At 41.1% G+C, this 72,089-nt stretch overlaps 1 pseudogene; it reads right to left on the minus strand.

Moving 5' to 3' along the window:
• Positions 1-583: 583 nt before the first annotated feature.
• LOC149188279 (uncharacterized) lies at positions 584-42,174 on the minus strand (annotated as a pseudogene).
• Positions 42,175-72,089: the final 29,915 nt, after the last annotated feature.

A 72,089-nucleotide genomic window follows, 5' to 3' on the forward strand; every position in this document is an offset into this window, starting at 1 on the left:
TGGAGCGTAGATCCCCATAGGATCAGGACTGAAGTCTTAAATTGAATCCCATTCTTTGGCTGTGATAGATAGTCTTCACACGTTACATTTGTCATTTTATTAAAACAACCTTTAAACTAAAGTTCTGCCAATTCAGCTCATGGTGACAACTGTACTAAGAGAGGTTTGCATGGTTGCATTCAACGTTTAATTTAAAGTTATTTGCAGGAACGACCCAATAGCCAGAGTTATAATATGCCACTCATCGAACTCCAACACGTCCAACCACATGCAATATGGTAGCATCAGCAATAGCTCACAATCCGCCTTCTAAGAGCCACATCGCCCGTAATCCTACAAAATCTCCAAAGGATCCCAACAATCGCTGGCGGAAATCATGGAATAAAATCCTGTACGAGGTAATGAGGCCAGTCGCTAGTTGAAGCGCACGATTTCTGTGGAGCTGAGATGTTGTTGCTGCATAGCTGTAGGATTTACAACTGAGCCATTTGGATTTAGACTCAAATCATTTGCTCCTGATATAGTGTGAAAGCCATATCAATTTCTGCTCTTTGCAATCGCATCAAAGAATTTGTCGAACTACCTAACCGTATGAAGATCTGCAAATTTGGATTCCCGTGACCTCATTCCTTTGTAATTGGTCCAATTTGTAGTATATGTGTGCCTGTTGGATGTTTTTAACTCTAAGTCTGCATAAAATCTGCGAGAAGTAACTACAGAGGTATGCGTTGTTAGGACTTTTATTGTCCTTGTGACTCTTATCAGGCTTTTCTAGCTCAATCGAACCAAACATGGATCTATTCTCATTAATTGGTGGCTCTGGAACTGGTGTTCCATCGTGGCTCCCCAATGAACCCTTTTTGGTCCCCAAAAGTGCAACCAAAACCCGTACAAGGTGTGGCACAGATGATGGGTCATAAATTACATCTGCTCCCAATATTACTTCTGCACCACAGTTTTGAATTTCATCTGCAGAGGTCGATTCCCATGTTAGATATCTGCATTCTACTTGCGTTGTAAATGTAAAATCCTGATAATACTTTTGTTTTAACTTTTCCATGATGGCTACCTGATTTGTTTCTAATTTAAACTTCATATTGGATAAACTAGAAAAGTCTCCATCACTCAGTATGGCCTTAGAAGCTTTAACATTAGCGAGACATATGCCAACTAAACCAACACCGGATCCCACCTCAAAACAAGATTTATTAGAAAAAAGTTGTGGATGAGAGAACGATAACTCAAATAGGAACAAACTTGCTGGCCAAATAGAACAACCTGTGCCTCCTTCGAGCATGTTAAGAGATGACCTCAGAGTCACAGTCATAGTTACCGGTTCTCCGATCTGTTGATTCTCATGCCAAGCTAAAGGGAAATGATTACTAGATGGAAACATGAACAATATAGTTCTTTAGCATTTCCCTGTGTTTTGAGATAAATTAGAATACTTGCAGTAAGTCAAATATTGTGTATACTGCTCATACAGGACTTCCAACACCTCAATAAGTTGTGATTCTGAACAAATCGAACCATTATAATCATAGATGCAAGCCACAGGTACAGAGATTATATATGATCCTTGGATGCCACAGAGTGCGATGATATGAACCTCAGAAAATCCATATTCAAAATATAAAGAAGGAAGCTGTAGAACTCCAAGAAAAGAGAGAATTAAAAGTGAGGGTGACAATCCATGAACCAAACCAAGCTGTGAGAGACACTAGACTGCCAGCAATACGCTTCAGATTCAAAGGAAATATCTCAGACATTATGACCCATGGAATTCCACCCATGCCCATTGAAAATGTTGCAATATAACCCAAAATACCAATTAATGATAATTTTCTTGCAAGTAGTAGAAAAGAAGACCCATCAAAATGTCCCTGTATGTAGAATGATCCAATAATGAAGCAGCTTATGCACATTCCTCCTGCAGCAATCATTAGAAGTGGGCGCCTTCCATATTTGTCCATAATCAATGATGAGTGCACCGCCACCATCTGATGAAAGACTGGGCTGCCCCTAGTTGGTAAGCAGCATCCATCTAAGACAAAAGAGTTGCAGTAAAAGCCATGGGTAACCCAAATTTGATGTGATCCCCTTGATCATACATTCCTTAAGAAAGGTCTGCACCCACATCATTACCATCTGACAGAGCAGAGTTCCCTCTCCATGGTATGGGATTATCATTAGGAAGCTTCCCAGCCTTCTGAATAGGAAAGAAGATCAATGCGACCTTCAAGGCTTGGGCATATTTCTGAGAAATGGCTCCGGGAGGACCTGGAATTGGCGAGCCCTGATGGTGAGAATGCTTCCTGGAATGTAGTATCATTAACACTGCTGCCATTGAAGAACTGTAGAGCATTGGAAAATTTTGACAAATTACATATTCTAAAGAAACACATTTAATGATTTCTTCTTCAAAACAGGGTTTTGAAGAAGAATCAATCTCACACTGACATACAAGATGGAGTCTGACATCGGCTCCACTAGGGATGGCAGCTGCCGCTTTTTGGAGGTGCCAAGAACTGCAGATCTTTGGGTGAGCAGACAGTGCCTCCGTCCATTGGGCGATGGAGTCATTATTTCAACAGACAACCAACACAGACTTTGACATATTTATGGACTGAAACTTGACTGAAATGATTGAAACACTGACTCAGCAAACCTCACACTAAAACTGTAATGGAACTGGAACAAAATGCTGCCTTATGGTTGCTTATTTATTTACAAAATCTACCCTAATCTACTGTACAAACAATAGATCAGGTAATACTGAAGTGCCAGATCAACCATTCAAGTAAACCTGAGAATGATGCCACTTGAGAATGTGTCCACCAGGACACAGATGTAATCGCTGGCAGCCCTTCATGCACGTAATGAGCCTGGTCACGTAAAATACAGCCTGATCTATCAATCAAATCGAAAAACATGTCCATGTATGTTGCTATTGGATCGCGAAAGCCAGACTCCGTTGGTTGCCCCAACTCTGCAATACATACCTCTAGCCGCACACTGTCAATGTAAACATCTGTAGGCAATTCTATGATTTCTTGTTTCAATGGAGGAAGGATTTCCAAGAACTTTTTAGGGTCTTGGAAATCATATGATTGGATCTGCTCATCTAAATACTGAATCTCCTTCTCAAGTTTTTCAACAATTAACTCATAGACACCAGTTTTAGTTTCTAGATGAAACTTCAGAGATTTCAAACATTGAAGGAAGGTACTGAAAAATTCTTCATTAATTTCAATATCTACTAACCACTCTCTAACTTCATTTAGAGCTTCACAAAGTGCAGGGTTTGCAACATACCCCACCATTGCATGAGTGAATCAACAAGCACTGGAATGTCTGGATCAAATTGGAGTCGCCAGGTGAATGGTTCAGCCTGCATATGTGGCTGACTACTGTCCACCATCAGCATCATATCTGCAACTTGATTTCATGTACTGGGACAAGACAATCAACAAGTCGAATGTTCTCCCCAGTATGGTCGCCAATATGTTAGCGCTCGAATTTTGCCTCAGGCTGAAGAAGGCAAAATCCAAGGCAACATCAAACCACTTAGCCTCGTAGCTAGCCCTATGAGGACAGGAGAGGGTTCTCTCCAGTCTATCTCAGCAAAAAGTTTTCTAAAAGGGGCTGAGATGACTTTAAAAGAAACTGATTTTAGACTAGTAAATTGATAAAAAGGGGTTTTTAATAAAATGATGAGGTTTTTCTGGGCTGCATGGGGCAAAGAAATAGCTTGAACAGAGAAATGTAATCAAAAACACAGATTATCTCCTGAGGCAAGGTAGGCAAGAAAGTTTAACATCAAATTGAGATTAAATGGAATGGCAAGACTGCTAAGGAGTTGACAAGGGCATAAAGGATGAATCCTTGTCAAACAGAAGAAAACATTAAATATGAAAAAACTTAAAGGCAGAGCATACAAAATATGAATTCTACCTTAACACTTCATTTGTTCAATTGGAAACGATCATGAAATGAAATGAACACATAACAGGCTACATATGAAACAAAGTATGACACAAATGTTAAATTTCATACCACAAGAATCTCAGGGGTCAGAGCTGCATTTTTTATTAAAATCTCTGTCAAACAGTTGTACAATGAAACTCTCTGTTCTCCACCAGCTCTCAGAATTCTCTTCTCCTCACTTACAAAATGATTTTTCATACATTAAATAAGACTGTCCTAGGAGAAAACAGCTCGACCCCCAAAACAGGGGCGCTGTTTCAACTGCAATTACAAAAATTAGAAAAGGGCATTTCATCTATTCTAAAAATAGAACAGCGTCCCTCAAAATCTTCTGATAATTGGCTAATTAAGAGGCAAAACTGGAGCGCAGATCCCCATAGGATCAGGACTGAAGTCTTAAATCGAATCCCATTCTTTGGCTGTGATAGATAGTCTTGACACGTTACATTTGTCATTTTATTAAAACAACCTTTAAACTAAAGTTCTGCCAATTCAGCTCATGGTGACAACTGTACTGAGAGAGGTTTGCATGGTTGCATTCAACGTTTAATTTAAATTTATTTGCAGGAACGACCCAATAGCCAGAGTTATAATATGCCACTCATCGAACTCCAACACGTCCAACCACATGCAATATGGTAGCATCAACAATAGCTCACAATCCGCCTTCTAAGAGCCACATCGCCTGTAATCCTACAAAATCTCCAAAGGATCCCAACAATCGCTGGCGGAAATCATGGAACAAAATCCTGTACGGGGTAATGAGGCCAGTCGCTAGTTGAAGCGCACGATTTCTGTGGAGCCGAGATGTTGCTGCTCGGAATAAAGACAAAGGGAAGCACGACAAATTTGACAATTTATGGAAGGGTCCCTACAAGATCGCAACATATCGTGGCCAAAATGCTTTTCTTCTCAAGGAAATGAACGGAGATGATTATCCTGGAGGGTCAATCAATGGTCGGCTACTAAAGAGGTACCGTGTCTGAGCATTTTCTGTTCTGGTCACCATCATTGTACATACCGTTTTACTCTTATTTTATCGCATGTGTGTACTGATCTTTCATCCTCAGTCTGGGGCCCACGGTGAAGGCTATAATTCTGAAGATGAAGATTGGTTGGTTTGAGGTTTGTCAAGGTGTTTTTATCAGTCCATTTTATGTCCACAATTGAGTTAGTTTGGGTCAAAGTTGTGTCCAATTTTCAGTCAAATCTGCAGTCACTAAAGCTGTCAGAGTTTGTGTCAAATGAGTAAATAATGACTCCATCGCCCAATGGTTGAAAGCACTGGTCTGCTCTCCCAGAGGTCTGAGGTTCTTGGCATCTCCAAGGAGCTACCATCCCCATTGGAGCCAATGTTAGAGTCGGTCTAGTAGCCCTCCACTAGAGATCAAAGCTCTTTGCATTTCATGATTAGGTGTCCCATCAGTGTGATCATGTTGCATTCCGTTAGGCATGCCATAATCCTGGTGGAGGGAGTTTGTGTCTTTTATTCCCCTCTTGTTTGGCACTGCTGGTTCAGGTTTGTTTAAGTTAATAAAATGTTCAAAGGGTCATTCATCTTGCTTTAAGTTTCGAGGTCTTAGGTCTAGGGTTGACTCCATTTTTGTCTTGAGAGGTCATAAAGGACCAGCAGACTAGAGGGATGTCCTTCATAAAACATCATTTCAATAATTCTCACTATTGTACAGCTAAATTTTCACCTTGTTTTCAAAACTCTATTTTTGAAAAACAAAGGTCACTATCTCGTTTTTGTAAATATTCTCAAAATTTCAAATTCTCCAAATGTTGAAGTGCAGCCTTGGTCTCCTTTGCCAACGCATCTTGGAAGCTATCCCTACAAAAATTTTCAGAAGAAATCATCATTTCAACCTATTTTTCAAAGAAAAGAAACCAAAAGTCAGAGCCAATTAATTCAAAAAAAGTGTCAACACTCAAACATTATAAAGTGGGTTTTGGGCAAATAAAAATCTAAAGGAAGCTTATAAAAGCACATCACTCTTCATTAGCAACTCATTTGCCTCTCACAAGCTAAGTGAATCCTTGCAAAGGCGATTTTATGAGTCATTAAGCAAATTGGGCAGTTTCAGAGGCACGCTACGCATCAGGGAGGGCACGCTACGCGTCAGGGGCGCGCTACGCATCAGGCTGCCTTTCTCAGAACAAATTTGCACGTGCGCTACGCGTCAGAGGGGCGCTACGCGTTGGGCGAGGCGCGCTACGCGTTGGGTTTTTCGCCCAACAAACTGTCAGCAAGCTATCAAATCGTCTTTTCTCTCAAGCAATTGCAGGTAGGCCTCTCCTCCATGGCTTGATTTGGTTTTGCAAGATGAATGAGAAATTAATATGTTTAAATGCCATGAAAATGAGAAGTCAAAACCCTACTTTGATGTGGAAGATTTAAAGTCTTAATGGTGCTAGGGTTTCAATTTTTTTTTTGTTGTCCAAGGTTGCCCATTTGTGATCCCTCTTTTCCCTCATTTTCATCAACATTCTCCTTCAAATTTTCCCAAAAAATCTCATAATTCTTCTCTCTAAAATTCCTAAAACCTACTAAATTCCCAAACCCCACTTCACCTTAAAATCCCACAATTTTGTGATTTCCCATGTTGCCTTCCCTAAATTCCTTCTTTATGTTTATTGTCCCTAATTCCCTCATGTTCCCCTATCCCTAACAATTCCCTTGTATTTATGTCCCCTTGGTGACAGCATTTGAAAAAGTCAAACAACAGTTAATTGGGTGCCAATTCAGCAATACATTTCAGCCATCTTGCCTTCCAAACGATGTCAGAAACCGAATCAGATTATCAGCAGAGTTATGACAGTGATTCAACACCAGAGGTAGAAGTGCCAAGGAGGCATCACAAGGGTGGTAAGGGTGGTCGGCATGTCAGGGAGGAGCCCACTTCTCTGGCTCATTTGCAAGCTTGTCCACTTGCAATGACATGTTTTCAGTATCAATCATGCCTTGGATATTGTTAGCGAATCTCACAAATTCAACATCACAGAGAACTAGTCCGCTTGTTTGTCCTACATTTTCACAATGGTCATGTGAACCTTGCAGGAGTGGATTTCACTCTATCACCTGAAATTATTGCTCAAGCCACCAGGATACCAAATGTTGGGGAGGAGTGGAACAAGCGCAAGCAGCTAGACAGATTTCATTATCAACCATACATCAAACCTGGATGCATGAGACACCTAACTGTTGTTTTTCCTTTCAGATTCCTAAGGGATGAGTATGCACCCTTGATGAGGCTCATTATGCACTCTTTCACTTGTGAGGGCATATTTTCACGTTTATATTCGTACCATATCCGTTTGTTGATGCATTTCACCCGGGTACGAATGATGAACATTCCATTTTTCATGTGCCAAAATATAGAGAAGATGGTGCCCGTAGTGCAAAGGAAGAACCCCGCACAGCAACACAAAAGTATATATCATTATGCACTGATCGAGATCATAGTGATGCATCAGTTGGCACAGCAGGGTATTGCTTGGGAGGATTTCATTTCTCGCGACTTCTTCATGGTGCCACAACCACCTCCTGAGATTGTCCATGATGAGGGAGGGCCTTCACAGCAGTTTCACATTCCAGAGCCCGAGCATGTCAGCACTCCAGCATGTGTTACATATCAGAGAGGCCACAGGGCCTTATTTGCATCTGCACGGTGAGTATTATCTCCACACCAGGTGGAAGGGGTATCACCTTCTTCATCAGCACAACGAGTGTTATCTCCACACCAGGTGGAAAGGGCCTTGTTTTCGACAGCAGCACAGGTGCAGGAGAGAGGCAAGCAACCCATGATTGATGAGGGGCCATCAGGTGATCCGGACATAGATATTGTTGACCTTGATATCAGCTCTCCTAGCTTAGAGCTAAAGGAGATCATTCAGCAACAAAAGGCTGAAAATGACTTGTTGCAGCAAAAGTTGGAAATGGAATATTGGACAATCACATACTTAGAGCAGCGCAACAAGCTGTTAGAGGATGAACACACTCTTGATGAGTTGCGGAGGATCCGAGAAGACCGGAACTTGGCTCGTAAGAGACCCGGTGATTTGGCACCTATTGAGCAAGGGTCTATGCTCATTCAGGTGAATACTCATTTAGAGAAGTTGCTAGCCAAGGCAAACAGGGACAAAGATATGCTCCGCCACATGAAGAATCATTATTGGGCCCGCATGCACGTGTGCAAAGCAAAAATGAAGGTACTTAAAGCACGCTTGGCCAAGGCACTAAAACGGAGGAAAAGGCCCAATCCACTTCAAATTTTGGCTGAAGCCACCTTGAAGGAGCATGGTGCTCAATGATACACCCTCAGCTCAAAATTCAGAAAATTTGGAGCAATTTTGGTCAATTTTGAATTTTTTTTTGCTAAAAACAGGTTTTTGCCCTCAACGCGTAGCGCGCCGCGCGCTACCCTTAAGTTGGGGAGGTCCATTTCACAAAAACTCAGCATTTTTGGATTTTTCATGACAAATTACACTTTCTCAGCCACTTCCAAGACATTTCATTGAGGTTTGGGCCCTCAAAAGGTCAAAAAACAAGCAAAAAATGACCTTCTGCCACTTTTTGGACACATAGGAAGCAGTCTTGGGAGATTGCATTTTTGGAGGGGTAAATGGCCACCAAATTGAGAAATTCCACTTGGGCTGGAGAGTAGACATCTAGACCTTTCCAAAAAGACCACTTTTGCCTCATTTGGATGCGGGGAAGTGCCACAAAAGTGGGCTCAAATGCGTGCTATGCATTGAGAAATGGCGCGCTACGCATCAGGACATTTTCTCAATTTTTCACCTTCAGCTCAGGAAAACGCAGCATTTGACCAGTTTTGACTTTTTGGTGGGATTTTTCATCCTCCTTGATGTAATTGATGTAATTTCATGTTGACATGACAATTTTTTACCTATTCTAGAATATTCATTCATAAAATGGAAAAAAATTAATGAATGAATTAGTTTCCTAGCTTATAGAGGCAAGTTGTTTTGATTGCCTAGATTGTAGTGCTCAGTTTAGAATTGGTTGAAACAACTCCTAGGATGATGCGCTAGACCCCTAGAGGCAAGGGAATGTATTAGCTTGCCTATATTATGTATTTTCTTAGTCATTTTCATGGTTGGACTCTTGAGGGATAAGCTTAGACTGTATTACTCTTTGTATCTCTGCAATTTTGGCAAAGGAAAGACCAGGGTTTTGCAACACTATTTGGGATTCCTATGGTAATTTGTGTTGATGGTGTGTTTCTCTCATGTACTTGTAAGTTTTTTATGTGTATCATTTTCCTACTCTTCTCTTCTGCAAATTAAGTAAATGAAGTGTTAAGGTAGAATTCATGGTTTCTATGCTCTGCCTTCAAGTTTGCTTAATATCTATGTTTTCATCTATTTAAGGAGAACTCTCAATGGTTTCTTGCTCTCCTTAGCTCCTCACCGGTCATATCTATCCATTCACTTATTTCAAAGGCATCAAGACAATCTCCTACCTTGCCCCAAAAATACCTCTGCAAAAACTGTGTCTCATCCCCGCACCCAAAATTGTCGTGCTCAGCTTTCCAACAAAACCCTAAAAATTTGAAATCAAACTTTCCCTATCAGTTTACTAGCCTAAAATCAGTGTTCTTTATTGGTCATCTCAGCCCTTTGAAGACCTTTTGCCGAGATAGACCCGGAGAGATCCCTCTCCTGTCCCCGTAGGGCTAGCTACGAGGCTAAGTGGTTTGATGTTGCCTTGGATTTTGTCTTTTTCAGCCTGAGGCCAAATTCAAGCGCTAACAGACTGCACCATTGACATGAATGGATTCATCAACTTGAAGAAGAGGAGAATGTCATTTGAAAATAAAGGGCTTTGAGTTGTGGTGTCATTGGACCCTACAAAAGGGGTGCAGTACACTAAATCGATCCGCGATTATGAAGAAAGTGAGGATGATTTAGATCATATCTACAAAATAAGAGCATGTGATCAAGACCGAATCAATCCAATAGTAGATGGATGGATTTCATGGGACTGGGACAGTTCCTGCATCTCTGATTCAGATGAAGAGTTGGAGCACTAGCATAATCTGTTTTATAAAGTATCTACACTGTGCTGCAACATGATGACAAAATCGTTGCGCTACATTTCATAGGAGGTAAGGAAATTACCTTGTTATGATGGTTTAACTAACGTGGATAAGTTTTTGGATGCATTTGAGTGTGAGTTCCCTGTGCAACATCATTTCCAAGCATTAGATTTGGCAGTACGCACTACGCCTACATGATGGTGGGGTGCACACAACGATAGCTTTGATGGATGGCATGAGTACAAAAGGATGATGAAGTTGTGGTTTTTTCGACCTAACACTAGAATGACTAAGAAATATAATGGGAGGGATGATCGGCACAATCACCTAGCGAAATGGTCTAAAGTGTATGGGACGGAACCACAGTCGGAGTGGCTACACTTGTTTTTCCATACTTTAGACACAATCCCCATGAACTGGTATTTGGAGATAGAGCTCTGCCATGGCACCATGGAGTGGGATATATTAAGAGAAGGATTCTTATTGACCTTCAGTTTTTAATATGGTTTTGAGAGAATTGATGAAGCTCTGCAGGAGCTTAAGGCCGTTATCTTCAGAACAATGCAAGAACCTCTGGAATGGGTCCAGCTAGATTGGGGCACCTAGATGCGCCATGCATTGGAATGTTATACTATGACTGATGAAGAGGAAGATGAGGATCCAAAGAAAATTAATATCCTAGAAGTAGAGGGGCATCACGAAGTCAAAGGTATGCAAATAGAGAACCTGGACATCACTGCGTCGTTGAAGACAAAGCAAGTGAACATTGGGACTGAAGTAGAACCGAAGTTTGCAAAAATTAGGGATTATTGGGACGACGCTACTGTGGATAAGGTTGTTGAGTTGCTCCGTGAATATCAAGGTCTTTTGCTACTAAGTTTTCAGAATTGAAGGGCATAATGGAGACTTGGGTGTTATGAAAATCACTATGAAGCCAAACGCAAAGCCTGTTAAGCAGAGGCCATATCACTTGAATCCTAAGTACAAGGAAAAGGTTTAGTTAGAGTTGAATAAGATGCTGGAAGCAGGCACCATAGAACTAGTTGAAGAATCTAATTGGGTGAGACCTATGGTGGTTCATGAGAAGAAGTAGAAGTGCGAGATAAGGATTTGGTAGAACCAAGGAATCTCAATGATGCATGTGTTCCTGATCCATTTCTGAGACTGTTTACTGATGAGGTGTTAGACAATGTTGGAGGGAAGGAGGCCTACTCATTCATTGATGGGATTTTGGGGTACCATCAGATTAAGATCGTGCCTGAATATAGGAGAAAAACGACCTTCACGATAGAATGGGGTTGTTTTGAATACACCATGATTCATTTTGGACTCAATAATGCACTGACGATATTTTCTTGCGTAGTCATCATGGTGCTCAAGGAGTTTATTCATAAGTTCTTGGAAGTATACTTTAATGACTGGACAGTGTTCAGACAAGTAAAATGCCATGTAACAAGTTTGTGCCTGATGTTGGATATGTGTCGCAGATACTAGATTGCCCTGAACCTGAAGAAATGCATATTCTGTGTTCCCTTTGGAATCTTGATGGGTCATGTAGTGTGCAAGCAAGGGTTGATGGTGGACCCTACCAAGATCGCAGTAATAGTGAATCTGGAGACCCAAAGGAATGTAAAGCAGTTGTGCGCAATGCTGGGACGTATTGGATATTACAGGAAGTTCATTCAGGCTTCTACTCAGATTACCATGCCCATGGAGAAACTATTGAAGAAGGATGCTACATTTTGTTGGGATGAAGAATGTCAGCATCGTTTGGATGTATTGAAAGAAAATATGGTCACCACGTTGATATTGGTCTTCCCTAATTGGAAAAAGGAATTTCACATACATTTTGATGCCTCATGCATTGCTTTGGATGCAGTATTAACGCAAGCCAGTGAAGGAGAAATGGACCACCCTATAGCCTTCGCCAGTAGAAAATTATCAAAGGTTGAGAATAATTACTTAGAAATGGAGCGCGAAGGATTGGACATGGTGTACGTGTTGCAAAAGTTTAGGAACTATCTATTAGGAGGACATTTCAAAATGTACATAGATCATTCTGCCTTGAAATACCTGGTCAATAAGCCTATGTTGGGGGAGAAGATCTGCAAGTGGCTTCTGCTATTCTAGGAATATGACTTTGAGGTAATTGTGAATCCAGGGAGGTTAAATGCAGGACCTGATCATCTGTTGCGAATCAAAACCAGAGAGGATCCTACTAATTTGGAGGAAGGGTTTCCAGATGCATATCTCTTCACGATACATGTAGCAGATAACCATTTTTCTGATATCATCAACTTTTTTACTACAAGGATGGCTCCAGAAGGGTATATGGGTCAACAAAATAAGCAATTAGTAGTGCGTGCGACATATTTTTTAGTGATTGCGGGACATTTGTATAAGATGGGTGCAGATGATATATTGCGATGATATGTGCCAGATTTTGAGAGGAATAGTATTCTCATTGAAGCTCATGGAGGGGTTATGGGAGGACACTATGCAGGAAAAGCGACTGTGTAGAATATTTTCCATGTAGGTCTATGGAGGCCAACGCTGCATAAGGATTCTAAAACATATTGTAGGGCATGTGATGAATGTCGAAGAACTGGCCAACCATCGCAGAGGGATGAGTTGCCACTGAATCCTCAAGTATCTTTGCAACCTTTTGAAAAATGGGTGATTGACTTCGTTGGGCAAATTCAACCCCTAGGAAAGAAAACTGGTGTGCGCTACATCATCAACGAGATAGAATATCTAACCAGATTGGCAGAGGCACAATCGGTTAAGGATTGTACATGGGCTACAACAACGAAGCTTTTGTTTGAATATGTCTTAACCAAATTTGGCTACCCGAAGGTGTTGATGAGTGATCAAGGTACGCACTTCCTAAACAAGACAATCAATGTGCTAACGAAAGAATTCCAAGTCTACCATTAGAAGATCACTCTGTATTATCCACCGGCTCATGGAACAATTGAGGCCTTTAATACGATTTTGGAAAACATGCTAACTAAGATCCGCAACACGTAGAAAAATGATTGGGATGTGCATGTACCTATAGTACTATGGGCATATCAGTCTACTTGCAAGAAGTTGATAGGAAAAACACTATTCAGATTGGTCTATGGTGTAGAAGCTGTGATGCCAATGGAGTATATCATTCCTAGTCTACGCATAGCATATCTCACAGGTATGGCAAATTGCAATGCCTTAGAGGAACGACTCACACAACTGATGGAGTTTGAAGAGGATCGATTCTTGGATGGATTCCATCATCAAGTACAAAAGGAAAGTGAAAAGGCTTGGCACAATCATCACATCAACATTCACATATTCAAGGTACATTATATTGTCTTGTTATATGATAGTAAGTTCACTAAGTTTCTGGGGAAATTTTAGATGCATTGTCTAAGGCCATATATTATCAAAGAAATTACAAATGGAGGGGAAATTCAGCTCGTGAAGCTAAACAGGGATCCTTTTCTAGGAAAGGTGAATGGAAGCCAATTAAATATATATACAAGGGATCTTGTGTAATGACTATATGGAGGCAGGATAGTCTTAGTGCTCTAGGCAATTACAACAGAGCGTGAGACTATAAACTACGTTGCCAGGGTCAGAGGACTATGCAACTCGCAGGCTGCATGGAAAATGGTGAAGTTGCAATGTATGAAGTTACACGCAGGAAGCTACGCTATGGAGGGAGGTTCCACATATCGTAGTAGAAAAGTGACCGTTGAAGTCATTGTTCATGATTTAATAGCTAATAGCCAGAGGATGGTTAAGAGGAGCGGGCTGGTGGCATTTAAGGCCAAAATCTTTGAATATATGCTGCCAAAACAACATTAATGGTCAAAAGTTGGGGGGAAGGGTCGGAATTGAATTAAAAAAACCCTATAAATTACGTGTGCTACTCCAACAGAGAACACTTTGCACACCTAGATTTTTTTTTTTTATTTTTTTTTTATTTTTTTTTTTTCTGAAATTTGATGTTTGTCAATGAGCCGAGCGTTTTGGGAGGAATTCTTTGCCCACACAGACATGTCCCTTGAAGCCCATGGGTTATTTATGGAGAGGATGGATATCACCAACCCCACAAAAGCTTTGAGTTCCGAAGCTGCTGTATCGAATGCCTCGGGCCCTAAAATATCTAGTGCTAAAGCTACACCTGAAGTTCCCACGGCGCCGAGGTTGCCAAGGCCAAAAAAATCCATGGAAATGGAAAAGAAACCTATAGTAAAGGAGAAGGAGAAGAAGGCAATACAGATACGCAATTCCCCTAGGAAGCATATTGCGATCCCAAACCAGAAGAAAGATAAATACCTGGCCAAATATAAGTAGAAGATTGTAGACTTGGAGGTGGAAGAAGGCCGAGGAATGGACGATATTGATGCTGAAGGCGCAAAGACCATAACGAAGCTCCCAGGGTATATCCCTCTTAGAAGGGGGAATGCAAAGATCACCAAAGACCCCAACTTAGACAAATTCACCATCTCCATAGCCCTAGGGTAAAAGTATACAGCTAAGTGCACGGACCCATGCAGCTGTGTGCGTAGGGTGGACAGAGTCTGTAACACTTGGGGGATATTAACAAAAGGAGTTATTCTGAAATTTCTGTGTATTTGTTCTATTGATGGGTTTGGATATTTTGTGTATGAATTTCCTTTATTATGCTTATATGATGTGTGAATGAATGCAATTACATTGAATAATGGAACGCAAATACGAATATCTGCTTACGCGGTAATAACTTCAAGTATTTCACAAGATAAGAAAATCAGTTAGGATAATTGAGGAATATGCATGGCACACTGCCATAATACCGCGAATGTACCTAAGCCACAGGTTAGGGTTGCACCAAGGTTGATCGTATACTTTCGCGAAGGTACTGAAGTCCGGAATAGAGGGTTTGTCTCACAAGCCGTAGTGCAAGACCACCTGCACAAAGGCAAGGATAGAAGAAATCAAACGACATCACAACCATCTTAGGGTGCGGAAACTTGGATCTAACATCCCCCCATACTACTTTGGGTGAGACTTTGGTCCACACTCTGTGGACTGATGCCGAAAGGGCCAGTAGTGTAGGGATTTGTTTGGCTAATTAACAATGACCTAGGTTCAACGTTAATTAGCCAAACAAATCCCTATACTACTGGCCCTTTCAGCATCAACCCATGGAGTGCATAACAAAGCCTCACCCGAAGCAGTGAGCAAGTTTCTGCACCCTGAGATGGTTGTGATGTTGCTTGATTTCTTCTATCCCTGCCTTCGCACAGGTGGTCTCGCTCTAGGGCTTGTAAGAAAAACCCTCTATTCCGACCTTCAATACCCTCGCAAAAGTATATAATTGACCTTCACGTAGCCCTAACCTGTGGCTCAGGTACTTTCACGTTTTTTTGGCAGCGTGTCGTGTAGATTCCTCAATTATCCTAAGTGATTTGCTTATCTTGTCAAATACTTGAAGTTATTACCGTGTAAGCAGATATTCGTATTTGCGTTCAATTATTCAATGTAATTGCATTCATTCGTGCATCATATAAGCATAATAAAGGAAATTCATACACAAAATATCCAAACCCATCAACAGAACAAATACATAGAAATTGCAGAATAACTCCTTTTATTAATATCTCCCAAGTGTTATAGACTCTGTCCACCCTGCACACACCATTGCAAGGGTCTGCGCACTCAGCTGTAGACTTCCACCCTAGGCCTCTACGCACTCAGTTGAAGAGCCTCTATCTACACTATGACCCAAGACTTACACTTCTTCTTCAAATCTATGACCTTATTCCCTGTTTGATTCCTTTTCTAAACTACTTAGAGCTTAGCTCTTTTTATACAATCCCATGGTATGTGGACCATGGGTAGGTCTCTTACAGCTGACTTTACTTTACAAAACTAAGGGCGGACTACCCTTTTTGACACATAACACCTTCACACTCCATGACCACAAAATGTGGAGTCTTTACAATTATATTACAAAAATTGACTTAACATGGGCTTTTAGCCCCAAAACTGCCCTTGGGGGATCCCACTCCCAACAGGCCCCCAATGAAAAATATTGTGACTCACCCTCAAGTCACTCGGTAGGCACGAAGGTCTTGGTGTGAAGCCCATCCAGCTCGACCCTAATGACTGCAACTTTGGCTATGCATTGAGTTGCTGCCTGCTTCGCATCTTCAACTGTTTTCTCGGTTATTGCCCCTACACTGTCAGCCTGAAGCTATTTTTGCATTGCTTGCAGATTCAATAGCTTGCCTTCAATGTTTCCTATGACTGTGTAAGCTTCCTCCAGTTAGGGATTTAATCATTCCTTCAACACTTCTTCCTTGTGCAGCGTTGCGTTATTGTGGGGAAAAATGCCTATGCAGGACGATCCTATCCACCTAAGGTGTGACAGTGCCTTAGCAACAAACAGAGACAACTATTCTAGTATTCTTCCTTTATGAATTAAGAATGAAGAGATATGGATGGACTAACCGGTGTCTTCCGTTTGTCCCTCGATCCGATTTCTCTTCTCTTGGAGAGTTCCCAACTACTTGCCTTCTCGCTTGCCCAGCTTCAAGAGGTTTCTGCAAGATCACAAGAAGAGAACACTACACAAGACATGGATTCATATTCATAACTAGTTCAGGATTAGAAATAAACTAAACATACTAATGCAATCATACATCAAAAATACATCAGTATATAGGAGAAACCAAGATAGCTTTATTGATGAATAACAAGGTTCAGGAAGAGATACAACCCAGAGGGCTCCAATCCAGCATCTCCTTCCCAGCAAATGGAATTCCTATCTTCACCCCCTTTAAAGCATTAAGCACCCAATGATTCCAATCTCAAACCAACAACAATTCTTTGCAATAACAAAATTCCAGCCTCTAGATCTCATGGAGGAGAGATCCATATATAGATGTTTGGAGAGAGGATGAGTCAGCTTGAGATCTGACTAGTGTCCTCTCCCTCTGTCAGTTCTTAATTCCACTTGGAGGTTCTTGCTTCCACTTGGAGATTTGGAACCTCTTACTCATCATAGTCGAATTCCCTGAGGCAAGTGTCATTTTGGAAGCTTCCTGGGTTTTGACACCTTGTGGAATGAACTTGCCACATGTCCACTCTCGCTCAGCGCAGGTAGCCAGTGTTGCCTTTGACATTCAGCGCAAACAGCTAGTGGAGCCACTGAATTGATCCTGAATTGACTTGTTTCTGAGTAGTTTCTGGTGGAGAACTTCTGTGAATTGCTGTGGTTTGTTAGCCTTGTTCCTCTAGGGGTAGGAACAACATGTTTAGGGACTTTGGATCCCTTAGATTATGGACATTTCATGCTCAATGCTGTAAGGCACAAAAATGTCTATAACAGTTGCCCCCTAAAGTATGAGGTCGTTTATCAGGTGAAATGCTTTATCAGGGGGATCCGAAGTTCATCCAATGCTAGGAGGAGACTTGTAATACGATACAATACAATACATTATTTTTCATACTGCTTTCATGATCTAGCTTAGGCGGGCATTCCCATGCTTAGCTTTATAAATTCATTTTTCTGTACATAGAACAGACAATCGTCTGATGGTAGACTGATAATTTTGATGAAATTACCATCCTTTGAGTAGGATGATTATCTGCTGCAATGATGTACATGTCCATGTCTTTATCTTTCCTGAATATATATCGCAGCCCGGATGGATGAAACTAGATCCGGGGTCTTCAAACTCGTTTGATCTTCACTCTAAGTACAAGTCGATCCATGTGAGAAATGTTCTGAAGTCGGACATGGAAAGACATCGCTTGATTACCGGTCAATGAGGTAAACCGTTAACAAGCGCGAGAGGAATCACCGATAATGATAATGACCCTCAAGGTACTGCAGTACAATTCACGTGGTGTGAATAAAGGACTTGGCGTCGAACACCACGCAAAATATTTCGGTCGAAGGTCATTGATGTATACCTGTCGCCAGAAGTGAGAAACTTGCCATTGAGGCATGCAAGCTTCAAAGTACTGAAGGGGTTGTTCCTAGATCAACTTCTTGGATAATGAGGTGATGTCGACAAGAAGCGATCCGTCAAAGGAGGGCCTTAATGAATCCCACATCAGTGACATGGAACGGAGCTAATGATTTTGATGGAGGTGAAAACGATCTGAGACATATGATTCAGGGTGGCAGTCATGAAAGGATGAAGGATAATGTATGGCAGTGGATGGGACACGATTGACTTTTCTGAATGACTTCTCTTGAACATATGGCGACGCTGATGCGATGGATTGGTAGCATTACCCCAAATATTGATGGTATGGCGAGACCATGGATGTGACCAGTGAATGAAACAACCCAACCCGATTGTGGTACGGAGGAAAAGTGTCATGTTCAAGAGTGACTTGCTACCATCAAAGTTTTCTTGAGTTTCTCCCAATTTCTCCCCAGTCATTGCTGACCAGTACCTCTTTATTTTTATCAAGCTTGAGGAGGATAACATATGCTTGTTCTATAACTTTCCCTTCGGGCAAGCCCATCGCTATGTTTTAATGAGCCTAGCGATAGTGAAACTCGTTCTCGTCTAAAGACAAGTTTGTTGCTATTTAATGATTTTAACGAGTCTAACGACAAGGATAACTCGGTCCTTTTCATTTTTAGAGAGTCTGAAAAGGTACATAAAGTTAACTCCAAAAGTCCTTTTTCGTCATCTAATCCCTTAATTCCGAAAAAGTATAAAACAATACAGAAGGGATGAGTTTTCGATAGTTTTAACGAGCCGAATAAAACAAGCACTCGATCTTTTTGTGCAATAATCCCTCAGGTCCAAAAAGATTAAAATATGGAGGAGGGATAACACTTCCTGTCCCTTTAACGAGCTGGAAGGCCAAGGACTTGGCAATATTTTCATATTTTATGAGTCAGTTGAAAAGAGCTTAAAGAAGACTCGTCTTTTGAGGAACGAGTGATAAACAGGGTTAGCAGCTGATTCCAGGTACAGGTTGGAATTTTCCAATCACGGCAGTGTCACAAGGATGGCTAGGTGAAATCACTCTTCGTAGCTGTTCCTCAAAATGGGTAAACAAACATATGGAGGTGAACGATCGGCCAAATGAAAAGTGGAGGTGACGGTGCAAACACGACCAAGGCTTTAATGGCTGATAAGGTTACATTCACAGTGGTTATTTACCGGGTAGGTTCATTTTTTATTTTAAAATGAGCTTGAACGCTGGTGGAAACACTTTCGCATTGCTTATGTTTATTTTTTAACGAGCATGAAGTTCGTGTTAAAACTGCTCGGATCTTGCGTTCATTTTTTAACGAGCATGAACTGTGTGCTAAAACTGCTCGATTACGCAGTCATATGATAAGAGTGTCTCATTGAGATTCTATTTTTTATGGAGCTTCATCTCACAAAGCTTTGCCCCGCATCCTTTCTTTATGCAAGTTAGGAAATGGCTAACCCAAAAAATAGATAAATAACCGCTCTTTGCTTGCACTCCAAAAGGTTTGCATGCCCCTAGGTATAAAGTACGATTTCAAGGTTACCCCTACTTCATTTCCGTCAAAACATTCGTTTCACCGAGAGAGGCCTACCTCTTTCAGGTTACCCAAAGATTGTCTTGTTAATCTTTCAAACAAAACACTTCCTCGGCAATGTCTACCGAAATAGACAAAGGTGAGCGACGTAGCCCGCCAACTCACATAACTTTGACAAAAGAATCTTATTCTAGAATAACCCTCTTCCTAGACGGACAGGGTACAGACTAGTCATATTCTCCCGCGGAAACATACTCTATACCCAAAGTTTTCCTGCCAAAGTAGACCAGGACGCATGCCCCCTGGGTTCCAGTCATATCCTCCCGGATTGCTCGCGCTCATCAGGAGGACGGACCGTGGGTTGAGACACTTCTTGCGTGAAGAGACCATTTAGGGATGGTATATGTCTATTTGCGATGCGTGATCCGGGAAATGAAAGCTGGTCCACGAGCTTGACCACTCTTCCTTCATGCGGAAAACACATTACTCTAAAGAGTGAGGAGACGATGGCTCCCATGCAATATATAGTCTCGTCCAACGAGTAGGTTATAATCCAAGGGTCCTTGAACGACCATCACGTTCATTTGAACGGTCTTCCCTTTCAATGTTATGGGCACAATGGGGAGGATCCCTAAAGGTCGACTAGTTCCTTTATCAAAGCCTGATAGATTTCTCATTTCAGGAAAAAGTGCTGGCAAACCAAGCGCTTTCGAAGCAATAGAGGAAAGGATACTCACAGATGCCGCCTCATCAGTGATAGTGCTAGCCATTACCATTCTGTATATTTGAACGATAATTCTGAATGGTATGCTTGTTGGCAACCGGGGTCTGCCTTGTTGGTTCCAGTCGAACGAGACAACTAGGTTGCTTCGTGGTGGGACCGAATAGATGGCCGGGTATGACTCTGAGGAAGTTCCTTCCTGCGATAAAGGAATGGGCAAGTTGCCCCCTTGTTCATTGGAGTCTGTGTTGATGAAGAGAATTTGGACGATGTCGTCTTTATTCTCCTCTGTGATGGTATCATTCAAAGATAGAGCCTCTGAAGGAAAAAACGGGTCAACTGCCGTCTCAACCTTTTGACTTTCGTCGGGTATGGATTCAGACGGTTCATCTTCAATGATAGGTGCTTCGGCTGACCACCTGGGTGGGCCAGCCGGGTTCTCAACTAGTGAAGGACTTGGCAGGAGTTTTTGATATCCAGGAGGAAGTTGCACTGGTAAAACCGGGCGATCTTCCAAAACTCTTTTAGCCTCGTCTAGGAAGGGACAATGGTGGATGGCATGGTCGCCTTCACACAATTTGTAGGGAAATCTAGCTTTCCCTCTCTGTCCTGTGGCTTCACTTTCACTAGTTGATGGTGAGCAGTCAACATGGCTATCAGAGGTTGACGCTACCGAATTGTGCAAACGGGGAGACCAGTCCCTTAGTATCCGAGGGATGCAGGGACAATCTCTGTGGAAGTGGTCTCCCTTGCATATGACACATGGTGATTAAGGCCTGGTCAGTGCTGTGTGTGGATTTTTGTCAGACGACACTTGTTTGCCCCCAGTCGCTTTTGGCTCCTTCTTCTTCTTCTCTCTCTTCTTCTTTTCCTTCTTCTCCTTAGGAACTTGGTTTTTTGTTTTACCAGTTCTGTCAAGCGAAGAGGAAGGAGGAGAGGAAGAATTAGATGAAGTAGAAGGCTGGTGGGCAACTCTAGTCTGGTCTAACTGTTGACTCGACTGTTCAAGAATGGTGGTGTTCTGAACGACATTGGTTGAAAAGAGCCAGACCGGCAGGCCAATTGTCAGTCCTGGAAGCGACAATGTGGCCATATGGGGCGCACCAACATCTCCCCAAGAGGAGAAGGGACTAGGATTTCCACCAAGGGGAATTCCTTGGTTGGTGTGCTCCATTTTTTCAACCTAAAGATCAACGCAGGAATAGGGGTGATTGTTCCGTTTAAAATAAATTTTAGCGACGCTTTAGACACAACTTGCTTTTTCACTTTTAAAGAGTCGAGAAAAAGCTAAAGATGACTCTAGTCTCCTTCGATGTTTTAACGAGCCCGAAGTGAAAAATGCTCGAATGGAGTTTTCCGTTATAGAGTCTGAAAAAGGTCAAAAGGAACTGCTCTGGAGTTCTAGGCAGAGGGTGTGCCAAACTTTTCGCAAAACCGCATAATACTTTTTAGGGTACAGGCGGTCGATCTTCCTGAATGCTGTGTTCAGTGCATTGCGATCAGTAGGGTAGCCGACACGGCTTCCTAAGGATAAAGGTTTTATGCCTATAGGGGTCTCCCAATATATACGCGACGGTACATGGGAGCACAATCCGTACTGGCACTATCGTCCCTCAGGAGGAATCACCCACCATCCACGAGATCGACAGTCACCAGGCTTTACGACGCCGGAACACGTCTCTAGCCTAGACCTCTATGTTGTGCGTTATGTTGCAAAGCGTTGTTAAGTTAATTCAATTTATTTTAGGTTGATATTTTTAGAAGTTTGCCTTTTAAGGCTCACCACGAGATGTATGATACAATTCCTAAATGCAGTCTAAAGATGATAAGCAAGCTTTATATCTTTTCAACTTTGAAAATCCTAGCTACTAAGGGAAAAGAAAGACACCATCTTTTCTCAAAGATCAATCAGTACACTCTAATGCACTTTTCCTAAATCAAGCATGCAAACTATCAAATGCAAATGCACAATGCAGGTGTTTGTTTTCCGCTTTCTTAGTATTGATGCCTACAAAGAAAGCTTTTTGTACAACTTTGAATTTGCTTTTAAATGACAAATACAAACAAGTTTACTTTTTCGAAATCAGAGAGGGTAGAAGAGATTACAACACTTAACGGTTTTTGAAATGAATACTTGTTTTGACACTTAAAAGAGACAAACTCAAACCAATAAGCAAGAGTAAATGTATAATCAATTGCAAACAGCCAATGAACTCTCTTCTAAGATCACAATCAACAGATCTGAATCAAGGGCTACAGGATGACTATTTCACTCATGCAAAGGAAAATTGCAAATGATGCCACAAACACATAAAAACACTCACAGTATTTTTGTCCAAAAGGAGGTGGAATTTAAGCAGAGAAAAGGAGTTATCAGACTGGTACCTATGCTGGTTACAGGCTGCAAAAATCAGAGATCAAAACAAGGCAAAACAGAGCAGAGAACCCGAGCTGCACAAGGCCAAACTGGTTTAGCGCAACCTCAACACAGGGGTTTTGACATTCAGCGCAGGTAGCCTTCACGGGACCTGCGTTGAAAGCAGAATCCCTTCACTGGGTCTGTGCTGAAGGAGAAACTCTCGTTTCTCACTAGTTCTGGGTCACAGATTGCTATTTAATCTACTGTTTCAGGCAAATAAAAGAAACAAGCAAGGTGTAATCAAAGGGATGCTTTGAGGGAGTACTAAGATCTATCACAAAGGATCATCAAATCATTTGTGAGTCCATTGTTCAGATCATAGACAAGTCCAGTGATTGGATCAAACCAGCAACTGTCTACTTTGCATCTAGGAATAGCATATGCAGTTCGATTGTTGCTGTCGAGTCTATGAAACAAACAATGATGGAAACACAAATAAAATGACTAAACAGATCTCCCCAGCGGAGTCACCAATTTGTTGTGGGGAAAAATGCCTATGCAGGATGATCCTATCCACCTAAGGTGTGACAGTGCCTTAGCAACAAACAGAGACAACTATTCTAGTATTCTTCCTTTATGAATTAAGAATGAAGAGAGATGGATGGACTAACCGGTGTCTTCCGTTTGTCCCTCGATCCGGTTTCTCTTCTCTTGGAGAGTTCCCAGCTACTTGCCTTCTCGCTCGCCTAGCTTCAAGAGGTTTCTGCAAGATCACAAGAAGAGAACACTACACAAGACATGGATTCATATTCATAACTAGTTCAGGATTAGAAATAAACTAAACATATTAATGCAATCATACATCAAAAATACATCAGTATATAGGAGAAACCAAGATAGCTTTATTGGTGAATAACAAGGTTCAGGAAGAGATACAACCCAGAGGGCTCCAATCCAGCATCTCCTTCCCAGCAAATGGAATTCCTATCTTCAACCCCTTCAAAGCATTAAGCACCCAATGATTCCAATCTCAAACCAACAGCAATTCTTTGCAATAACAAAATTCCAGCCTCTAGATCTCATGGAGGAGAGATCCATATATATATGTTTGGAGAGAGGATGAGTCAGCTTGAGATCTGACTAGTGTCCTCTCCCTCTGTCAGTTCTTGATTCCACTTGGAGGTTCTTGCTTCCACTTGGAGATTTGGAACCTCTTACTCATCATAGTCGAATTCCCTGAGGCAAGTGTCATTTTGGAAGCTTCCTGGGTTTTGACACCTTGTGGAATGAACTTGCCACATGTCCACTCTCGCTCAGCGCAGGTAGCCAGTGTTGCCTTTGACATTCAACGCAGGTAGCCAGTGTTGGCTTTGACATTCAGCGCAAACAGCTAGTGGAGCCACCGATTTGATCCTGAATTGACTTGTTTTTGAGCAGTTTCTGGTGGAGAACTTCTGTGAATTGTTCTGGTTTGTTAGCCTTGTTCCTCTAGGGGTAGGAACAACATGTTTAGGGACTTTGGATCCCTTAGATTATGGACATTTCATGCTCAATGCTGTAAGGCACAAAAATGTCTATAACATGCGTCCACTTGTTCCTTTAGCTTCTTGGCTTCCTACAGCTTGGCTGACGTCTGTGTCAGCACGACAATTCGTTTTGTGCCCTTAACTTCATAATAGTGTTGTTGGAGTTTGCACGCTTCCATTTCTAGCCTTTGGATGTTTGGGTCCTCCTGCAAGCTGGTCAGGACCTCGAACACTTGTTTGAACAATTGTGTATAGTCTGCTACTGCACTCTCTAATGTCGTGACTACTTCTGTGACAACGGTAGCCCGCTATTCCTTTACCTTTGGCAGTTTTGAAGGCTAGGACCTAAAATGGAGCTATGTAATCTATAGGTTCAGCTCTAACAAACCTGTGCCATCTATGCCCGAGTGTCGTACACCCTTGTGGCCAATTTACAGATGCAGACCTTAACTAGCTCCTCCTCTGGATTGGCCAACTTTAGGACCATTCTGCAAGCCTCCTCCATGACCTGTATAGGGCCATCTACTTGTTGTTTATCTTCTGTTCACTAATCACATGGAGGTTGTGGTGCTCTCAGGCCCTCAGCTCCACAATTACTTCATCCTGCAAGAGGTGGAGTGCTTCGCCGGGAAGCATTTCCAGGTTTAATCCAACTCCCTTGATGGCACTGATAGTGGGCTTGTCGGTCCATTTTCTATGGTCAGTGCTCCATCTTTCAGCACTATTGCACTGGAAGCCTTTGTGTGCATCATATCGATAGCCTCTGACATACCGATAGCCAAGCTAGTGGAAAACGTACCAGCTTGCGACATGCGGGTCTGCAACTCCTGCAACCTAGTCTAGATGGCTCCTAGGATGATCTGATACTACTTCTAAAATTGTTGTAGGGATTTCGCCGTGATATCTCTAACTATGTCACTGATTTCATATAAGTCACCCTCCGCTAGTGTGATAGGGCCTAGCAAGGTCTTGGTCGCCTTGGATTTTTTTCTAGTTCTAGATCTCTCAGGCATTTAATGTGGGCAGATGTCTCCTGAGGGTCTGTGATGTGCTACTCTGTCTCCTCCTCTTCGGTCTTAGGTGAAGGTGACCGGGCACCTTTGTTAGAGCCCCACTCTATGCCACCTATTTGTTTTCCTGCCTCCTTTCCTGCCTGTCCTACCTGGGCATTCTCAGCTGCCTGCTTTTTCCTCTTTTAGACTTACTTTTCCATCTTTAGCTTGACCTCTTCCTTCTTCTTTTGTGTGGCAGACTTGCTTCCACCTATCGCCAAGTCCATGGTGGTGCGCCACTCCGCTGGTCATTTATCCAACACCGCATTGATGGCATCATCGATGGCTAGGTATGGTAAATAATACCTCTTCTACACAAGGTCCTTCTGCAACCTGATTGATATCTAATGGAAATAAACTTTAAAGTTGGCATAGCTCTACAGGTTAGCATATACCATGGGCGAAAATTACGGCTTGCGATTGATAGCCATCCTTACATTCATTTCCATCAAGATCCAAAGGATATTGATATCCCGAACTCGCTCCGCGTCCTTGGTCACCCACAGCGAACCATAGTTCACTTCTTTAGGAAGCTCTAGCATGACCGAGGGGAATTGGATCTCCTCTACTAGCTCCCATGCTACCAACACGATGGAAAGCAAGAGCCACGCGTAGTGGAAGCTCTTTCTTTTCTCTTGCTCTTCTCGGTGTTATAGACATTTTTGGGCACTGCAACCCCAATCATAAATGTCCATAAACCAAGGGCTCGTAAGTCCCTAAAAGTGTTGTTCCGACCCCTAAAAGAAAAAGTTCAGCTGATTACATCATCTCCCAGAGGTTCTCCATGAAAAACTACTCAGAACTAGTCAAAACTGGACCATCTCACCTGCTCCATGGTCAAAGTGCGATGCATCCCACCTAAATGCACACGGGAGGTGCGATGCATACTGAAAAGCCCTTCTATGGGGTGCGATGGGTGAGAGTGGACAAATGGCAGAGTCAATTTGCAAGGTGGAAGATTATGGAATCTTCCAGAAACTTCTCCTGTGACACTTGCCTCTCTGAATTCGCCCAGGGATGAGTAAGAGATCATCAATCTCCAAGTGGAATCAAGAACTATCAAAGAGAGGACACTAATCAAATCTCAGAATTTGACTCACCCTCCTTACAAACATCTATATATGGATCCCTCATCCCAGAGATCCGGAGGCTGGAATTTTGTATCTTCTAAGGAAGTGTTGTTGGTTTCTTGGTGTAACATCATAGTGTTGAGTGTGATTTTCATGAGGTGAAGAAGGGCTTTCTTGCTGAGAGGATGATGCTAGGTCAGAACAATTGGTTGTAATCCTCTTTCCTATTCTTGATTATTAATAAAGCTATTCAAGTTCTCCTCCACATTCTTGTATGATTGATGATGTATGCATTTGTGTGGTCAATATTGTTGTGGGGGAAAGTATCCAACTCGGAATGACCCTAACCCACTCTAAGGGTGACAGTTCCTTAGCAACAGCTGAAAGCAAAGATATCTAAAGTTTCTTCTTTATGACATGCAAGAGATAAAAGGAAGAGATCCACTTACCGATGTCTTGCGCAAATGGTCGATCCAATCTCCTTTGATTGCCGCTTGCTCCCAGCTCCAAGTCTTTTCACGGGCCCAGCGACACGAGATCCTGCGAACAAGACAAAGAAAGGAAACTACAAGAGGCATGCATGAACAACTGATTCAAGGATTAGCATAAATCAAAGATGTAAGTAAGACAATACACTATTGAAACACATGCGAATAGAAGAACCTCAAATGCTTTATTAATATATGGAAGTAAGGTTCAGGCGGTGATACAACCATGAGAGGTCCAATCCAGCATCACCTTCCCGACGGAGAGAAATCTCTTCTTCACCTCCCTCAAGCAATCACCCAATACTCTCAACTGTAAACCAAAAGCAATTCTCTGCACAAAATTCTGGCCTCTCCAGATCCCATGGGATGAGATCCTTATATAGAGTTTTGGAGTGAAGATAAGTCAGCTTGATGTGTGACTTGTTGTCCTCTTCAACTCCAATTGTTCTTCAGTCCTTCACTCAGAGTTTCTGCCTTCCACTTAGAGTCTTAGAACCTCTTAACTCATCATTAGGCAAATCTTCTGATCCATGTGTCATTTTAGAAGCTTCCTGGGCACTGGCACATTGAGAAAAGATTCCTCCACATGTCCAAGTACGCCCAACGCAGGTAGCCTTTGTTCTACTTGCTATGCAACACAGGTAGCCTTTGTTGTACCTACTATGCAGCGCAGATGCCTAGTGGAGCAGCTGCAATGATCCAAAACTGACCTGTTTTTGAGTGTTTTCAGTGGAGAACTGATTTGTAGTGCTGTGGTTTGCTGACCTTGTTCCTCTAAGGGTAAGAACAACATGTTTAGGGACTTTGGATCCATCAGATTATTGACATTTCATGCTCTATGCTGTAAGGCACAAAAATGTCTATAACAGTTGCCCTCTAAAGTATGAGGTCGTTTATCGGGTGACATGCTTTATTAGGAGGATCCGAAGTTCATTCAATCGTTGGGAGGTGACCTGTAACAAAATACAATACAATATATTATTTTTTCATACTTTCTTTTCATGATCTAGCTGATGCGGGCATTTCCCATGCTCAGCTTTATAAATACATTTGCTGTACATAAACAGACGATCGTCTGATAACAGACTGATAATTCTCTGCTTTTTAATTATCATCCTTTCAGTAGGATGATCATCTGCTGCACATGTCTATGTTTTTATCTCCTGAATATATATCGCAGCCCGGATGGATGAAACTAGATCCGGGGTCTTCAACTTGTCCGATATTCACTTTAGTACAAGTCGATCCATGTGAGAATTTCTTGAAGTCGAACATGGAAAGACATCGCTTGATTACCAGTCAATAATGTAAACTGTTAATAATCACGAGAGGAATCACCGATAATGATGATGACCCTCAAGGTACTGTAGCACAATTCACGTGGCGTGAATATAGGATCTGACGTCGAACACCACGCAAAGTCTCCTGGTCGAAGGTCATTAATGTATACCTATCGCCGGAAGTGAGAAACTTTCCATTGAGGCATGCAAGCTTCAAAGTACTGAGGGGGTGTTCCTAGATCAACTTCTTGGATAATGAGCTGATGTCGACAAGAAGTGACCCATCAAAGGAGGGCCTTAATGAATCCCACATCAGTGACACGGAACGGAGCTAGTGATGATGGTGAAAACGATCTGTGAAATATGATTCAGGGTGGCGGTCATGGAAGGATGAAAGATGATGTATGGTAGTGGATGGGACCCGGTTGACACTTTCTGAATGAAATCTCTTGAACATATAACGACACTGATGTGATGGATCGGTAGCATTACCCCATGTATGGATGGTATGGCGAGACCATGGTGAAGGGACCGGTGAATGATAATAACCCAACCCGATATTTACGGAGGCAAAACTGTCATGTTCAAGAGCGACTTGCTACCATTAAGCTTTGAGGTTCTTCCCAATTTTTCCCCAGTCATTTCTGACCAGTACCTCTTTATTTTTGTCAATCTTGAGGAGGATAACATATGCTTGTTCTATAACTTGCCCTTCGGGCAAGCCCATCGCTATGTTTTAACGAGCCTAACGATAGGGAAACTCGTTCTCGTCTAAAGACAAGTTTGTCGCTATCTAATATTTTAACGAGCCCAGCGACAACGACAACTCGGTCCTTTTCCTTTTTAGAGAGTCTAAAAAGGGTACATAAAGTGGACTCCAGGGGTCCTTTTTCGTCATCTAATCCCCTAAGTCCGAAAAAGTATAAAACAATACAGAAGGGATGAATGTTCGATATCTTTATCGAGCCGAACTAAACAAGCGCTCGATCTTTTTGTGCAATAATCCCTCAGGTCCAAAAATATTAAAATCTAGAGGAGGGATAGCTCTTCCGGTCCTTTTAACGAGCTGGAAGGCCAAAACTCGGCAAACTTTTCATATTTTACGAGTCAGTGAAAAGAGCTCAAAGAAGACTCGTCTTTTGAGGAACGAGTGATAAACAGGGATAGCAGCAGATTCCAGGTACAGTTTGGAATTTTCCAATCACGGCAGTATTACAAGGATGGCTAAGTGAAATCACTCTTCGCAGTTTTTCCTCAAAATAGGTAAACAATCAAGTGGATGTGAATGATCGGCCAAATGAAAGGTGGAGGTGGCGATGCACAAACACGACCAAGGCTTTTATGGCTGATGAATTTACGGTCTCAAATGGTTATTTACCGGTTCATTTTTCTTAATGAGCTTGAACTCTGGGGGAAGCTTGCTCACATATGTGTTTATTTTTTAACGAGCATGAACCCTTGCAAAAACTGCTCGGTTTTGTGTTTATTTTCTTAATGAGCATGAACACTTGCGAAAACTGCTCATATATGTGTTTATTTTTTAACGAGCATGAACCCTTGCAAAAAACTGCTTGGTTTTGCGTTTATTTTTTAACGAGCATGAACACTTGCGAAAACTGCTCATTTTTACCAGTCGTAAAGTAGTAAGGTCTCATGGAAGATTCCTATTTTTTAAGGAGCTTCATCTCCCTACGCTTTGCTCCATATCCTCTCTTCATGCAAGTTGGGTATCGGCCCATCCTACGGGTTAGAGGGGTTAGTCCTACCTAAAACTAAAAAGCCGCCCACGCTTGCATTCCAAGAGGTTTGCATGCCCCCAGGTGTAAGTCGAATTTCAAGGTTACCCCTCAATTTGCAGGTAAAACATTGGTTTTACCGGGAGAGGCCTACCTCTTTCTGGTTACCCAAAGAATGGTTTTATTTGCTGCCGCAAATGAAACTCCTTCTTCGGCGATGTCTATCATTAGGGTACACAAAGATGGTTACAATCTGTGGCAACAACAGCGTCTCTATCTTTGGGGGCTGCCCCTACTTATCCTTTAAAACATTTGTTTTAATGGGTGAGGCTGGCCTTTTACCCAAAGCCGGTACCTACTTGTTGCCACAAACGGATCCCCTTCTTTGGTAGAGCCTACCTATTTAGACAAAGGTGAATGACCTTTGTCAAACAAGTAACCTTGACAGAAGAATCCTTTTCCAGAACAACCCCATCCCTAACAGCCCCTTCTGAGAGTCCAACTCTCTCTTTGTCTTCTTGTCCTTCTTCTCCACAAAGATGGCTCAGAGGAAGATTCACAAAGATGAAGGAGGGGGACGGGGTACAGACTAGTCATATTCTTCCGCGGAAATTCTACTTTACACCTAAGGTTTTTTCTACCTCCAGAGCAGACCAGGATGCATGCCCCCTGGGCTCCTGCGTTCCTTTCCCGAATCACTCGCATTCATCAGGAAGAAGAACCGGGGGAAGAGACCTTTCTTGATCGAAAAGACCATTGAGGATAGGTATGTGACTACTTGCGATGTGTGATCCCGGAAGTGAAAGTTGGTCTACGAGCTTGACCATTCTTCCTTCGTATGGAAAACACATTATTCGAAAGAGTGAGGAGACTATTGCTTCCATGCAATATATGTAGTCTCGTCCAAGGAGTAGGTTATAATCCAAGGGTCCTTGGACGACCATCAGATTCATCTTGACAACCTTCCCTTTCAGTGTAATAGGCACATTAGGTAGAATCCCTAATGGTCGACTGGTTCCTCTGTCAAAACCCGAGAGACGCCTTGTCTCGGGCAAAAGCGCCGGGCAACCCAGTGCTTTCCAAGCAATAGAGGACAGGATACTCACAGACGCCCCTTCATCAATGATAGTTCCAGCCATCACCATTTTGTATATTTGGACTATAATTCTAAATGGTATATTGGCTGGTAACCGGGGTCTGCCTAGTTGGTTCCAATCAAAGGACACAACCAGGTTGCTTGGTGGTGGGACCGAATATACGGCCGGATATGATCCTGATGAAGCTCCTTCCTGCGATAAAGGAGTGGGCACATTGCCCTGATGTTCATCAGAATCGGTGTTGATGAAAAGAATATGGACGGTGTCATCCTTATTCTCTTCGGTAGGGGTGTCAACTGAAGATGAATCCTCAGTGACTGTGGTATTTGAAGATGAAACTTCTGAAGGGAGAACCGGGTCAACTGTCGTTTCGACCTTTGGACTTCCGTCCGGTCCAGATTCAGTACGTTCACTTTCAGTGACTGACACTTTAGCTGGCCCTCTGAGCAAGACAGCTGTATTTTCGACCAACGAAGGACCTGGCGCGCGTTTTTGATATCCAGGAGGAAGTAGCACCGGTGCCACCGGTTGATCTTCCAAAACTCTCTTTGCCTCGTCTAAAAAGGGACAACGGCGAAGGGTGTGATCGCCTTCATGCAGTTCGCAGGGGAATCTCATCCCTCTTCGTCGTCTGCGACCTTCACTTTCGTTGGTCGACGGTAAGCATTCAACCTGACTGTCAGAGGTTGACGCTTCCGAACTGTGCAAGCGAGGGGACCAGTCCCTTAGTATCCGGGGAATACTGGGACAATTACTGTGGAAGTGGTTCCCTCTACATATGACACATGGCGACTTGGGACCGGTCCGTGCTGTGTGTGGGTTTTCGTTAGATACCTTCTACTTGCCCCCAGGCGCCTTTGGCTCCTTCTGCTTCTTTTCTTTCTTCTTCTTTTCCTTCTTCTTTTCTATGGGAGCCGCGCTTTTGGCGGCTTGACCTTTCGAAGAAGAAGGATCGAAGGAAGGCTCATAAGAAGTGGAAGGCTGGAGGGTAGTTCTAGACTGGTCTAACTGTTGACTCGACTGTTCAGGAACCGTGGTGGTCTGAACTACAGCGGTTGAGAATAGCCAAACTGGCAGGCCAATTGTCAGTCCTGGAAGCGACAATGTGGCCATGTGGAGCGCACCAACTTCTCCCCAAGAGGAGAAAGGGCTAGGGGTCCCCCCCTGTGGGATCCCTTGGTTGGTGTGTTCCATGTTCTCAACTTTAAAGATCAACGTAGGAATCAAGGGTAATTATGTTCCGTTTAAGATGAATTTTATATGACGACGCTTTAGACACAACTTGCTTTTTCACTTTTTAAGAGTCGAGAAAAAGCTAAAGATGACTCTAGTCTCCTTCGATGTATTAACGAGCCTGAAGTGACAAATGCTCGGATGGACTTTTTCAGTTATAGAGTTTGAAAAAGGCCAAAAGAAACTACTCTGGAGTTCTAGGCAAGGGTGTGCCAAACCTTTCGCGAAACCACAGAATACGTTTTACGATACGAGTGGTCGATCTTCGTGAATGCTGTGTTCACTGCATCGCGATCAGTAGGGCGGCCGACACGGCTTCCTATGGATAAAGGCTTTGTTCCTATAGGGGTCCCCCAATATACGCGATGGTACACGGGGGCACAAGTCCGTATTAGTGCTATCGTCCCTCAGGAGGAATCACCCACCTTCGTAGAGATCAACAGTCACTATGTTTAACGACGCTGGTTCACGTCTCTACCTAGACCTCTAATGTGTGTCGTTATATTTCAATGCGTTGTTAGATAAATTCAGTTCTTTTTAGGTTGATCTTGCTTAGCAGTTTTCCTTTATGGATCACCACGTGATGTATGAGACAACTCCTAAATGCAGTCTAAGAATGATAAGCAAGCTTTTTTCAATTCTTTCAACTTATGAAAACCTTAACTACTGAAGGAAAAGAAAGACATCATCTTTTCAAACAGATCATAGAGCACACACTGATGCACTTTTCCTAAATCGACATGCAAACTGTCAAAATGCACATGCACAATGCAAGTATTTCTTTTCTTCTCTCTTAATGTTTGGTGTATTACAAAAAGAAAGCTGTTGTACGATTTCGAATTCAATTTCAAGCGAAAGCAAACAAGTATTTGTCCAATAATCAAAAGAACACCTTAAGATTTACTCGTTTCTACACAAGAAATACTGAAATTCGAACCATATAACGAAAGCAAATGCTCAAGTAGCTATGAACAGCAATAAACTAGCTCTTAGAATCACAACGACACTTTCTCACAGGTCTAGATCCAAGAGGTCACAGCAAGACTAGTTCACTTTCGCTATGGGAAACTGTGAATGAAAGCAAGAAATACAATAAGAACAATCACGGTTTCTTCATACAACTGAGGCGGAATGAGGGCAAAGAAAGGTAGTTTCAGCTGGGTATACAGGTTGACAACAGGCTGCAAAAACAATACTGAAAACTGGGCAACAGACAGTGGAGAATCCAAATTGCACAAGGCAAAACTGGATCAGCGCAGGTGCTGCATTGTCAATCTGAGATGCAGCGCAGGTAGCCCCTTCGGGACCTGCGTTGCAGTGTAGGTAGCCTTTGTTGCAGTTGCACTGATGAGACAACTTACGTCTCTCTCATATTCCGGGTCATAGTTTGCTAAAAAATGAGCGGTTTTTGGCCAAATCAGAAGCTATCAGACAAGTATACACTAGAGGATGATTAAGGGAGATGAACACTATCACAAAGAGCTTAAAAGAGTCCTTGTGGATCAGCTCTTTAAATCATGAACATGCCCAGCACTGGGCTAGAGTAGCTGCCCTCTACTTTGCATTCGAAGGATTCGAATGCAGTTCGATTCGGTACTCCCTTTGTTCAAGAGATAAATAGCAAGAATACACAAGCTACCAACAAGACACGATCCCCAGCGGAGTCGCCAGTCTGTTGTGGGGGAAAGTATCCAACTCGGAATGACCCTAACCCACTCTAAGGGTGACAGTTCCTTAGCAACAGCTGAAAGAAAAGCTATCTAAAGTTTCTTCTTTATGACATGCAAGAGATAAAAGGAAGAGATCCACTTACCGATGTCTTGAGCAAATGGTCGATCCAATCTCCTTTGATTGCTGCTTGCTCCCAGCTCCAAGTCTTTTCACGGGCCCAGCTACACGAGATCCTGCAAACAAGACAAAGAAAGGAAACTACAAGAGGCATGCATGCATAACTGATTCAAGGATTAGCATAAATCAAAGACGCAAGTAAGACAATACACTATTGAAACACATGCGAATAGAAGAACCTCAAATGCTTTATTAATATATGGAAGTAAGGTTCAGGCGGTGATACAACCATGAGAGGTCCAATCCAGCATCACCTTCCCGACGGAGAGAAATCTCTTCTTCACCTCCCTCAAGCAATCACCCAATACTCTCAACTGTAAACCAACAGCAATTCTCTTCACAAAATTCCGGCCTCTCCAGATCCCATGGGATGAGATCCTTATATAGAGTTTTGGAGTGAAGATAAGTCAGCTTGATGTGTGACTTGTTGTCCTCTTCAACTACAGTTGTTCTTCAGTCCTTCACTCAGAGTTTCTGCCTTCCACTTGGAGTCTTAGAACCTCTTAACTCATCATTAGGCGAATCTTCTGATCCAAGTGTCATTTTAGAAGCTTCCTAGGCACTGGCACATTGAGAAAAGATTCCTCCACATGTCCAAGTACGCCCAACGCAGGTAGCCTTTGTTCTACTTGCTATGCAACGCAGGTAGCCTTTGTTGTACCTGCTATGCAGCGCAGATGCCTAGTGGAGCAGTTGCAATGATCCAAAACTGACCTGTTTTTGAGTGTTTTTCAGTGGAGAACTGATTTGTAGTGCTGTGGTTTGCTGACTTTGTTCCTCTAAGGGTAAGAACAACATGTTTAGGGACTTTGGATCCCTCAGATTATTGACATTTCATGCTCTATGCTGTAAGGCACAAAAATGTCTATAACAAATATATATTTGGTCCTATATTGTTTATGATAGTAGATCTCTCTTCTTGGATAGTGTTATGTTGCTTTGATTCCACAGGTGCTCTTTGAAGCTGGGTAGATGAGGAAGTGAGTGGAAAAGATCTATCAGAAGGGAGAGGAATCAAGCAAGGAACCAAGCGCAAGACAGAGGTTCGTCTCCTTTGTTCCCCTCTTATATACTTCTCATAAAGGAAAACGAATCTGGTTTTAGTTTGTTTGTTTCTAAGGTAGCTACCAACCTTAGTGGGACTAGCAGCTCTACATAGACACTAGATTTCCCGATAACAAAATGGCAACTCCACTGGAGAGTGAATAGATTGTTTGTTTGTCTATATTTGTTTGCTTGATAAACTTACAAACGGAGCCTGAAGTCAAGCCAACTAGCCTTCGAACTGCATTTTCTATGCAAGTGCAAAGTAGATCAATGCTGCTTCAGTATATCTCAGGGTTTTGTTTATGAACTGAACAATCGATTTACAAGCTCTCTAATTTCCCTTGTGGTGGCTCTAGTAGCCTCCTTAGATCTACCCCTATGATTTGTATACTGATTATCACTTGCTCGGCCTAAATCCCTGAACTGTGCTGCAAACTATGATCAAGAACTGGATCAAAAGTCTCGCATTGTACCATCGCACCCTCTCTTCAAGGATATCAGTATGCATCGCACTTCCTGTGTGCTGTAGGTGGGATGCATACTAGAATCCCTGTGTAACAGGTGGGCTGATCAGAAAAGGCTAATTTTGCCACCAGACTTTGGTTTTTTTTCACGCTTTTCAGCTCTATTAAGGAGTTTTTTTGTCTGTAGTCAGTATACCTCTGTTTGAAACCCCCTTCCTTGCCATTATTCCGCCTCCATTGTGCAAAGAACTGTAAATGTTTTTATGTATTGTGAGCCATTTTTAGTTCTCTTTTACAAAGAAGTAGTGTAATTGAATTGTCGTTTCTTGATTTGGAAGTGTCGCAAGTGTCGTTTTCAGTCATAGAAGAGAATCCAATTGTTCTTGGTAGTCGTTTACACTATTACTCTTGTATTTGATTTCAATTAGTAGTTTTTCAAGTGTCGAAAGCAAGTTTTCAATTCCAAATCGCAAAATGTCATCATTGTCTTCATTTTGTCTTGAAAAGAAGCTTGTTAGTAATGTTTCTTTGAAAAATAATTCAGATTTGCGCTTAGCTTTCTTTTTATCATTCACGCATTAAGAAGGCTAAAAACAAATACATGCATGTGCATTTTCATTTAGACTGTTTGTTGGTTTGATTTAGGACAGTGCATATAGTGTGTGCTCTCTACTCTATGTTGAATGAATATCATCTCTCTTTCTTTAGTAGGTAGGATTTTCATTGCAAAAAGAAGATTAAATGATTGTTTATCATCTTAGATTGCATTTTAGGAATTGTATATCTACATCACACGGTGAACCTGAAAGGAAAATTTCTTAAGCAAGATCAACTGTAAAATAAATTTAATAAATCCAGAAATGCTTTGGAACCTAACGCACAACATTTAGAAGTCTAGGCTAGAGACGTATTCCGACGTCGTAAAGCCTGGTAACTGTTGTTTTCATTGCTGGCTGGGTGATTCCTCCACTTTGAGACGATAAGTGCCAGTACGGACTTGTTCTCCCACCTACTGTTGAGTATATATTGGGAGACCACAATAGGCATTATCTTTATCCATAGGAAGCCATGTCTGCTGCCCTATCGATCGCAATGCACTGAACACAGCATTCAGGAAGATTGATTGTTGTACTGTAAAAAGTATTCTACAATTTTGCGATTGGTTTGGTAATCCCTATGTCTAGATGGACCTTTTCCTTTAAGGAGTCTCTTTTGTTCCTTTTCAGACTCCTTAAAGGAAAAGGTCCATCTGAGCACTTGTCACTTCAAGCTCATTAAAAATCGAAGGTGACTAGAGTCATATTTTGTTTTTTCTCGACTCTTAAAAATTGAAAAAACAAGTTGTGTCAAAGCGTCTAAAATTTATTTTAATCGAAATAAACATCACCTTTCCTACGTTGGTCTTAGGTTGAGAAAAATGGAGTCCACCAACCAAGGATTTCCTCTTGGAGGAAATCCTAGTCCCTTCTCCTCTTGGGGAGATGTTGGTGCACCCCATATAGCCACATTGTCACTTCCAGGGTTGAAAATCGGCTTGCCCGTATGGCTCTTCTGGACCTCTGTCATTTAGAACACCGTGATTCCTGAGCAATCAAGTCAACAAATAAATGATACCAGAGTTACCCCCCAACCTTCTACTTCGTCCAATTCTCCCTCTCCTCCTTCCTCTTCGCTTGATGAAGTTGGTAAAGCCAAAAATCAAGTAACTAAGAAGAAGAAGGAGAAGAAGAAAAAATAGAAGAAGAAGTAGGAGCCAAAGGCGAAAAGGGGCAACCAGACATCGTCTAGCGAAAATCCACACACTACACCGTCCAGGCCTAAATCACCATGTGTCATTTGCAAAGGAGACCACTATCATCGAGATTGTCCTTGCATCCCTCGGATCTTAAGGGACTGGTCTCCTCGTTTGCACAATTCGGTGTCATCAACCTTTGATGATCATGTTGAAAATACACCGTCAACTAGTGAAAGTGAAGCCCCTGGACAAAAAGGAAAATGTAAATTTCCTTGTAAACTGTGTGAAGGCGATCACACCGTCCACCATTGTCCCTTCTTGGACGAGGCTAAAAGAGTATTGGATGACCTTCCGGTTTCACCGTTACGGCTTCCTCCTAGATATGAGAAACTCTTGCCGAGTCTGTCACTAGTTGAAAATCTGGCTGACACACCATTGTGGTCGGCTGAAGCATCTATCATTGAAGATGAACCCTTTGAATCCACACTAGACAAAATTCAAAAGGTCAAGGCGGTAGTTGACCCAGTCTTTCCTTCAGAAGTTCCATCTTCAGATGATACAGTCACCGGAGAGAACAAGAACGACACCATCCAAATTCTCTTCGTAAGCACAAACTCCGATGAACATGGGGGCAGTCTACCCATTCCTTTACCGCAGGAAGGAAGTTCGTGAGAGTCATATCCGGCCGTCTATTCGGTCCCACCCCCAAGCAACCTAGTTGTTTCCTTCGATTGGAATCTACTAGGCAGACCCCACTTACCGGCTAGTGTACCATTTCGACTCATTGCTCAAATATATAGAATGGTCATGGCTAGTACCATCATAGATGAAGGGGCTTCTGTGAGTATCCTTTCCTCAACTGCTTGAAAAGCGCTTGGTTTTCCATCGTTTTTTCCTGAAATGAGAAATCTAATAGGCTTTAACAAAGGAACCAGTCAACCATTAGGGATCCTTCCCAATGTGCCGATAACATTGAGAAGGAAAACCATTCACATGAACGTAATGGTAGTCCAAGGACCCCTAGATTATAATCTACTCCTTGGACACGACTATATTTATTGCATGGGATCCATTGTCTCCTCACGCTTTAGAGTAATGTGTTTTCCGCATGAAGGAAGAGTGGTCAAGCTCGTAGACCAACATTCATTCCCCGACTCACACATAACATCTAGTCAATACCATCCCTGAATGGTCTTTTAACGCTAGGAATGTCTCATCAATCCCCATTCTGTGCACCTAATGAGCGCGAGTGATTCGGGAGGACATGACTGAAACCGAGGGGGCATGCACCCTGGTCTGCTTCGACAGGAAAACCTTGGGTATAGGGTAGGTTTCCGCGAAGGATATATGACTGGCTTATGCGATAAGACTGGAATAAGATTCCTTTGTCAAAGTTATGTAAGTGGAGCTAGTTGTGCCACTCACCTTTGTTTATTTTGGTAGACATCGCCGAGGAAGTGTTTTGTCCGCAGTGCAGGTAGAACAATCTTTGGTAACCTGGAAATTTTTCGCTATACCTGGGGGCATGCAAACCTTTTGGCATGCAAGCAAAGAGCGACCATTTATTTTTTAAATTTGTAGGTCCTCTAACCCTTTAAACGCGTAGGATTTGTCGTTTCCTAACTTGCATAAAGAAAGGATCCGGGGCAAAGCTTTGTAAGGTGCAAGATCCATAAAAAATGGCATCTTAGATGAGACATCCTTATTATACGACTGGATCTAGCAGTTTTAACATGAAATTCAAGCTCGTTAAAAAATAAATATAAGCAATGAGCAAATGTTTCCCCCAGAGTTTAAGTGCATTCATTAAAAAATGAACCAATTTCCAGTAAATAACCATCGTGAATGCATTATCATCAGCCTTTGAAGCCTTGGTCGTGTGCTCATCATCACCTCCACTCTGTATTGGCCGATCATTCACCTCCATTTGATTGTTTACCCTTTTCAAGGAACAGCTACGAAGAGTGATCCTGTTAGCCATCCTTGTGACACTGCCGTGATCGGAAAATTCCAAACCTTACCTGGAATTAGCTGCTACCCAAATTTATCACTCGTTCCTTGAAAAACGAGTCTCCTTTAATCTCTTTTCATCTGACTCATAAAATATGAAAATATTGCTGAGTAATTGGCCTCTCTAGATCGTTAAAGTGACCAAAAGTGCTATCCCTCCTTTAGATTTTAATCTTTTTGGACCTGAGGGATTATTACACAAAAAAGATCGAGCGCTTGTTTTGTTCGGCTCGTTAAAATTACCGAAAATTCATCCCTTTTGTATTATTTTATACTTTTTGAGACTTAAGGGATTATATGATGAAAAAGGATTGTTGGAGTTTTCTTTACGTCCCTTTCAGACTCTCTAAAATTGAAAACGACCGAGTTATCTTTGTCGTTAAACTCGTTAAAACCGAATAGCGACAAACTTGTCCATACCGACAAGAATAAGTTTCACTATCGCTAGGCTCATTAAAACATAGTGATGGGTTTGCCCGAAGGGAAAATTATAGAACAAGCATATGCTATCCTCCTCAAGCTTGAAAAAAATAAATAGGTACTGGTCAGCAATGACTGGGGAAAAATTGGGAAGAAAACTTGAAGAAACTTTATTAGTAGCAAGTCGCTCTTGAACATGACACTTTCACTCTGCATCCGAGTCGGGTTGGGTTGTTCTGTTCACTGGTCATATCACCATGGGTCATCACACCATCCATATTTGGGGTTAACGCTACCAATCGATCATGTCAGTGTCACCGATATGTTCAAGAGAAGTCGCTCAGAGAGTTCACTTGTGTCTCATCCGCTGCAATACATTCCACACTCCATTCTTTCATGACCGCCACCCTGAACCTTATATCATCAAATCGTTTTCACCTCCATTAAAATCATTTGCTTCATTCTGTGTCATTGATGTTGGATTCACTAAGGCCCTCCTATGATGGATAACTTCTTGTCGACATCATCTCATTATCCAGAAGTCGATCTAGGAACAACCCTTCCAGTACTTTGAAGCTTGCATGCCTCAATCACAAGTTTCTCACTTCCAGCGATAGGTTTACATCAATGGCCTTCGACTGAAAGATTTTGCATGGTGTTCGATGCCAAGTCCCTTATTCACACCACGTGAATTGTACTGTAGTACCTTGAGGGTCATCATCATCATCGGTGATTCCTCTCATGCCTGTTAATAGCTTACATCATTGGCTGGTAATCAGGCGATGTCTTTCCATGTTCGACTCCAGAACATCTCTCACATGGATCTACTTGTACTTTGAGTGAAGATCGAACGAGATTGAAGACCCCGAATCTAGTTTCATCCATCCGGGCTGTGATATATATTCAAGAAAATAAAGACATCAAATGTACATCATTGCTGCACAGATAATCATCCAATCTAAGGGATGATGGCTCTACCAGAATCATCAGTCTACAATCAGACGATTGTCTATCTTATGTACATGAAAATGAATTTATAAAGCTGACAATGGGAATGCCCGCCTCAGCTAGATCATGAAAATATTATGAAGATAATGTATTGTATTGTATCTTACTACAGGTCGCCTTCCAGCTTGAAAAAACTTCGGATGCTCATGATAAAGCATTTCACCCGACATCAAAAGATTAACAACCTCGTGCTTTAGGGGAAAAATGTTATAGACATTTTTGGGCACTGCAACCCGAATCATAAATTTCCATAAACCAAGGGCTCCTAAGTCCCTAAAAGTGTTGTTCTGACCCCTAAAAGAACAAAGTCGGCTGATTACATCATCTCCAAGAGGTTCTCCATGAAAAACTACTCAGAACTGGTCAAAACTGGACCATCTCACCTGCTCCATGGTCAAAGTGTGCTGCATCCCACCTAAATGCACACGGGAGGTGCGATGCATACTGAAGAGCCCTTCTATGGGGTGCGATGGGTGAGAGTGGACAAATGGCAGAGTCAATTTGCGAGGTGGAAGATCATGGAATCTTCTAGAAACTTCTCCTATGACACTTGCCTCTCTGCATTTGCCCAGGGATGAGTAAGAGATCATTAATCTCCAAGTGGAATCAAGAACTATCAAAGAGAGGACACTAATCAAATCTCAGAAGCTGCCTCACCCTCCGTGCAAACATCTATATATGGATCCCTCATCCTAGAGATCTGAAGGCTGGAATTTTGTATCTTGTAAGGAAGTGCTACTGGTTTCTTGGTGTAACATCATAGCGTTGGGTGATCTAAGCTTTTCATGAGGTGAAGCAGGGCTTTCTTGCTGAGAGGACAACGCTGGGTCAGAACAATTGGTTGTAATCCTCTTTACTATTCTTGATTATTAATAAAGCTATTCAAGTTTTCCTCCACATTCTTGTATGATTGATGATATATGCATTTGTGTGGTCAATATATATCTGGTCCTATATTGTTTATGACAGTAGATCTCTGTTCTTAGATAGTGTTATGCTGCTTTGATTCCACAGGTGCTCTTTGAAGCTAGGTAGACGAGGAAGCGAGTGGCAAAGATCTATCAGAAGGGAGAGGAATCAAGCAAGGAACCAAGCGCAAGATAGAGGTTGGTATCCTTTATTCCCCTCTTATCTACTTCTCATAAAGGAAAACGAAAGTGGTTTTAGTTTGTTTGTTTCTAAGGTAGCTACCAGCCTTAGTGGGACTAGCAGCTCTACATAGACACTAGATTTCTTGATAACACTCGACAGTTCACCAGGAACTCTTCGCGAAGGTAGTCTGACCAGTTAAACTGGACTCCTTTTGCGCACTGCTGTGCGAGCATGATGAAAAGAGTTGGCACCTCGTTGGCGTGGCACTTTCGCATCACCTCCCCTGTAAGGATCTGCATTGCCACCTTCACAACAAGGTCATAGATGCTGGAGATAGTGTACCCACATGACTTCTTTACCAGTTTGAACTTCTCTTTCATTGATTCTGCGAGTCCCTGCTTGCCACCCTTGCCGCCAAAAATCATTGCTGGATTTTCACTTGTATATGGTAGGCATGTTATGTGGTGAATCAACATTTTGGTGATGGCTATTGGCTCCTCCAGCCACAGACACTGATCATGAACCAAGCACAACAACTGCTTGATGACCAACACTGTCACGGGGGTGCAGTTATAGTGTGACATCTAGAGCAGGTTAAGTAATCCTACCTTCTCTACTCCTCTGAGCCACTTTCGAGGCTCTAATGCAGTCAACCCCGTATTTGTGTCTATGATGCGGCGCATTAGCTGTTCGGTTTCGAGGTGCGGGAACTTATCGTGGTCCACCAAGTCCTAGTCTTTGAGCTTCAATATTGGCACCCATGCCAAACAGAGACTGTAAAAAATGATTTCATCTCGTAGTAGAGGGGTTTGTAGGGGAGTTTTACTTCCATCAATTTCCTTTGAGACCTTGGACATAGGCTTGCACAAAGGGACATACTTTGGCAACTGTATATAGCTTCAACCTCCTCTATTTCCACTCGCACATTTGCATCGTCTATGGGGATGTCTTCGATATCATCCTCTTCTATTTCTAGGTTTATAGCCTTGCCTTTCTCCTGGGCAGTGGGCTTTGGTGGGTTTCATCTTGGCGATGTGCACACCGTTATGGTAGGCTACTTTCCCTTTTTGTCTTTCATGGTCTCCTTTTTTGGGGTTGGCTTCGGTCTCGACGTTATTAGGGATTTAGGGACCTCTGCCAGTACTTCGGCCACTTCCACGGCAGCTACTTCGGCCTCTCTCTCCATTTCCTATGTTGTCACCTCTACTACTTGTTGTGTATTGATAACTGTTGGGGGTGCTAACATAACACTCTCTATCAGTGCACGCAATGTCTCGAGTAAGTTCAAAAATGCAGGAGTCTGTTTGAGAGCCTCGAATAACTCTGGTCCATAGGCGTCTGATAGCTCAATAACGGAATACTCAACTTGGTAAGTGTTTCTTACTAGGCAACCACTTGTAATTTATAGGGCATTTTGAATTCAAATCCGACCGTTCCCCCCACAATCAGTTCATTAATTCCAGATTGGCGGCAATTTTTCAGGGATCTAAGCCATAAATTTCGTCTTAAATTCTGGTCACCTGCTTCATTTTGCCTCACTTCTATCGTATTTTTATGAGCAATGACTTTAACAGTCACTTTCCGTGCAACCTATGTGATTTTCCCATGGGTAGCGTAGCTCCCTCCGAACTGTCACGAACCCAGTGGCACGTCCTTGCTTCGCACCATCTTCCAATCACACAGCTCCCCAACTCGGGGTGTGTAGTTTATAGTCCCACACCTCCTTTCAGCTACCTAGAGCGTTAAGACTATGCTACTTTCATTTAGTCACATGGCTAGACTTCCAGTGTATGGCTTCAAGTGACTGCCATTCACCTTTCCTTGGAAGGGTTCTCCATTTAACTTGACCAGCTCTACCGCTCCTCTGTCCATAATTTCCTTAATAACATAAGGCCCTGACCAGTGCATCCTGAATTTCCCTTGGAATTTATCAAACTTACTATCATATAACAAAATCAGATCATTAACCTTAAATGTGTGCAGCTTGATGTGTCGATCATGCCATGCCTTTTCACATTGCTTTTGGACCTACTGGTGGAATCTAGCCAAAAATCTTTCTTCTTCGAGCTCATCGAGTTGCACGAGCCTCTCCTCCAGGTTTTTGTGATTCGCCATGCCTGTGAGCGCTGCTATGCATAGACTAGGCACGATGTATTCCATAGTCATTATGGCTTCCACACCATGGACAAGCCTAAAAGGAGCTTGTCTAGTCAACTTCTTGCATGTCGTTCGATAAGCCCACAGTACTGTAGGTATGTGTAGGGCCCAATCACTTCCATGAGCAGAAAACCTTGGTCAACATGTTCTTGAGCACTTTTCTGAATGCCTGCACTATCCCGTTAGCTTGAGGATGATAAGGTGTGCTCTTCTAGTGATATACCTTAAATTCCTTTGTTAGTGCATTGATTGTCTCATTTAGGGAGTGCGTACCACGATCACTCATCAAGATCTTCGGACATCCAAATCACGTCAGTACATGCTCAAATACAAGCTTCATAGTAGTTGCACCTATGCAATCCTTCACTGGTTGCGCTTCTGCCCAACGAGTCAAATACTTTGTCGTAGTGATAATGTACCTTGCTATTGTCTTTCCTTGTGGCTGAATGGGTACTACAAAATATATCACCCACTTTTCGAAGGGTTGCAACATCATTTGTGGATTCAAAGGAATTTCATCCCTCTCCGATGGCCTGCCGATTCTTTGACATACATCACATGCCTTGCAATATGCTTTTGAATCTTGATGAAGAGTTGGCCACCACAACCCTGCACATAGAATATTTTGCGTGGTTTCTCTCCCTGCATAATGTCCTCCCGCGGTGCCCCCATGAGCGTCCACGAGGATTTTGCTTCTTTCAAACTTAGGTACATACCGTCATAATATCTCATCAGTCCCCATCTTGTATAGATGCCCAACAATGACATAGAAATCGGTCGTGCACACCACTAATTCCTTCTTTTGTTGGAGAGTGTATCCTTCCGGTGCAGTTCCCATTTTCAAGAAGTGTATTATATCCTTAAAATGAGCATCTGTGACACGCACTACAAATAATTACGCTTCAGGAAATCCTTCTTCCAAGTTAGTAGGTTCCTCCCCTATTTCGATGTGCGATAGATGGTCTCGTCTTGCATTCAATCATCTAGGCTTCAAAAAAACTTCAAAATCGTACTCTTAAAACAATAAGAGCCATCTGAAGATTTGGCCCCCCAACACAAACTTATTAACCAAGTACCTTAGCATGGAGTGATCCGGATACATGTTAAAATGGCCTCGTAGCAAGTAATGCCTATACTTCTGGAGTGCATACACCATAGCTAGACCCTCTCGCTTAGTGGTAGAATAGTTCTTCTCTGGTTTGGATAATCTGTGGCTTGTGAAAGTGATAGGATGGTCCAAGCCTTCTCCACCAGCCTGTGTCAGTACTACTCCTACCATTATACATGACGCATTGATATGTACATGAAACTCTTTCTTCCAATCTGGTAAGACTAGAATAAGTGAGATAACCATCTTTTCTTTCAATATATCCAAGCCCTGCTTACAGTCATTGTTCCAACAAAACATGACATCCTTCTTCAAAAATTTCTCCATAGACGTGATGATCTGGGCATAGATTTTGATAAAAATTTTGTAATATCTCGTATGTCCTAGAGTAGCGCACAACTATTTGACACTCCTCGGCACTTCCAAGTTCAGTATCACCTTGACCTTTGCAGCGCCTACCATCAGTCCTTTTCAGAAAACTACATGCCCCAATAGGTTTCCAAAAGGAACACAGAATAGACACTTCTTGAGATTAAGCATGATCTGGTATCTTTGACAGGTATCCAGCATCAGGCGCAAGCTTTCTACATGGCACTTAACCAGTCAAAATACAGTCCAGTCATCAAATTAGACCTCCAGGAACTTATGAATAAATTCCTTGAATTTCGCAACAACCACGCTCGAAAATATTGTTGGCGCATTCTCTAATCCAAATGACATTACAGTGTACTGAAAACAACCCCACTTGGTTGCAAAGGTTTTCCTTCTCCTATCCTTCGGTGCGATTTTAATTTGGTGGTACCCAGAGAACCCATTAGTGAAAGAATATGCTTCTTGGCTGCCTACATTGTCCAACACTTCATCAGTGAACAAAGTCGAGAAAGGATCATGCACACAAGCGTCATTCAGTTTTCTAAGATCCACGCATATCCTTGTCTCATCCTTCTGCTTCTTCTCTTGCACCACCATTGGTCTTACCCAATCATATTCCTCCACAGGCTCAATGATCCCTACCATGAGCATGTTATCTAGCTCTAGGTGGACCTTCTCCTTATATTTCAGATTGAGATGGTAAGGCCTCTGCTTAATTGGCTTTGCGTGAAGTTTTAATGTGATATTCATCAATCCTAAGTCCACGATTATTCCTTTCAGATCCATAAAGTTGGTATGGAATAAGTCCTGGTATTCATGGAGTATTTTAGCAACCTTATCCACCATCACAATGTCCCAGTAATCTCCAATATTCACGAATCTGGGTTCTGCCTCCATACAAATGTTTACTTGGTTCATTTTCAACGACACAGTTATATCAGGGTTCTCAATCTACGGTCCTTAAACCTCACGGTGATATTCTATTTCTGGAATTTTAATCTTCCATAGATCCTCGTCTTCTTCTTCAATAGTTACATTATAAAATTCCAGTGTGCGACTCAGCTGAGTAGCCCATTTAGGTCGAGTCAAGTCTAAAGGACCCTGCGGTATCCTAAAGATTGTTGTTTTCAGTTCTTGTAGCATTTCATCAATATTGTCAAACCCATCCTCAAAACTGAATGTCATCATGAATCCTTCGTGCAAGATATCCCATTCACCTATCCCATGGCAGAGTTCTGTTTCTATATACCAATTCATCGAGATAACATCCAGGGTATGACAGAACAGGTGCAACCACTTAGGTTGGGGCTTTTCTCCATAAGCATGGTTCCATTTGGCCAAATGTGCAAGTGGATCATTCTACCCATCATGATTATCTATCAGTCACACCTTAGGATTCATAAATCATGTTCTCATCATCCTCCTACACTCACGCCAATCATCAAAGCTTCCCTTGTGAGTACCCCACCATCTTGTGGGCATAGCGCGAAGTGCCCAGTACAAGGCCTAGAAGCGCTACTTTTCTGGTACCTCCCTTTCAAATGCATCCAAAAAGTTATCTACCTCATTTAGACCATCATAAGTAGGCATATTTCTTGCCTCTGATGACAGACATCACAACGATTGAGTCATCATGTTGCAATTCAACGTAGTTAATTCATGTAACCGATTCTGCCAACGTTTTATTCCTTAGTAGGAGTCCGAAGTGTAGGAACTCTCACGATCCCATGTAATCCATCCATCCGTGGTGGGATTCACCCAATATTGGTCTCGCACTGTTATCTTATAGATATAGTCCAGGTCATCATCACTCTCATAATCATGGACAGGTTCAGTATAGCGCGATCCTTCAACAGGATCGAGGGGTACTATTACATGCAACGATTTCTTCTCAAAGATCATCTTTCGCTTCTTTAGATTGATTACCTCGTTCATGTCAATAGCCCAGTCAATTCTTAGGAGCGTAGGATAGGGATTGTTGTCATCCACTATCTATATTACTTCAAATTCATCCAGTGCACTCACTCCTTCAATATCCACGATCACCGCCTACAGCCGCCCCATGGGGATGATCTTCTGCTGATTCGCCATCCTTAGCTGAATCGGAGACCATTGCAATGCAAGTCTCCCCATTCACTCCCAAGTCTGCTTTGGTAGGACATTCACATCTGACCCCAGGTCTGAAATGACTTGATCCATTTCATATTGTCCTATCTATGTGTTTAGTCTCATCTGTCGTCCCGTCCTTATTTTATGATTGTCAATATTTTGAACTATGCGTAGCTCACCTGGCGTGGTTCAAGTGCTTTTATTGATGAGTTCTTGTAACCATTTCACAACCTTACTGACACGTAGTAAATTCATACAGGTTTCCAAAAAGGTTGTGAGCATAGAGGGGTCCATCTCCTACTCAGGCTTAACCTTTCTTCTTGAGTTGGAGGCCTCAACGAAGCTCTTCTTAGCTTCCATGAAGGTTTTACGAGCAGTTTCCAAATTGAACTCAGCCTCCTTTACCGGGGCTTTGCGAAACCATGTAATATCTTCTGCGTATTTCCCCTTGTCATATCATGTCGTGATTCCACTTCTAAGCACTATATTTACATTTGGATCTTCCTTGTGTGGCTCAGACCTCATGATCTACAGGTTCTGATTCAGTGGAGGTGGTAGTGCCTGTTTGTCACGTATCCTGGCTATCAGCGTAGGACAATCTTCCGTTTCATGATCAAATAGTGTGCAATACTTGCATGAGGGATGCGTTGGATTAGTGCAATCCTGGGAATAGTGTCTAGTCCTTTGCAATTGTAGCAAATAAACTATCTTAGACCTCTACCAAGTCCTCCTCCACCTCGACCTCTTCTGCACCCTTGAAATCATGTTCACGCCATCCCTGCACTTTGGTCAAGGGGCCATGTTTCAACCTGAACCTTATAAGCTGGAGTTTTATCCATCATCAGTTCATAGCTCCTGCAAGTACGCTTGTTGTTCCCTACCATCCTACAAAGGCTGCAGAACATCTGTTGCAGTGTCTATACAAACTTTTGTAGCAAGTGATAGTTATCTGTGGCATGTTTTCCAACTACCTAATAGATAATGCACCATAATGCAGGCCCCGCGTTAGGTCTTGCTTGAGCTTCTAGCCTTAAAGGCATTGGTCCTCCTCTTGCAATATAGTTTGCACAGACTGGGCAATGGTCTTTGTCATGACCCTGACTTGCATTTCAAGCACCATACCTCCTCGCGTACCTGTGGTCGACCCGTCTTGTCCTGCTTCAGACTTTGCATCTCAAGGCACAGATTCTTCAGCTGTGCATGGATCTATTGAACTCCTAGATTAGGATCTTGTATCGGAGTTTCATGTAGTCTCATGGCAATCTACAATGCCTTTGCCTGAGTTTTTATCTTCTACTGCGACAACGCACTCCTTAAGTGTGGTAGTAGTGAAGCAACAAACCACTCTCGATGCTGTCCATATGCCAAATTGATGTTGGCTTCATGAATTGTACATTTCAGCCTTTGATCTAGTTCTGAAGGCATCTCTCCCGGTTGCATCACGATCTCTTTGAATCCCACAATCGGCTGTACCTCAAATTTATGCCTACTAAATGCCCTATTCAGTGCTTCCTGGATGTCTACTACTCCAGCATTCGGGTTATCATTTGAGTACTTAATATATCAGGTTAGCGCACAATATTGCAGAGCACTAACTAGTGTTTCCTTCTTTATATGATCATCTGTAACACCTTGAGTTTCCTATACAACCCTCATAATGAACCAGAATTGGTCTGGGTCCTCATTTCCCAAGCCCTTGAACAAAGGCAACTTCACTGTACTTTCCATACGAAACTGCGATGGAGGTGGATGTGGTATGAGTGAAGTTGGAGGTGAGGGTGGTGAAGTTGGAGGTGGTGTGGGGGAAGGTGGTGTTCGCGGTGATCCTTGTCTTATTAACTGAATAGCACTTCATGGAGAAACCTTCGCTATCCCTTCTTTTTCACCTCACGGAGGCAGAATTAGGGGACTATACTCCAGACCCTTTTTTCCTGCGTTCTTGTAATTTTTTCCACTTCACATAGTCCCGAACATCAAGGTAGCTTCATAACTCATTTTTCACACAATAGCATTTTAATCTAGGTATTCAAAGATTTTATGTACTTACCTTGTAGTCCTTTGTAAAAGCATCGCTCTACTGCGTTGTAGCTTACTGAGGTGTCGACCACGAATTCAGTCACAAATCCTACTATGACATGATCGAGCCAATGATCAATAGCACGAGCAATCTTATTCTCTGATGCTTCCAACCTTCACACTAGCTCCGGTGTCCACGTAATAGGGTCATCAAGTTTCCACCTTCCTTGTCTAGTTGCTAGCTTTTCTATCCACTCGTATAGCTCAATAGGGAAGGAGCAAAAAAGATATCATGGATCTCTGTATACAAGTATCTATCCAATGATTGTTCCTTTGTCAGTCGCAGGTTTCTATTCTCTTTTGTTCTGAATTCGTGGATCTTTCTATCCAACTAGTCTCCAATCTCCTTCTTATTTGGATTCGAGTGATACGACATCACACATCGCCTATGCATGTTTCAGTCTCAACAATGGAACCATTTATTGGCTTTAGGGGGCTTGACTGAGGTTCAATGTTAATTAGCCAAAAAAATCCCTACACTACTGGCCCTTTTGGCATCAGCCTGGAGAGCGCCAACCGAAGTTTCCACACCCTGAGATGGTTGTGATGTCTTTTGATTTCTTCTATCTTTGCCTTTGCGCAGGTGGTCTTGCTCTAGGGCTTGTAAGATAAACCCTCTATTCCGGCCTTCAATACCTTCACAAAAGTATATGATCGAACTTCCTGCAACCCTAACATGTGGGTCAAGTACTTTCGCACTACTATGGCAGTGTGCCATGCAGATTCCTCAATTATCCTAAGTGATTTGCTTATCTTGTCAAATACTTGAAGCTATTACCACGCAAGAAGATATTCGTATTTGCATTCAATTATTCAATGTAATTTCATTTGTTTTTGCATCATATAAGCATAATAAAGGTAATTCATACACAAAATATCCAAACCCATCAACAGAACAAATATACAAAAATTGCAAAATAACTCCTTATATTAATATCTCCCAAGTGTTACAGACTTTTTCCGCCCTTCGCATATACATGCAGGGATCCGTGCACTTAGCTGTGAACTTCTACCATAGGCCTCTATGCACTCAGCTATAGAGCCTCTATCTACACTATGACCCAAGACTTAGACTTCTTCTTCAAAGCTATGACCTTATTCCATGTTCGGTTCCTTTTCTAAACTACTTAGAGTTTAGCTCTTTTTATACAATCCCATGGTCCGCAGACCATGGGTAGGTCTCTTACAACCGAATTTACTTTACAAAACTAAGGGTGGACTACCCTTTTTGACACATAACATATGTGTGCTCCGCGACCAAAAAATGTGGAGTCTTTACAATTATGTTACAAAAATTGACTTAATGTGGGCTTTTAGCCCCAAAACTGCCCTAGGGGGATCCCGCTCCCAACAACGGGTTCCTATTGAAGGTCCGCGGCTCGCGCGAGTCCCGTTATTGAAAATGGAGGACTGGGACGTAGTGGATCACGCTAATCTCCCACACTTAGCAATGAATAACTTCATGAAACGAGTGTACTACAAAGACATGGGTGTGATAGCATTGGAAATGGAGGAATGGGTTCGCGATGTTGAGCAATCCGGGCTGCTTAACTTGCTCTAGCTACCACATTGCCAACGCACCCAATTAACACAAATTGCCTACACCAGCTACTCACTCTGGTCCATGATGGGTGTTTATGGCTAGGAATGTCTATACCCATCACATATATGCTTATCTATAGGATTACCCACTTGTCGCATGAAGGTTTGAACCTGGCCAAGGAGTTTGGTGGAAAGATGAAGGATCTTGCTGAGTGGATGAAGAAAGATTATGTACTGGTAAAGAAGGCATGGAAATATTCCACCCTGTCAATAAATGACCCCATAGTTCAATTGGCCACGCAAATATTGGCCAGAAAGGTGATGAGGAAATGCCGCACGGATGAGGTTTCGACGCCCGTACTCTCTAACAGCTCAGTGCATGAAAGGCGTATTTTCAATTGGTCTAGATACCTATGCCAAGAATTCCTCATGAATTGTAGCGAGGCCAGGGATGAGACCAAGCTATTCCATTATGCTTGGTTGTTGCTCTCTATTGTGTTGGTTTCTTGGGAGATGTCGGAGGATAGTCTGTTTCCTCCATTCGAAGAAGGATTGCCAGAGGTTGAATAGTTCACCTCCCTATGGCCTACGAAGGACCCCATGTGCATCATAAAGACTAACATTTTTTGGGTCCTCATGGAAACAATTCTCAATATGGAAGTTAACCAGCGCCCAAGGTTTTCCCCAACCTTGTACAAACAACTGTCAACCTATGCAGTGTTCAAGGCTGACTTCCACTGAGTATATATCCACATGCGGAAGGATCCCACACAAAAGTGGCATGATTTTCCATACCAAGTAACAGAGGTGGATGTGCAGGAGGTAGTGGCATGCTGGCCCAGTGAGTGGTAAGCCCCTTCAGATCTAGCTGCTAGGCCAAGCACAGGTGTAGAAAGTGTAGCTGCGAAGAAAAGGAAGGAGGCAGCCAAGTAGGCTATGCAGAAGAAGAAAAATGTTGCAGAAAAGGCTCGGATCAAGGAGGCATGTGTTGCCAAGGAAAAGGTAGAGAAGGAGCAGTGCGAGACCCAGAAAGGTGACAAGTCACCTTCGACAACAAGAGAAATAGAAGCAAGGCAAGGCAGTGGAGGTGAGGAAGGGCAGTGCACCCCCTTCTTTGTGAAAAAGATTGAATTGGAACAACAAGATGGATCGAGGAAGAAACACAAGGCACAGAAAACAAGGGTCGACCCCTTGGTGCTCACAAAAAGTGATCTGGATGAGATCGGTGATAAAGTTAGGGACATCGCCACAAAGGTACTACAACAGTTTTCTTGTACTAATAAACAACCCCCCCATTTATAAAGAACAATAGCTAAGGTTAGAGTTATAAATGGGGAACCTTTTATATTTTTAGGCTTAGGATAATAATACCTAACTCTAAGAAAATACCTAGAAAAACCTTGCAAAACAAATAAAGGATGAAATCTACATCGCAAATCGCAGATCACACTTTTCCGCGTGACTATCTTAAAACATCTTCAAAAAATTATGATCTGCGATTAAATCTCCCACTGCGATAACCTAATAAATAGCACCTTGTCATTTCGCAATCGCATTTTTCACTTCGCAATCTTCTCAAGAAACTTAGCTATGCCTTAGAATGTCCATTAGCAATTTGTGAAAGACGATATTGCGATATTCGTAATCAAATTTCGCTTTATGCATCTGGTAGTGCTATACTCTATCCCTTTAAAGATTGCAATGTGCAATTAAGAGTGGTAAAATGTGTGAAATAATTATGTTTTAAATATCAAAATGAATGAATTGATAGGTTAATAAATATTTAGTGGCCCGAGGAAGGATAATAATTTTCCAAGTTATGGGTAGTTAAAATCTATTATCTCATTAAACCTTTCTCATGATCCAAAGTCATTTCAGATAAGCTTTCATTCTAATTATCTGATATCGTCTGCACTGATATATCTTGTCTATTTCAAGAAAGCTACAAAAGACATGTCACTAAGAAAGGTGATGCAGAAATAGAGCAAGCAGACCATTGTTGAATTACCAGTTTATAGAGATGGCTCCTATTTTCGCTGATACATTTTGCGATGCTACCAGAGGCGCAACAGCTTGGGAGGTCATATACAATAAGCTTGAGGACGAATGTCCTAAAATCACTATCACCAGAGAAACAACTGACTCAACAAGTCCTTCAGGACTTCAATGCAGAGATACTTCCTATTCTTTCCTTCATAGGATAGGAACAAGAGCTAAAATCCTTCCTTGCACAGATCGTAAACCTCATCATTGAAGATAGGAAATTAAAGAATTCAAGAATGGATCTCATAGGGTCATTAAGGGAAAATGACTCGAAGAAAATGTACCACATGCCTGACCCTTAGGATATCTACGACAACACATTTGTGGAAAAGTTAGCAAAGAAGAGCCTAGACCCCTTCAAGCTAATTCAGGGTTGGAGAGTGTTGGACAACAAATTCAAATACGAAAAATTGGGTATGTATGTTGTAGCCTCTCTGGAAAACCCCTACAACTATGCAGTAGCTATGTTATGTAGATTATATGGGCTACCCAATAATATACGTTTTCCATAGAATGCGTTCCTCTTATTTATGCCTGTGTTAATTCCCACATCATGAATTGGTCCTCCATCCTATCTGATAACCTAGCCACCACAATTATCTAATATCGACAGAAGAGAGCCTCCCCTTAAGAGAACCTCACTCCATTCTATTTTAGTGCCTACATTATGGATGCCATCTATTTTTGCACGACATTTCCAACCATGGGCTAGAAATGGACCTTACAGGACCCCTACACAATCCTTCTCAATCATAAACAAATATGGGAATAGCATTATATACCTCACTTCTATAAGATATTTCATGCTATTGTGTTACCCCTACATCAAATAATTTTCAATAAGAAAGGCCACAGGTTTTCACAAGAAGCTGCAATAGACCAGTTTTCTGTCGAAAAATATTTCATTAAAGAATGGTTCACCTACATTAGGTTTTTTGGTAGCATAGTTGATCCTCATGTCCTTCCTTTATATGCTTATGATAAATTATTAGCAAGAGATATTGCCTACTAGACCATGGGAAAAGGCCTGACTAAAGTTCCCAAAGATGGCAAGAATCCATTATGGCCCTCTTTCCCTGTCAAGTGCAGTTCTTTTGCTTTAGCAAATTTTGTTCATGCTACTAAAAAGTCAACACATATGGAAGCCCTCAATCTTCATACATTTCTTAAGAGGCAATTTGATCCAAACAAAGTGGCATATAATGTCACTACTAGAGTAAAGCACAAGCCATATAACCATGAGGATAACTATTTTGAAGACTTGTTACAGTCAAACAAATCCTTTGAACAAGAATTGAAATTGGCAAGGGAAAATATGAAATGTGAATATTTTCAAAGATTTTATGAATTCAGAAATGAGAGGCTCGAAGTGATCCCAATGCATTTTTTAAAGCATAAGGATAAGCCTACAACAAGTGCCACTGTTGATAGTGAAGGTCCTAGTTCTCGAGTAGACTCTCAAGTAAACACTGAGAAGACACCAAAGGAAGGGAAACTCCAAGATGTAGATAACACAGATGAGTCCAACAGGAAGTCAGCTGAGAAACAAGTGATGAGCACCTCAACTACAAAAATTAGTTGAGAGGTCAAAGGCAGTGGTTTGGAGCAAGAGTGGGATCAGTTTAATTAGAAATTGCAAGGTACTCCCTAAGAAATAGATAACCAAGAAACAATGGAATATAAAACTCATCTGCATGATCATAAGGATACAGAGCCCAAGTCTATCGGTGAGTAGTCCAAGCCTATGGAGGAACAAGCACAACATCCCAACATACTGAAATTATCCCTGCTCTGCTCACATCAGAAATTGTTTTGAAAGTAACTCAAATACCTCCACTTGATGTGTTCTATAGTCCTCTCCACAAGGCTGTAGTAAGAAGGCAGAGAAAAAGTAAAAGGGTAGAGACACCCATATTCCCACCTGGAAATGAGCCGATGGATGTTGTTTGGAAGGAAATTCCTTTCAATCCAGCTGAGAACTTGACTAGACTATCACAGTTCAGAGGAGCATATGCATCAACCACTATGGACAAGGCTACTGAAGTCTCTAATTTTTTAAGGGAAAAAGAGGAGAGGATTGCACAGCTCGAGCAGTAGCTCGAAGCAAAGAAAGCAAGCATAAACAAGAAGTCAGCGGAGTAGCTCACATAATTGTACGAGGACATGGAGGTCCTAAAAATAAGCCATGAAGGCGATAGATCAGCCAAAAACATGCAACTCCAAGAAATGCAGCAAGCCATGGAAAGATGCAAGGATGTTCCCACTACTGAGGAGTTTATTAAAGAGGCACTGGAATTAAATTCCCTTCTGGTGAAACAACAAGAGTATTTCTGCCAAAAAATGTCACACATTACTCCCTATCTAACTACTAGTGATCATCTGACAGATAATGCAATTGACTAGTGAACCGAGTTTAACGATTTAAACACCAGAATATTTGAGTTCATCGAATGAAAAGAAACAAAAGACAAAAGGAAAGCCAATCTACTGCAGATTGAGGAAACTCATAAATACATTCTCTTCACAGATTGGGATGCGAGGATCAAATAGTCCAAGTTAGTAGTTGCAAGGGTAGATGGGGTATCAAAGAATATCATTAACGCAGTTAATCACAACTTGTTTGCCACCAACCTAATCAAAGAAGGAAATCTAAAAGAAATACCCGATTTAAATACTCTATATAAAAGCTGGCAAGAAAAGGCGAGGACTCAAAGAGAAGCAATTACAAAATTGACCAGGACCAAATGGGAGTTGTATTGGTAGTATCTTGTTAAGCCACACAGCCATATTATGACTCTCAATTGTTTCCTTCATATGACTCAACGGATGCTACCACCTCTCATCGATGCGATTTTCACAGGACAACTCAGGACACATTTCGGGGCACCTCCTCAAATTCAACCAATCACTGATATATGTGATTTGAAGGACAAGCTGGAAGACAACAATTCATCCTCTTAGTTATGTTAGCTTAGCCTCTGTTTATTTTTGTAGTTACCTACTTAGGAGGAAGGTTGTTTGAAACCTCCTCAAGTTTCATATAATCTATTTTTTCATGTTAGTTAGAATAGTATGTATACCCTTCTCATGCATTTAGAGAAGGGTCCAGAATTTTATCAAAAACATTTGCAAAGAATGCACTATCATAAGTTTGTGAATGTTTGGTGAAATTATGGAACATGATCATTTCTTTTAAATATCATACTACTTTCCTTTCTTGGTGCACTATTGTATTCTTGGGAGACAATTTGATTTGAAGAAATAAGTTGGTCTATGTCTTTTGTCAAATGAGAAGGACTTCACACATATGGTACTATTATCTTGTATGATTGATTCTATTTACATTTAATTAGTGGAAAAACTTTACTTCCATGAATTAGTGTGAGATTTATTGTTTCTATTAAGCGTTAATTGCACTTTTGTATGATGCCTACCTAAACTTGTGATTTTCATATATAAATCATTATATATGCGATATATTTTTGAAATTTCTTAGACTAACTATTTAGTCAAAAAAATTATCTTTATACATTATCATCTCTGTTTAGTTGTGTCCAATCTTTATTATCACATGTTAAACAGATATCCTTGTAGATCGCATACCACATAGGAATACCTGGGTATATATTAGAATAAGTTAGTTAGAGAATTGCAACATAGAATAAGTCATTTAGATTATGATTATTCTATTGCAAACACTCATGAACCACCCACTCTCCTCTTAAAACCCACACTGGGAAACGGGTCCCATTATCCCCAGTCAGTGCGACTGCTTTAAATGAAAAAGGAGTTGCCTTAAGGTCCGGACCGGGTGGTTATCCCTCATGTTTCAACAACAGAATTCTGAGGCCGCAACATTTTGGCACTAGAAGGAGGACCATTCGATTGTGAATGGCATATAAAACTAAAGATTATTCAAAAGAATCATAAGAGTGAAAACCCCTCCACCATTTCTACACCTTCTAGACCTCGTTTATAATCTCCTGATCAAAATTCTAAAGTTGTAGAAACATCTCCCTCATCTCCTAAACTATTAAGGAAACCACCCTCTCCATATTACACTCCTGAGTCTCCTGAAGTTCATTCTTTTATACATAAATTGGAACAGATATTCATTTCTTCTGAGAAACCAGAGAGACCTCAAGTTTTTGAAGAAAGTGTTACCTCATTGTTACAACAAACTGGTGTATTGACTAGACTTCAAAGTGAAAGGCTTGGGGTCACCCCTTTCGTGTTCCCCATCCCTCCACGACGTATGAAAGTTACTTCATCAAGATCTGAATCAGATACCAGCGAGTTCATATCACCTTTCCATCCATTCACTTCCTGTCCACTTCTACTCAATCCACGAATTCTCAACTATCCACTTGTCTAATTAGTACTACCATTAGTAGTACTAACCCAGTAGAAAGTTCTTTGCCATCTATACCTACTTTTGGACTGCCCTCCCCATATTCTCAGTCTCCAACTCAAGTTATGGTCAATCAACCTTGGAAAAATCCTAGTGTTGTCCTAGTTGCAAATCCAAACGCACTCATAGCAAACCCAGAAAAATGGTTGCCTAAGTACAATCGTTACGATGCTCTCCCGGTCGAAGAACATCTAAATAATTTTATGTTAGCCATGAATCTTAATGGGGTTGCACATGAAGATGTTGTAATCAGACAGTTTCCTTATACTTTTGAAGGATCTACTGGGTCTTAGTATTTTTCCCTTCCAGCGGGTTCAGTTAGAGACTGGGATACATTTCAAGAAGTATTTCTTGCAAAATTTGGTGATGATAGGACCATAACATCCTTGATTAATGATATTTCTAATTTGAAATCTAATCCAGATGAAAAGATGAAATATTTCAACTCCAAATTTAACAAGTTTCTAAATAAAATCCCAGTTGCCTCTAAACCTGTTGTAGATGTACAAATAGAATGCTATATATCATCTCTTCCTTCTAATATTACAATTTTTCTAGATAGATCCAATAAGGCTACTCTTGTAGAAAACATGAAAGAAGCCCTGTTTGTAGAAAGAAGAATCATGTCTTTGCAAGGGAGATCACAAATAGGCAAAAGGAAGTCAAAGAAAGTAACATTTAAGGATGATTCTAAGAAGAAAGCTTCAAAGGACCCTTTCGATCTTGAAGGCCTTCAGACAGTGTTAAAAACAATGTCTAATGAAATAGTCGAAATCAAAAAACAGGTCATTGAATCCTCTACTCCGAAGAAACCTTTTCGCTTATTCAAAAGGAACCCTTCTTCTGCATCACAACCCCCAAACACCATTTCAAATGCTAAGTCTGATCAAGAAGCAGACTAAGATTCACCAAACGAAGGGGAAGCTAAAAGAGAAGAAGAAATTGAATTAAATGGAATGTGGGATTTCATCCTCCCAACTGAAGAAGAGGCACAAGCAATGCCAATGACTACAAGAAGTAAAAACTCTCCTGACATGTCTATCATGAATCATAAATAAAAAACTACTACTCCTGCAAAAGAGAAAATAGTAGCTAAGAAATCTAAGACTAGCCAAACCGATCTTATTCCTCTAGATTCACCAAATGCCTTAGAAACATTGGTAATATCAGATACAGTGGAATACAATATATTTGAAGACATGAAAAAGACTAGAGCAACATCTCATTACATGAGCTCACTAAACTCAAGAAACAACAAAAAATTCTATTAAGAGAGTTGAAAGAATTTCCTGTATCTCCTCTACCATCTGCTGTAGTTACTCAAGCTGCCTACGATATGGGAAAACCTCCCTCATCCTCAAACAAAGTAGATCCTTCAAATCTAGTTTTAATTAGTGATGGGTCTATTTCTCATGTTCCTCAATTTCTGCTCACTTATGAAATTTTCAACAGGAATGTTCATAACTACCTTGTTGATTCAGGAGCCTCCTCAAATATAATGCCAAGAGCTGTGTGTACCAAATTGAACATTACACCTCAAAAATATGCAGTACACATAGTTCAGTTAGACAGGACAAAAGTAGAGGTGCTTGGAGAGATAACATTAGTTTCAATTAGGCTTTCCTCTAATCCAAAATTTTCACAAATAATTGATATTTTGGTTGTTGATATCCCTGAATTTTATGGTTTGATTATCAGTAGGGATTGTTTTGAAAAGTTGCACAGTTATTTCGCAATTGATTGGTCTCACATGTGTTTGCCACACAATGGTAAACCAAACCAAGTCAGGGTAGACCGAGAGAAATTCATGAAATATAAATTCACTGACCTTGAGGGAAGCAACGAACCTATTTCCTTCACCAATACTATCATTGGAAATTACTCAGCTGAGTAATTTTCAAGATCCTTTAATGCTCAAAGGTCTCCCTGTCTAGATAATGTTGCGGTTTCTCAAGTCGACAACTTTTCACAAACAGATGCTTTGAAATGTCTAAATTTAGTAGATAAAGTTTCAAATAACTCTCTATTCTGGAATCTCTATTTTGATAGTTCTAAATCTAAAGACGACGCAAGTGCATGATGCATTTTGATCAGTCCACAAGGAGAGAAAACCATGCTAGCCTGCAAACTTGAATTCCATTGCATTAATAACATCACTGAATATGGAGCACTGATCCAGGGACTGTATAAATCCATCAGTCTTAATGTCAAATACCTTCAAGTCTATGGTGATTCTGGAATAATTTTGAAATATGTGAGAAATACAATTCATTGTGTCTCTGGGCACCTTAAACATTTTCAATCATTAGCCTAGAAATTGACTTCTCATTTTTCTTCTTTTAACATATCTTCAATCCCTAGACTTCAAAATACAAGTGCTAACTTACTTGCTAATGTGGCATCTAGGATTATGCCCTCATAAGACTTTAGTCCAAACAAATTTTCAATAGAGTTAATATTTAGGCCATCTATTCCTGACAATGTAACAAATTGTAGAGTATTCAACAACGATGTGGATATAGTTAATTTCCTTACATTAGAAGGGTCGTATGAAGAACAGATCATAGATGAACATGAGCATGATCTAGAAATAAAACATAATCAGGATCAAAACCCAATCCCAAAGTCTATAGTTAAGATGGAAGTCTCTATTATCTAAAGGATAGGTTCAAGAAAATTACCAACTCTAAAACTCAAAGTTCTACTCTAAGATTTGTAGTAGTAAACCTAGGGTCAACTGAAAAACTTCAAAATTTCAACGTAGGTCTTCACTTATCATTTGAACAAAGAATACCATTCATTAGGTTGTTGAAAACATAGAAAGGTGTCTTTGCTTGGGATTACGCAGATCTCAAGACCTATGATACCTCTGTAATTCAACATACCATACCTATGACTTTGAATGAAAAGGCAGTTCAACAGAAGCTTCGCAAAATTCACCCAAACCTTAACAGTCAAATAAAATCTGATTTGAACAAGGTTCCGAAGGCCAAAATAATATTCCCTATTAGACATTATAAGTTGGTATCGAATATGGTACCTGTAAGGAAAAATAATGATGATATTAGGATTTGTATTGATTTTATAAATCTGAATAAATCTTGTCAAAAGGATAATTTCCCTTGCCTACTATGGAACAAATATTGCAATCAGTTGTAGGTTTCGAAGTAATGCATTTTCTAGATGGATTCTCAGGATATAATCAAATTCTTGTGCATCTAGATGATAGATTAAAGACAACATTCAAGACGTAGTGGGGAACATATGCCTATCAGAAGATGCCTTTTGGACTCATTAATGCTAGTGCCACATTTCGACGTGCTATGGACATTTCCTTCATATGCCTATCAGAAGATGCCTTTTGGACTCATTAATGCTCGTGCCACATTTCAACGTGCTATGGACATTTCCTTCAAAGGTCTAATTAATAAATTAGTTTTTATTTACTTGGATGACAGCACAGTCTATTCTAAGGATAAGAACAATCATTTAAGTGACCTGAATCACATTTTCAAAAGATGCAAGAAATATGGAATTTCCTTAAATCCCAAAAAACCTTATTTTTCCTTACTAGAAGGAAAACTCCTTGGGTTTATAGTTTCCAAGAAAGGAATTTATATTGATCCTGATAGAGTCCAAGAGATCGAAAAGATTCCCCTCCCACACAACCAAAAAACCATGCAATCATTCCTAGGCAAAATGAATTTTGTAAAGAGATTTGTTCCAGATTTTTCACAAATCGTCCTACCCCTTCAAGCAATGATACGAAAAATTATAGTTTTCAGATGGAACAATGATGAAAGAGAGTCATTTGAGTTGATTAAAAAAGCCATTATTAATGCTCCTTCATTAACAACCCCTGACTCTCTTAAACCTTTTGTATTATATACTTTTTCATTTGATATATCATATGCAATAGTTTTAACACAGCTGAATGATGAAAATATCAAGGCACCCATGTCTTCTTTCAGTTCTAACTTGCAAGGTGCCAAATTAAATTATTCAACTGTCAAGAAACAAGAATTTTCTATTTTTAAAACATTGAAAAATTTAAGACCTTTTCTTCTTAAATCCCATACACAAATAATTGTACCCTACCCTGCAGTAAGACAATTATTGATCCAAAGAGAAGTAGGGGAGAAAAGAGCTAATTGGGTGATTGCACTTCAAGAATATGATGTAGAAATCTGGCTAGCTAAAATTATCAGGGGCCAAGGTTTTTGTAGGATGTTAACAGGAGCTTCCCAGTTACCACTAGAAGAAGATCAAGATAATGAAGTGCAAATTATAGAGGTAAGCCTCAACGATATGCAATCACAATATGTTGATTTGAAATTTTATCTAAAAAATGTATATTCTCGTATGCATATTAATTATAAAACAAAGCAATCATTAAGATTGAAATCAAATCATTATGAACTATTCAATGATCCATTGTTTAGAGAAAATTATGTTTCAATATTGGTAAGATTCCTGAAGAAACCTGAAGCCAAAAAGGTCATGCAGGAATTACATGATGGAACAGCTGGAGGACATTTATTGGCCAACGATATTTAAAGATGCACATGAATATGCAAGGAAGTGTAAAACTTTTCAAACCACAACCGGAAGATAAAGAAAGCCAACATTCCCTTTACAACTAGTTAACATCCAACAACCATTCGAACAATGGGGATTAGACATAATTGATGAGATTGTTCCTAACTCTTCCAAACAATATAGGTAAATCCTTACAACTATTGATTATTTTACAAACTGGGTAGAGGCTATCCCATTAAAGATAGCTAATACAAGAAAACATCACAGACTTCATTGATCAATACATAATTACCAGGTTTGGCTTACCCTCATCTTTAATGTTTGATAATGCATCTTACTTTTCTGGAAATACAATGGTAGAATTTGCTCTGAAGTGAGGTTTCAAGTTGAAATATTCAGCCAATTATTATCCACAATGTAATAAATTAGCAGAATCAATAAACTAGAACCTCATCAGAATTATCAAAAATAGTATTGATCAAAATCACAGGAATTGGCACAAAGCATTAACATTTGCTCTATGGGCAGACATAATTACTCAATAAGCTTCTATTGGCTCTTCTCCTTTTGCCTTAGTTTATGGTAAAGAAGTTTTTCTTCTCACAAACATAGAAATCCCATCTCTTGCCCTAGTACGATTCATTGATGAAAACCCTTCTTCTTCTCTCTAGGCTAGACAATTTCAGATTCTCCAGCTTGAAGAAGAACGAGAAAAGGCTAAAGCAACCCACTTCCATCATCAACAATTAGTCAAAGCTTCTTTTGATACAACTTCTTCCAGTCAAAAAAATATTAAAGTAAATGACTTGGATTTGAAATGGGACAAAGCACACGAGGAAAAAGGTAGACATACCAAATTCCAAAGACTATGGCTTGACCCTTTTCAAATCATTGAAAAAATTGGACAATCAATGTTTGTTTTACAAGACTTGTCAGGTAAGAGGATTCTTTTCCTGTTAATGGGAAAGTTTTGAAAAAATAATTTTCTTAAGAGATAACCTCTTCCAATTTTGTAACATATTTCTTTTTAGGAAAATAATGGTTAACCAATATTTGTTTTGGCTTTTCAAAATAAAATATTTAATAATATTTATGTTTTTCAATTTTATAAGTAAGCAAGAGTTAAAAGAAATAATTAGGGAATTGGAGTACTAAAGTAAACTTGATTTCTTTGGAAAAACTTGATCTTTCTTAAAACATTTATTCTACTAACAAACTCTTATCTTTACAGAGTATAAATGTTTTGTTATCAGTCAAGAAAATAATCTTTAACCTAGTAAAGACTTTCTGTAGATGAGTATATTTAAAAACTCTATCATTATCACCCAAAATTCTCAAAAGAACCAATGATTCACCCCATCTATTAAAATTTTCCTTTTTCAGAGTTTAACCAAAATATATAAAACTTAGAAGATAAAAAGTCTCATTATGAGCTTGTTTACCATGTTCATAGGGAAATGATTAAACTGATATTACCAATACTGCATATCAAACAGGGTAATAACTAATGATCTCCTCGATCAAAAGACAAGGTGTCTCATCAAGAGCTAGCCTGTTCAGTTTAGTTACAACCAGTGAATAGCATTGTCATTATTAGGTTACCATGCCTAGACAATGTCTTTTAAGAAACCAAAAAGAAAAAGATTATATTCAAAACAGAAAAAAGGGACAAGGTCCAAGTGACATTTAAAGCAAGTGAATATCATTTTGAAATTTGAAAATTCATACACATGGCATAATAAATCATTGTTGGTTAAAATATAACCCTGTCGAGGCTATGAACACCTACTAGTAGTAGAGGCTCTATCTGTGATAAATGAGTAAACACCAAAAAACTAATCTATAGAAGACACTTGCTATATTACTTTAAATCATGTTATTGGCCGATGCGAACGTTTATATTTTTATCATTACAAGAGTAAAGTAATTAAATAAGTAAAGTGAACAAGTAATGATGATTCCAGAGAAATGTTGTTTACCTTATAACTCTTGTAATCATTTTTCTTATAGCTCTAATTACTTTGAAAGTTTTTAGACATTTTAGGAAACTACTCAGAGATAACTGGTTCTCCCAAGTGAAATGCCAATTGTTGTACTATGAAACAACCCCCTATTACAAAAAATTTTGTCACTGTCCCTGTACTCCCCATTTTTTGATCCTAGAGGACCTCTATGAAACTCCCATTTTTCCCCTCTTCATGAGCATATCATTTCCCTTTAGCACCATTTCCCCTAAAGCTTCTATTTTTCCCAATCTACAAGACTGACGCTGCTGGCCTTTGTCTCCCCCATGCCGATGTGCAGAGATTAGCACTATTCCCCGTGTTTATCGGTGCGACTGAGTTGTGTTCCAGTCGTGTCGGTCCTGTTATGGAAAGTTTTTTAAATTAGAGCTGAAGGTTCCATCTCTAGAAGCTCCATAAATGGTTTGGCCGGATGGGGTCAGGGATGATAGTTTGGGCTACTTTCTCCTATAATGATGGAAATACCTCAAGGGATAAGTCCTTCTCCCATGAGAAGAGGATCCATCTCCCATCCATCTTTCCTATATAAACCTCCCTTCTTCCCAAGCACAAACTGGTCACAATTAGGGTGTTGGCTGAGTGTGAGTATACTATTTTGATTTGACAAGCAAGCTATTACTAGTTGTAGCCATCTAGTTGTGTGAGGGAGAAGTGTGTTTGGTTTGGAGTGAAGCCTAAATGGAAGAGTCTTTAAACTATTGTTATTTGAAGCCATCATGAAGTGCTAGTAGAAGTGTCTGGGAACTTGGTCTTGTCAGAGGAAGACTGCGACGTCAAGACAAATGGTTGTAATCTCTCTTTGATATTAATATATGAAACTATTGATTGATTTCCTACATGTTTTGTAATATTACATATTCATGTCTTGATGCTTCTTGACTCACTAAGTAGGTTGAATTGCAATTTGTCTATTATTATGTTTGTGTGTTGTTGTTGTTTACTTGTTTCAGGAGCTTGAAGAAGGAAGCGAGAGATTGTTGGAGTGAGCAAGTGAGGACGTCATCAAGTAGGATGAGAGACCAAGAGGTAGGCCATCTTAATTGATTCTAACCTAAGGAAATCTTCCATATAATGTATCTATTGTGGCTAGACCCATTATCGCGCTAGAGGAATTCGTTCGTTTTCGCACTTATAATTTTACTTCACCACAAATTGGCAACTCCACTGGGGAGATCCCATCTTTTTGTTTGTTTTGGATTTCATGATTTCATGAGAACTTTTCTAGTTTCGAATTTTCCCTTTTGTTTTGTTGATTTTCTCTTGCTTACTGGCTTAAGTCTAAAAATCATAGTAGCAGATATGGTCCTTGTGTTGATTTTTTTAATTTTTTCTTAGTTTCCTCGGACAACGCATTTAATCGGCTGACAGTCGCGCCGATCAACATGAGTTGTAGAGGAACAGTTGCGCCAACCCGCCTCTAGTGCTTGTTTTTAGTTAGGAAGTCACGCTGATTCCTGTAAGTGAAGATTATGGCTAGACCCCAATCTTTGCCATTGTGTTCTGCTCTTGTGTTTTTGACCCTGTGATCCTTTTGACTGTTTTCTCCCTGATTAGAAAGCTACTTTTTGTTTTGTTTTTCTTGCTTGTAGGCTTGTCATTTCGCTGTTTGATTGATTGAATCATTGAATGGCCAGTGACACTAGGACATCTAGCTAGTCGTCCATTCAACAGCTTGTGGACTCATCGAGTCAGGTTGTGGGTGTGTTTGCTCCTTGCATTTGTTTTTGGTCCCTCTTATGACTTCGACCTCTTTTCGCTCAAGTTTGAAAAATTTTTGTTTACTAGTTTGAACGTATTTTTCTAGCATAGATTACATTGTTGTTCTTGTGTTTGGCAAAGTCGGTGCTTCGTCAATCTGAATGAACTTCCCTTTTCATGTTTTCATTTGATTTAAGAGCTCATAGTCTCAAAAAATTTCTCATTGAAAGATTGTATGGAAAAGTTTGCCTCGTTGATTTATGAGAAAATATGAAATTCTAGCTTGTTGATTCATTATGATTCGCATCTCTTAGAAACTAGAATTGCATCAGCATTTGAAAAGGAAAAGAAATTGTTTCATTTCGAAAGGACTAATAAATAAGTTCTTGTCAAGAAATTTAGTTATTGGAATGAATTTTTCATTAGTTTATTTTTCAAAAAGTGAAGTAGTGAAAAATCATTTCGTTTTTAGTTGCTTGATTGTTTGCATTTGATTGAGTAGTTTCTACCCTCTCTAGTGTAGGAATTTCATCGAATTGAAAGGGTCTTGTCCCATTTAGTTGCATTTTAGGTTTTTCGAGTATCATCACTAAGACCTGAAAAATGAAACTTAACTCAAGATCAACTCTAAAATGAATTACCTAAGGTACATTTGACATTAACGATCACATCTAGAAGGTCTAGGCTAGGGACGTGTTCCGATGTCTGTAAACCTAGCAACTGTCATTAGCTTCAGCATTAGACAATGCTAGCATGAATTTGTGCTCCTTGTATTGTCACGTATATAACGGCAGACCCCACTAGGATACGATCCTTTTATCCTTAGGAAGCCAAGTCGGTCACCTTGTGAACGTGATACACTGAACACAACATTCGGGGAGATTTCCTGCTTGTACTTCTTGTTTCGCCAGGAGGTATTCTGCATTTCACGGTTGCCTGGTAATCATGTTTATCTAGATCATCCAAAGTAGTCATTTGATCTTTTTAACTCATTAAATTTAAATGATCATCCGAGTGCTTGTCCTTTCAAGATCATTTCCAATCGAAAGTGATAGTGTCACCTTTGTTTCTTTCTCGACCCTTTAAAAATGAAAGAACATAAGTCTTTTATGCATCTTAAATAATTGATTGAGCATAATCCAAAACATCCTATTATAGCCTTGAAGTTATTTGTTCTGTTAGCGAAGACAAGGTCATCATGGCTAAACCATCTGGTTCACCCATTTCCTCTTCCTCTCCTTCGTCTGAAAGATTGTCTGAGGAGCCATTTCATAAGTTATCAGAGCCATTTGAGGACCAAAATGTTGAACTCACAATTGTTTTGAGTGTTCAACCATTGCCATCTCATCCTCCACCTACTTTCGATTAAGGGTCATCCACTGGTCATGACGTGAAATCTCCAGATAATCCTGTTCAAACTCCCGAGAACTTGCTGACCATTGATGATCACCTTGGACTAGCTATCTATCATCCGAACCTTCTATTTGACATTGTTGAGATATCACCACAGCGCCCTTACAGTCTGTACGATCAACCGAGTGTTCCTTTGCAACTATCCCCTAGTACGAATTCGGTTATCTGTCGTCGTTTTTTTCCAGACATGGAATCCGAGGGCGATGCTCCAATCACTTCTCCGGATGAGTCCGAAGTCTCAACTCCACACACTATTGAGGGGGAAGAGTTACAATTGCAGTTCCCTCCTGAGGGTTTCCATTATTCAAAAGGTATTCCTGCTAGCTTGCCACCCAGCTATGTGTCCTTAGGGCACTTAGCTTTGGGCACACTGAGTGCCTCATCACTCTACCATAAAAAATTTTGGGCATCAGGCATCAGACCTATGTCAGGTCCATTCATCATGAACACGACCTCCCAACCAATTGTTACTTCAGTCCCGGTGTAACCCACTGTCCCGAACACTCTTGTACCATCAATCCTAGTTACACGTTAGTCGTAACTAACAATTTGAAAGATTGTCTCTGTTGGTTCCTCTATCCCATTAGTCAATGGCCAGATTGTGCCACTGCCTGGGGGGCAGAATCTAAATGTCTCTATGGTGTCAAGTGCAACTAATGTAAGAGGCTCACAAGATCACATGGTTGGCATAAACCAACCCTCTTCTGGTATTATTTACAACCCTGCTAACCCTAATGGATCAAGTAATGTCTAGTACAAACAGGTTCTGAATCCTGGTGGTCCATCTGGATCAAACAATGTTCAGTATCAGCAGCCTTATGGGGCTCAGGTTTAATACCAAAATACTTATGTTCCATATGGTTCTCAAGGATTGGTTAATCAACCTCACACCATCCCGTCTGGGAAGTACATAGCCTGGCTACGGCTACATTTAGTTTGGTAATTTCCCAGGCACTATTGAAGTACCCTTGTAATAGCAAGGACAACTTTTGCAACAACAAGGGCAACCTTTGTTGCAGCAAGGGCTTTTCGCGCAACAACAAGGGAATATCATCACATAGCAAGGTTACCTACAACAACCACAAGGTCATTCCTTCCAACAGTTGCAGCAAACCGCGTAGCAGCAGATGAAATATGCTTTGCATACCTCGCAACCCATACCCTCACAAGGAAAACCTCTACAAAACTAGGGACAAATTTTGCAACCGCAAGGTCAGCAAAACCAACTTGGACAGTAGCATCCATTGTATACATATCAACAAGGGCAACCCTTGTAGGGACAAGTTCAAGGTCAAGTCCTGCAGCACCATGCACAGAATCCTCTTGTCCAAGGCCAACAAGTTTATAATCCTTCCGAACAAGTGCACCAGGTACAGAACCCCTATTTCCAAGGGCAACAAGCGCATCAAACTTATGCCCAAGGACTGCAGGTCTAGAACCCTCTTGTTCAAGGACAATAGGCCCAACAATGCTATGTTCCAGGAGAACAGCTCCCATATCCATATATCGAAGGTCAACAGGCTCAACAGCCTTTTAACCCATACGTTGTCTATCAAAAACCTGTGCATGGAAATTTTCAAGGTATTCCTGGTCTGAATCCTCCCTTTGGTCAAGGTAACCCACAATGGGGGCAGCCTCAGATGAAATATGGCCAAAATCCTCCATAGTGGGGTCAAAATCCTTAGCAGGGATGGGCTCCTCTTTATGGGCCCACCTATCCACCTCCCATGACTTTTAACACTCAGTTACCTTTCTTGGCTACACTTGAGTTTCCAGATGTATCACGTCTTACGAATGATCCAATTCTTCATTCACCATACTGGCCTCTGGCACCATCCAAGATACCAAGTGATTTCCCTAAGTTCGATGAGAAAGCTAAAGAAGATCCTTAGGCCCATGTGATGACATATCATCTTTGGTGCTCGTCAAACTCATATGTGGATGATTCCATTCGTCTTCATATTTTCCAATGAAACCTTATGGGTGCCGCAACAAAATGGTACATTAAGCTACCTTGAAGTGCTTTTCATGACTTCAATTCATTAGCCATGGCCTTCCTCACGCATTTTCAACTGCTAGCTCGTTATGAAACCGACACCTATCTGCTCACATCACTTAAGCAAGACATTGCGATGCACGTCTCTAATCATATCCATGAATGGAGATGTAGATGTCAACTGATCAAGTTTGAAATAGATGATTAGTTCTTCACCAAATGGTTTACCAAATCATTTGTAGCCCCAATTGCTAGTGATATAGCCATGGGTGGATGTGTCACTAAAGAGCAAGCCATCACTCGTGCTTAGTACTTGGACCTAGTCTACTCTCAGTCTGGAACCTTATACGGATTATTACCCAATGCTCTGCGGCCATCATCCGATCCCATGACATCGAAGTCACTCACTGTCCCTCTCGTTGATGGAGTTATTGGTTCAGTATCCCAGGCCCCTATCAAAACTTCTTCCAAATAGAAGTCAGTCTCGAATACTGCTCCCAAAAATTCATCTCAAAACTCTCCAGCCCTGGTAAAACCTCAGAGGTCCATGTTGTCCAGTCTACCGCAGCAGACAAATCCTCGAAAGCAAAAAAGAAAGGCAAAGGCAAGGCTAAAGTCGATGCCCCAAAACAAGTTCCTCCCAAATTATCTGCCAAAGAATCATCGCAACGGAAACCTAAGTATCCTTACCTCATTTGCGAGGAAGATCACTAAAATAAGGATTGTCCACAGTGATCAGAAGTTAGTCGATTGCTCAAGGGGACCCTTGTTGTCCTCAAAGAGCCCTTTCCATCTCAGCAGACTCAAATGGTATACCAACCTCGATCTACTTCCTCTGGATCCCAATTTTTCATGATGAGCACGCCCATTAATGTGGCTACCCAATCGAAGGATTATCAAACTCCATCTCTCATAGTAGGGAAAGAAGAAGAAGTTCCACTTTCTTCTTCTACTTGAAGTTTTGGCCCTCTACAAATCGAGCGCTCTAACCCTAATTCCGTTCCATGACCACCCTCCTGAGGTGTGCTAAGGAAATCCTCATACAATTCCAATGCTCGAGCTACTCAACATTAGAATATTGTTGAGGATTTGGCTCAGGCGCCATCAGCCATGTCAGCTCTCAAGGTACTCCAAAATTACCCATCACAGTGGAAATCTTTGTTGTCAGCTATCATGGGCATCGATCCCACTAATTCTAATTTGATCTGTTTCGATCTAGAGAACCATGTTCTAAGACTTCCTCATCAACTTGTGTTTCTTATTGAGGTAATCATTAATGAAAAGACCATCCACGACACTCTCATCAATGAAGTTTCTTCTACCTGCATCATGTCAACTGCGTGCTGGAAGGCTATTGGTTCCCCTGCACTGAACCAGTCTCTGAACACACTGGAAGCTTTCGATGGGCCTGATTCGCGACCCTTGAGTGTTTTACCCAACCTTGCCATCACCCTGGAAGGCAAGATAGTGCAAGTTGAAGTAGAGATTGTTGACACCAATCTCAATTATAATCTTCTACTCGGTCGAAGTTGGACTCATGTGATGTGTGCCATGGCCTCCTCTTTGTTTCGTGTGATCTGTTTTCCCCATCGAGGGATTATTTTCACCATTGATTAGCTGTATTTATTCTCCTCTTCCTCATTTGATGGCAACGTTACGTATGTCAAGCACTCTGGTGCTCCCTTTGAGAGTGTGGGTGTAGGTCTCTTCAAAGATTCCGCCTTAATGGGGATTTTTCCTCTCCCACCTCCTCATGCATCAACATGATCTCGGTGAAATCTGATCCCTAGGTCATACCTGCACCAGATCTCATTGATGCTTGGGGCGACGTCATGCCGCTTAGTCCCACTGAAGTCAATTACGTGGAAATTGTTTCAGTTGCAAACTTTGCATCCTTTGATTCTCATATCATGAAGACCTCTCTCGATATGTATTCTCAATCCCCCTGGCTTGGCACTTTGGAATCATCCAATCCCTTAGCCGAGGCCTTCCTCACCGATGAAGGTATCATGGAAATCATGTCTCTCGAGGAACCGCCATGGATCAATAACCATCATCGCTCCTTGCTCCTGCCTCACTCGACAGTCATGTCTACATCTTTTGAAGAGTCCTCTTCTCCATTTCCACCACCAACTGTTACTCATGAAGTGTGGTTAGAAGGAAATTTGGGTAATATTACCCAAACGATGTCGATTGACATTTCTATCAAACCCAGTGTCATTGAACACATTCATTTCGGGGTATCTTGTTCTCCGGGTGAGATCAAGACATATACTCGTCTCTTTCAAGAATTTCGTGACGTGTTTACATGGTTTTACGAAGAAATGCCTGGCATTAATCCCAACATCGTGGTGCATGAAATACCAACCTATCAAGATCTGAAACCCATTCGCCAAAAACTTCGTTCGGTGCACTGCAGAAAGGACACTGCTATTAAGGACGAAGTCAAAAAGCTTGTCAAATCTGGATTCATTTATCCCATTACCCTTATAGACTAGGTGTCCAATATTGTCCTGGTGAATAAAAAAAAAAGGCCCAATCCACATCTGTGTGGATTATCGAGATCTTAATCGTGCATGTCCTAAGGACAACTATCCTACTCCCTTCATTGATCAAATCATTGATGAATGTGTCAAGAGCGAGATATCTTCCTTCATGGTGGTTTTTTTGGTTACAACTAGATCAATATCACACCAGCTGACCAAGAGAAGACAACCTTTATCTGCTCATGCAGTACGTTCACATACAAGAAGCTCCCTTTTGGCCTAAAAAATTATGGGTCCACATTTTAGCGGGAAATGTCCTATGCATTTCATGACATTCGCAACATTGTCCAACCTTACTTGGATGAC

Source organism: Pinus tabuliformis, chromosome 3_1 (genome assembly GCF_031772625.1).
Source record: "Pinus tabuliformis cultivar Carrire ecotype Pingquan chromosome 3_1, CPIR1, whole genome shotgun sequence".
NCBI classification, from domain to species: Eukaryota; Viridiplantae; Streptophyta; class Pinopsida; order Pinales; family Pinaceae; genus Pinus; species Pinus tabuliformis.